Here is a 62900-nt window from a genome sequence, read left to right on the forward strand (position 1 = left end):
TTGAGCAAGGAGTCTTTCCAGAGGGTTTAAAAGAGGCGGTGGTCTCTCCCCTGCTGAAGAAACCAGATTTAGATCGTTCGGTTCCCTCCAGCTATCGCCCAGTTTTGAACCTCTCGTTCCTGGGCAAGGTGATTGAGAGGGCAGTAGCGGAGCAGTTGCAACAGTTCCTAGACAACACAGCCGGATTAGATCCTTTCCAGTCCGGGTTTCATGCGGGGCATGGGACAGAGACTGTGCTGGTCTCCATCACGGATCATCTTCAATGCCAGCTTGATCAGGGCGGGTCGGTGCTGCTCGTGTTATTGGACCTCACTGCAGTATTTGACACAGTCGATTATAATCTTCTGACCCACCGCCTTGCCGTTGTTGGAGTCAGGGGGACAGCTTTAAATTGGCTGGCCTCCTTTCTTCACAACCATGGACAGCAAGTGGAGAGGGGAGGCCTGGTCTCTGAAAGGTCCCCTCCACTTTGTGGGGTGCCTCAAGGGGCCATTCTTTCCCCTCTGTTGTTTAACATCCATATGCGACCACTTGCTCAGCTGGTTCGAGGTTTCGGACTTGAGTGCTACCAGTACGCTGATGACACTCAGCTTATGTTGAAGATGGAAGGCCGACCGGACTCTGTACCTGATAACTTTCATCAATGCCTTGAGGCTGTTACTGGATTGCTGCGTGCCAGCAGGTTGAGGGTGAATCCAGCAAAGACATCTTATGGCTGGGTCGACCGGGCAGTGGGGATATCCAGTTGCCTACCCTGGATGGCGAGGCACTATGCCTGTCATCATTGGTAGAGTCTGGGAGTCCTTTTGGACCCTCTGCTGACGATGGAAGCCCAGGTCTCCGTCATTAGTAGAACCTCCTTCTTTCACCTGCGGCAGGCTGGACAGCTGGTTCCCTATCTGTCAAGGGACGACCTAGCTACAGTGATCCAAGCCACGGTCATCTCAAGACTGGACTACTGTAACGCCCTCTACATTGGCCTTCCTTTGTCAGTGATCCGGAAGCTCAAGTTGGTACAAAATGCAGCTGCTCGACTTCTTGCGGGAGCCCCGATGAGATGTCATATAACACCAATCCTACTACAGCTGCACTGGTTACCAACTTTCAAAGTGATGGTGCTTACCTTTAAGGCCTTACATGGTCTAGGGCCAATGTACCTGAGGGACCGCCTCACCCCTTACCAACCCCAGAGATCCCTCCGTTGGGGGGACCAAGATCTATTGGAAGTTCCCAGTTTTAAGACCTTGCGCCTAACAGCAACTAGACGTAGAGCTTTTACATCAGTGGCACCATCACTCTGGAACACTCTGCCACCTGAAGTTCGTGCCCTGCGGGACTTATCAGTCTTCTGCAGGGCATATAAGACACACCTGTTTCGGCAGGCTTTTGATCTCCGCTATTGCTGTTTTTAAATTGATTATATTTTAGCTGTTTTTGTAAGCCACTCTGAGCCCTGGAGGAGTGTTTTTAAGATTTTTTTTCTTTTAAGATATTTTAAAGATGTTTTTAAATTGTTAGATTTTAGCCTTTCTTGTAAGCCGCCCCGAGCCCTAGGGGAGTGGCGGCATATAAGTTTAAATAATAAATAAATAAAATAAAAATTTCCCACTGCTGAATAGCTCTTACCATCAAGACATTCTTCCTTAGGTATAATCCCTTTTCCTGTAGTATGAATCCATTATTCCATGTCCTATCTGCAACAGCAGAAAACAAGCTTGGCTCCATCTTCACTATGACATCCTTTCAGACAGCTAAACATGGCTATCACGTCCCCTCTCAACCTTCTCTTCTCCAGGCTAAACATACTCAGCTCCCTAAGCTACTCCTCATAGGGATTCATGGTTTCTAGACATGTGACTGTTTTGGTCATACTCCTCTGAGCACATTCCAGTTGGCCCATATCCTTCTTGAATTGTGATGCCCAGAACTTGACACAGTGTTCCAGGTGAGGTCTGTCCAAAGCAGAATAAAGTAATGATATCACTTCACTTTGTCACTAAGATGATCAGTTCCTCAGCTTTCATGTGGATCACAACATCTTCTCTAATCGCCTCCATTGATATCTGTTTTGAGCATGTGTGGACCAGTGGACCATGTTAGTCTTTCACATTATAGGTCATGCAGAATGAATCAGACCATTGGGTAGAAGTAGGTCTCGTCTATCCCCATGAGTACCATGCTATCACTTCCCTCCTAACTTGACGTCATCTGAAAATGTGATAAGCATGCTCTCTATACCATCATGCAAGTCATTTATAAAGATGTTGAGTAGGACTGCAGCCAGGACTGGACCCTGTGGCTCCCCAATACAGAACAGGGAAAGGTTGATAACAACAGTGTTCATCCAAATAGGAAATCAGGCAGGATCAGACTCGGTTCAGCTGTTCATGCTGCCACAAAGTCTTGGGATACTCCATGGTTTCAAGAAATCTCCCTCCTAAAGCAGGGCAAAGTTGGTTCACAGCCAAAAAAGGGGTTACTCACAGAAAGCTGATGTGCCTCATGAAGACTGAAAGCTGACCATTTGCACTGAATACTAGATTTTTTGGCTATAGTGTTTAGACAAGCCCCTCCTATTATTCTGTATCATTCCCTCCACCCAAAGAATTGCCTCATCTCTTTCTGTGTTTGAGGCCAGCGCTGGACAGGCCACTACATTAGGAAATGCTCTGTGCAATGTCAGCAGGTCATTTTATGCAAAAATTGCTTAATAAGTAACTTCATGTCTTGCAGCTGTGCCATTTTCTACAAATGTTCCGAATCTTTCTTCTGAAACTTACCAATAGTCTCTTCTGGAACACAGGATGTTGTCCACAAAAATCTGAAAGCCAAAGTGCTCCCAATGCTTCCCATACGCTGCCAGACATGAAGACTTTTCCATAAGTGGAAAGCAATAGCAGGACATTTCTGCAGGGCGTGCAGGAGGGTTGGAATAAAAGGAAGATTGATAAAGCAACGCAATTGGAGTTATTTCCTATGCATGAAATTGATTAAATGCTTCACTAAATGGCTTATAAATTTCCCTCTCATATTTCTGTCACCCACTGAAAAAGATTACAGTGAGGCCTGTGATGACTGTGTTGTATACAATACCAAATTACAAAGGGTTGTAAAAACTAATGTTTTGTTTAAAGTTTTGAGCAGGACCATATGCCTCCAGTGACCTTGAGTAAGCTATTCTAATTCAAAACATTTCAAAGAGATGAAGGGGTGGAGGGAGAAGAGTGTGGAATCCATCTGCATAATAAGCCTCAACCCATATAGTAGTTTTCATCATGGGGTAGAACTTTTCTGAACTTCCATAGCATGAGACTGGGGAATGAATGCTACGTGTTTACTCAATTCTGGGTAAGGCACGAATATAACATTTCAAAGGATGTGGCAGTAGATGTCTACAATATAGGTGGGTGACAGACTGACTGAGAGAACCTTCTCACTAGGAAACTCATAAATGCTTTAAACTGGGGTATGTGGGGAGGAAAGGGGACAGTATTGCAAGGGATAGGGAAACATCAAGTCCTGGGGACAAAGGTTTGAATGATTCATGAAGAATTAGACCATTAGTACAAGCAGTCAACAGTGATAGGAAAAATATAATATGGAAGCAGCTGGAGAGAAAACTCGTTGTCTTAAATGTCTCTACACTAATGCAAAGAGCATGGGAAATTAATAAGATGACCTTGAAATCTTAGCATAGAAATACAAACATGACTTGATAGATATCACTATAACCTCAAGGGATTAATAACGGATTAAAAAGGTAAAGGTTTCCCCTGACATTAAATCCAGTCATGTCTTACTCTGGGGGTTGGTGCTCATCTCCATTCCAAGCCAAAGAGCCAGTGTTGTCCGTAGACACCTCCAAGGTCATGTGGCCGGCATGATTGCATGGAGTGCCGTTACCTTCCCGCCAGAGTGGTACCTATTGATCTACTCACATTTGCATGTTTTCGAACTGCTAGGTTGGCAGAAGCTGGAGCTAACAGAGGGGGTTCACTCCGGTCCCAGGATTTGAACCTGGGACCTTTCGGTCTGCAAGTTCAGCAGCTCAGTGCTTTAACACACTTTGCCACCAGGATTAGAACATAGCAATAGAGGAATATACACTTTTCCAAAGAAATAGGTCAAACAGGAAAGGAGGAAGAATGGCATTATATGCCAGAGATATTCACATTTGAGAGGAAAGCCATGATTTTAAAAGATGAAACCAGATTAAAAACTGTAGGGATAAATGTAAATGAGAGAGATAAAACAGTGACATCATGTCTAATATAATCTCCAGAACAGTCTGAATCTACTATCTGTGTTCTATCTGTGGTCACTTTAGTGTCTCTGGGGAGCCTATAAGGGCCCATGAATGCAACTTATTAGAGGGATCCACACATCTCTTTAAGTATTTGGAAGATTGCAAGAGTGAGTTGTTGGGTTTGTTCGTTATGGTCTAAGTACAAATACTGGTCCTGGCTATAGTAGTTCCATATGATGAATGGAATCTAACTTTCAAGGTTCTCCTTGATCCATTAGGTTGGCTGCAACTGGGACTAATATATAAATTTTTGTCAGTAGCCTCAGCCTTAGTGCCATTGCATCTGGCTAGGGTTGGTGCAGAACACAATGAAACTCTAAAGCTATGCCAATTTTAACAGACTCCAAAGCATTATCAAAAATGTGTTGTTGTTGTTGCTGCTGTTGTTGTAACCATTATGTCAATGTTATATTTAGTAATGGGAATTCACATGTAAGTCCAGCATTACCAAAGTTGTTCTGTGGCAGATAGTCCACATTGAGTTCCCAACTGTGGAAATAGAATTGCACAGGGAGCAGTAAAACACATGGACATGCAGATGCATAGCAGAGCAGTTGTGCATTCCTTCCCATGTTTGGGTGTTTCAGCTGTGCAATATTGGATCCAAAGCAAAAGTTACAATGCATAAATTAAGTTACAAGTTAAATTAAGTTAAAAGTTACAATGCATAATGCCATGATGTGTGACCTAACTAGATTCTGCATAAATCCATACTGCATCAGGAAACTCTGATACTTCCCTGTATCTGAGGTGTGTCAGAAGTGCATGCATGGAGAATGACACTTCTATAGGGCTATTATAACCGCTGTGACATCCATGAATAGCTAAAATTATAAACTGTGGTGACCATAACGTGCTCTGCCTGATTTTGCAAGCATGGGATCTAATTTTCCTTACAGAGAGAAAAAGCAGGATATAAGTAAACACAATAATAATAATAATAATAATAATAATAATAATAATAATAATAATAATAATAATAATGGAAAAGCTGATAAGGAGAAGACCTGGCTTTGGCTCACGAATGGGACCCTGAAGAAGGAGACAGAAGGCCTGATCCTTGCAGCCCAGGAGCAAGCCATCAGAACAAAGGCAATTAAGGCCAAGATTGAAAAATCAGCTGATCACCCAAAATGCAGACTGTGCAAGGAAACCGACGAAACCATTGATCATATCCTCAGCTGCTGTAAGAAAATTGCACAGACAGACTACAAACAGAGGCACAACTATGTGGCCCAAATGATTCATTGGAACTTATGCCTCAAGTACCACCTCCCAGCAGCAAAGAACTGGTGGGATCACAAACCTGCAAAAGTATTGGAGAGTGAGCATGCAAAAATACTGTGGGACTTTCAAATCCAGACTGACAAAGTTCTGGAACACAACACACCAGACATCACAGTTGTGGAAAAGAAAAAGGTTTGGATCATTGATGTCGCCATCCCAGGTGACAGTCGCATTGACGAAAAACAACAGGAAAAACTCAGCCGCTATCAGGACCTCAAAATTGAACTTCAAAGACTCTGGCAGAAACCAGTGCAGGTGGTCCCGGTGGTGATGGGCACATTAGGTGCCGTGCCAAAAGATCTCAGCCGGCATTTGGAAACAATAGACATTGACAAAATTACGATCTGCCAGCTGCAAAAGGCCACCCTGCTGGGATCTGTGCGCATCATCCGAAAATACATCACACAGTCCTAGACACTTGGGAAGTGTTCGACTTGTGATTTTGTGATATGAAATCCAGCATATCTATCTTGTTTGCTGTGTCATAATAAAATAATAATAATAATAATAATAATAATAATAATAATAATAATAATAATAATAATACATTACACAGTCCTAAATGCTTGGGAAATGTTCAACTTGTGTTTTTGCGATACCAAATCCAACATATATATCTTGTGTGTCAATGTTTTTGTGTCAATAAAATAGTAATAGTAATATAATAATAATAATAATAAGAAGAAGAATATGAATATGATTTGCAGCTCGGGTGGAAGGCAAACCAGTACAGTCTGGAACTTGGGCTGTTTCTTTGGAAATTGTGTTAAAGTTTCCTAAGTAGTTAGTTGTTATTGTAATCCAAAATATATGTTTTAAATAAATGTTGTGCTTTGCCATTATCCAGAAACTACACCGCTTTGGTACAAATAAAGATCTGCCTCCCTCTCTTTTCCCCTCATTTCCTTTTCTCATCTTTGAGATGAAGCTATAAGTGGGAGAACTTTAGAGATGCCAGTCTTCCAGGTTGTGACAGAGATTTGACTATGACAAGAGTTTTTAACTGACATAATTGATATTTTTGTAGGAGCCATTGACACTGCAAAGCTCTGTACACAGTCTTTACCTTTTCAACAGGCACAGTTAATGCTCTGTGACAAAGTATATTATTTCTTGCCTGTAATCCATTCATGAAAAGGTCAATCTCTTACCATTATTTTGTCAACGGAGAAGTGTTACCTTTAGGCAACAAGTTAATTTTCAAATTAAAGAAGGAGTTCCTAAGTTGTTGAATTTTTTTTAAAAAAACTTACACTCTAACAACCCTATTCACTATAAAATGAACAGCCCAACTTTTGGAAAGGATTTGCATTTAAAGGAAGCATATGTTCTGCTGAAAAATGCCCAAAAATATCCAGTTTTAAATGTTCAAAGGAGTACATGTGTGCAGAGGAGGGAAATATTTGAAGACACAACTTAGCTTTAAAGTAGATGAGCTTGAAGTATATTTGAAATTTTTACGCAATCCTAGAGCCCTGTCTACCATTTCAATCTTCTATGATTTTTTAGACCATTGGAACATACTCTTAAATAGAAGGGGTGGATTTTAGATTTTGGAACACACTCTTATCCAAAATTGGTTTGGATTCTGAGTTTTTAAGAGGGATTTTGGAATGTCTGCATTTGCAGATGTGTCCCTAATGGGATATACTAGAGAGGAGTCTCAGTCTAAACATGAAGTTCATTTGTGTTTCATATAGACATTAGACACATAGCCTGAAGGTCATTTTAGGCAATACATTTTTAATAATTGTGTGCATGAAACAAAATTGGTATACATTGAACCATCAGAAAGAAAACATCCCACTGTCTCAACCACCCATGCAGACATTTGTGGATTTTGGAGTTTTTCAGATTTTTGAATTCCGATTAAGAAATACTCAACCTATAAGTCTAAATGTAGAAAAGTGAGAGAGAGGAAGGATTCTATGTTTGCCTCATTTGATTGAAGAATCCAGATAGTTTTGGGTTTTGTCATTGAATACGGACTGTATTCCTAAAGTGTGTAATAACACAAGAGGAAAAAAATGTTGGTCTTACCTGTGATACGTTCATTTCCAGCAGGTACAGGTAACATCCTGTACACTGGGCTGGTCCTCCCACAGGATGTTTGCTTCTCATCTGCTCGGAAATCATTTCTCTTAAACTGTTGTCACTGAGAAGTATCTCTCCCATTCCTTTCACTGTCCCAAGTGAGTTGCATTCAGGGCTGGGCCAGGATATTTTGCAATGAGAGAAATGGGTCTCATTCCATGTTCACAAGCTCTTTCTATTGATAATTAAATCTTATTTCAGATCTCGATTTACCAGAAGACACCATGTTTTGCCTGAGGAAGATCTCCTAGACATTGTAAAATCCTGTCCTCAAAAAATCCTGAATCAAAATACTTATCTGTGCTAAACATTGCATAATCAGAGCTGAAGATTCCTCCACTGAGTCTACCTATCTGTAATTTGGAGCCTCCGGTGGTGTAGTGGACTAAAGCCTCGTGACTTGAAGGTTGGGTTGCTGACCTGAAAGCTGCCAGGTTCGAATCCCACCCGGGGAGCTCCCTCTATCAGCTCCAGCTCCATTCAGGGACATGCGAGAAGCCTCCCACAAGGATGGTAAAAACATCAAAAACATCCGTGTGTCCCCTGGGCAACGTCCTTGCAGACAGCCAATTCTCTCACTCCAGAAGCGACTCAAGTTGCTCCTGACACGAAAGTTTTTTTTTTGGTTTTCCTCTTTTCCTGCTGCCTTACCGTCTTTTCAACAAGTCACATTGTCTCATGGTTTGACCAAAATTTTGACATGTTGACCTCAGAAAATGTGAACCCATTTTGCCTTTGTACCTTCTGCTGAAATCTGCATCAGGCACACCACCACATCTACCCATGTCCCATCTTAAGTGGCAGAAAGAGAGGCCTATAAAAATATCAATTCATCGAGTCCAATTTGTTGTGGTAATCTCTGAGCGGTTAGACTCAATTTAACCCTCTCTGGGGGAGATTCCAACAAAATGTAGCAGAGTAGCAAAAGCAGACTTCAAAGCAGCAGATACTTACACGTGGTGAGCAAAGAGAAGCCTTTCTCTCTTAGGATGGCAATGGATTACAGAGGCTCAGTAAAAGTTCAAAAACATTTATTTGAGTAAAAAGAATTCCATTATAGATAGAAAGGGTTTAGGAGCTGTCTAGCTCTCTAGGCTAGTTTCTAAGGTAGATAAGAACAGTAAAAATAACAAACATCTAAATCAGGGGTCCCCAAACTTTTTAATCAGGGGGCCAGTTCACAATCCTTCAGACTGTTGGAGGGCCGGACTATAGTTGGCCACCGAGCAGTAATAATAATAATAATAATAATAATAATAATAATAATAATAATAATTAATAATAATAGCAATAATAATTAAAAAGAGGGTTGGAAGAGACCCTTTGGGCCATTGAATCCAAACCCCTTCTGCCTTTGTGTACCGAAAGCACAAGCAAAGCACCGCTGACAGATGGCCACCCAGCCTCAATGTTAATAATAATAATAATAATAATAATAATAATAATAATAAAGAGGGTTGGAAGAGACCTCTTGGGCCATTAAGCCCAACCCCCTTCTGCCTCTGTGCACCAAAAGCACAAGCAAAGCACCCCTGACAGATGGCCACCCAGCCTTAATAATAATAATAATAATAATAATAATAATAATAATAATAATAATAATAATAATGGTTGTAAGAGAATAAGAGACCCCTTGGGTCATTTAGCCCAACCCCCTTATGTCCTTGTGCCGTGGGGGCCGGATAAATGGCTTCGATGGGCCGCATCCGGACCCCGGGCCTTAGTTTGGGGACCCCTGATCTAGATAGTCACATCTTGCCTGGAGGGACAGCAAGATGCTGTTGTTAGCTTGGAAGACAAAGAGGAAGAGAGTGAACCAAAATGGTTCTGACCTCATGGTCCAGTTTATTGGGGGCCATAAAACATTCCAACCAATGGGAAGTTAGTGTCCCTGAAGATTCACATTTCTACTAACATCAAAGTAAGGAACGTGACGTAGACAGGATAGAAAGAGCGGAAACACAGTAAAGCCTATCTAGGCATGCTTTGGATACAGAGAAAGGATTCCCTCAATCTAATCCTATCATCTATTTAACTACATTCAGACTTGAGAAGTCCAGGATGACTCCCAACACAATTCAACCCAGAGCTAAGAAACCAGTTGAAGAGACCAATGAATTTCATCTTTCCCATAGTTGGCAGTGTTGGGTTCTTTTTATGTGAGACAAGTAAAGCATACAGTTCCAGATCAAAGTCTCACTCCGCTCCGTGTCCTTACCCAACTGTTTGAAGGTTTCAGATCTGCAAAGTTCTCCCATGATTGCTGGCCTGGTGTTCAAAGCTGCCCCGTGCACCAATAACTTGTCTGGCAACTGATCTACTGATTGCTCATGTCATTGCATTTTGGTATATATAAACCCCCCTCCCTCTGCACTCTCGCCCTGCCACCAACAAGAATGGAGAAGCCCTCCTTTATTCATTGTTAAGTCCCAAACTGGCCTGTGTCAGGTTGTGCTCGAGGCCCTGCTGATAAGCATCAGCAGATGATTGGACACACACATTCTTAACATGGCTGACCCATGGCATCTTAGGAGGCAACAGGGAACCTGTCATTATGTGTACAATGCCCTTCTTTCTTTCCCCTTATCTCGGCCCCAGATGAGGTTGAGATCCTTATTAACTCCTTAATGACTGAAGATGTCAGGATAGGCTGGGGCGGTGGGGAGTGAAAAGCAAAGCAGCTGCCTTGTTTATTTGACATTTGGTGAAAGAAAGGAATCTCGTCCTCATGGCCTTCAAAAAAAATAAAGGAAAAGCACCAAGTGGAACCAAGAATAACTTGTTTTTATTTATTTATTTCAGATGTGCCATACTAATTGAGAAGTGAGTATGGAATAAATAAGCATTGAGGCAGAAAACTTAAGATACATACAAAAAAGATGCTGTGGAGATTACTGGAATGTTAAGGAGAAAGGGAAGATCTAAATGTAGAAAGAGCCATCTTGGCTCTTCAAACAAAGGTGGGATATATTTTCTTTTTTTTAATATAATTTTTATTGCTTTTCAAGTGTTATTTTACAGCTAAAGTGAGGAAAACAATTCCGTGAGGGATGAGGTTGGGTAAGGGTAGGGGGGGAGGGATGGGTAGAGAGGTTATAGGGAAAAGAAGGGAAATAAGAAAGAAAAGGTGAAAAAAAATTAAAAAGAAAAAAGAAAAAAATGAGAAAGGACTTCCTTTTGTCCTCCTGAGAAGCTATATTTTCGTGATTTCATCCGTTGCAATGTACAGTTGACCTTTTCACAATTAAAGTCTTTCACACTTCAGATAAATCAATTGTAAATATGTTTCCATTCTTCCTTATAAAGTCTTTAAAGCTTGACCAATCTGTTCTTATCTTTGCGTCTCTTAATTTCTGTGTTAGGATGTCCATTTGTACCAGGTCTAGTAATTTCAAGATCCATTCATTTATAGAAGGTATCTTATTTTGTTTCCATACTTCAGTGAGGTGGGATATATTTTCAACAAACAAATAAATAAATGAAATAATGCAAGTACAGTAGAGTCTCGCTTATCCAACATAAATGGGCTGGCAGAACGTTGGATAAGCAAAAATGTTGGATAATAAGGAGGGATTAAGGAAAAGCCTATTAAACACCAAATTACATTATGATTTTACAAATTAAGCACCAAAAACATCATGTTTTACAACAAATCAACAGAAAAAGCAGTCCAAAACATAGTAACGTTATGTAGTAATTACTATATTTATGAATTTAGCACCAAAACATTGCAATATATTGAAAACATTGACTACAAAAACATTGGCTACTAACAAATTGACTACAAATAAAGATAGAATTGCATAAAATGAACTTACAGTAGCAACATTGTCGGAAATTAAATCCATAAAAAGTTCAATCCCTGCTGTCTACAGAAACAGCTGTAAATCGGGGAGGGAGGCAAACTGCATTGGATAATCCAGAACGTTGGATAAGTGGATGTTGGGTAAGTGAGACTCTACTGTATATGAATCCCCACACTGCTAGCTAACAGGTTCTACCAACAAGGTGCCTAGGAAACAAATCTTGACACTTCTGAATGAAACATTTGATCCATTTCTAAACATTCCCTTACAGAAGCAAATGATACTTTGGCCCAGTGCAGATTCACTTCAGGACTATGGAAGCATGGTTGCGCACTGAGCTAATGCATTGTTGCACACATTGCAGTGACTATCCAGACACATTTGGTTAGATATTTAATTGCACAGCATGATAGTTTTATGGCTAAAGCATGAGGTTTTTGTGGACGAATGGATCTGACTATTTGTTTTAAATTTGTTTTAATTTTTTTATATTGTATTTAATAGTTTTAATTGATATTATGTACTGTGTAATTTTGATCTTGTGTAGGCATTGAATTACTGGCATTGTTGTAAGCTGCCCTGAGTCCCTTCGGGTGAGAAGGGCAGGATATAAATGTTGGAAATAAATAAATAAATAAAAATAGTTTACTAACAAATGGTTATCAATATAGCCTAGACCTAGCTCGATGGCTATATAACTACATAAGAATATAATTATGCTCCATCTCCATGATATAGGATCTCAGTCAGTATGAGCAGTTCAAATCCAGATGAATCTCACCAGATTCCTCAGTTTGGCCCAAGACTCTGGTGTAGCTTTGTTGGCTTTATACACTACTTCTTTTTACAATAGTGAGGATATTTCTCAGCTTCCTTCCTTCCTTCCTTCAAGACATATTCCTCACTTTTAACCCATATGTGTGATGAGAAGATATGATTTTCCTTGCCAGATTGCAATAATATATTCTGAAGTACAATTGACCCTCCACTTCCATAGAGTCAGCATCCACGCGGGGAGAGCACGGATGAGCTCCCTCTATCAGCTCCAGCTCCATGCGGGGACATGAGAGAAGCCTCCCACAAGGATGGTAAAACATCAAAACATTCGGGCGTCCCCTGGGCAACGTCCTTGCAGACAGCCAATTCTCTCACTCCAGAAGCAACTCCGGTTGCTCCTGACACACACAAAAAAAAAGCATCCACAGATCCAATAATCCCCAGCTTGAAAATACCAAATTCTGGTTCTCGCAGAAGCAGAGGCAGCAGGAGGACATTTTTGCTCCCTGGCTTCAGGTAGGATTTGGCTAAGATTTGGCTAAGATTTTAAACTGAGTGTGGGCTTGGCTCCTGTGGTCAAAGTCTAACTGTTGTGTAACTGTTGTGTTGAAAGAGAGCCAGGTACTTAAGTTGATTGACAGCAGGCATTGTCCCCTGTTAATTGAGTTTCTGGGAAAGCTTTATTTGCCAGTGTGAGTTTCTGCCAGAGCCTGATCCCAGAAGGGCAGTTGGTTCTCGCAGAAGCAGAGGCAGCAGGAGGACATTTTTGCTCCCTGGCTTCAGGTAGGATTTGGCTAAGATTTGGCTAAGATTTTAAACTGAGTTTGGGCTTGGCTCCTGTGGTCAAAGTCTAACTGTTGTGTGACTGTTGTGTTGAAAGAGAGCCAGGTACTTAAGTTGATTGACAGCAGGCATTGTCCCCTGTTAATTGAGTTTCTGGGAAAGCTTTATTTACCAGTGTCGCGCGCGCCGAAAAAGACACCTTTACTAACTATCCTTTGCAGTACATACAGGAAACAAAACAACATAAACAAATACACAAAGAGGTGGTTTGGGGCAGTCTGCACATAAAGTGCGTGCATATTACTTAACTGTACAAAGATCCCACTTGGCCACCACACTCACCAAGAGATGCAACAAAAGTAAAACATTCCCATCACATGCACCAGCTGCGGCATGTTCCGCTTTTTCACACAAAAAGTAGTCAACTACATCTGCTCCAAATGCAAACAGATGACTCTGATGGAGCAGAGGATCCAACAGCTCGAGCACCGTATTAAGACCCTTAAGGACATTCAGGCACTCGAGCTCTTCTTGGACACTGCACAACACGCTGCTGTAGATTTGCAGCCTGCATCACACCAACACCACCATGACCATGATCACGAACCTTATGGGGAGATCAACTCAAAGGTAGACAACCCTCAGGCTTGGAAGGAGGTCACCCATAGAAGGAGACACAGGACCAGGCAGCCTCCGCTGAACTCCTATGCTCAGCTGGATTTACACAACAGATTTGATATTCTTATACCATCAACATACAATCAGGAAACACATCTTGTGGAGGACCACAGTTTCTTAGATACTACTCAGTGGGCCACCCTTGATCAATGTGCAGGGGATAGCCCTGACGGGGACAGTGCATCACCACATTCACACTTGTGTAATCATGCAAATGCTCCATCCCCAATCGTAGACCAGGAGCAACAGGAACATCCTTGGGAGAGTAATGGGCTCTCAGATGTATCTCAATGGATTGTCATTGATGAATGCACTGGGGATGTTGAGGAGGAGGACAACACTTTACACCTACATGATTCACTTCAACAGGAACACTCTTCAGGGGACATACACACTGTCTTGCACAAAAGGGACCCTGTCAATCCTCAAAGGAAACAGGTCTTGGTAGTAGGTGACTCCCTCCTTAGAGGAACGGAAGCCATCATTTCCAGACCGGATGGGATGGCTCGAGAAACATGCTGCCTCCCGGGGGCAAAAATACACCATATCACTCAGAGGCTCAGCAGGCTCCTAAAGCCCCATCACCCTCCCCACCTTATGTTGATTCATGTAGGTACCAATGACACCGCTAGGCATACTTTTCAAAAGATCACAAATGATTTTCGAGCTCTGGGAACAAAGCTAAAACTGTATAATGTACATGTGATCTTTTCATCCCTCCTCCCTGTTGTAGGACATGGCTCTACAAGGGCCGGAAAAATAGTACAGGCCAATAACTGGCTCAGAAAATGGTGTCAAGAGGAGCATTTTGGCTTCCTTGACCATGGTCTACTCTTCCAAGAGGATGGACTACTGGCAAGTGATGGGGTGCATCTCACACAAGTAGGAAAACATCTTTTTGCACACTCACAAACCTCATCAGGCGCACTTTAAACTAGATCCACTGGGGGAGGGGAACAACAGCCTGGTGAACACTATATTACCCACGACTACAGGGAACCGCCAAAAGGCTAAACGGAGGGCTGCACAAACACAGCAAGGACCAAGTACAGAGAGCAGAATAATTCCAAATAAACAGCCCAAGGGGAGGTCCCAGGGGCTTACATGTCTTTACACTAATGCTCAGAGCATGGGAAATAAGCAAGACGAACCCCAACTCTTAGCACAGCAGCACACATACGATGTCATAGGCATCACTGAAACCTGGTGGGATGACTCCCATCACTGGAATTTAACCATTGAGGGCTATAACCTCTTTCACAGAAATAGAACAAAGGGGAGAGGAGGGGGAGTAGCTTTATATGTCAAAAACAGTTACGTTGCAGAAGAAATGCAAGACTGCAATCCGGGAAACCAGCTTGAAAGCATCTGGATAAGAATCAAGGGAACCGGGACTCAAAAAGACCTTGTTGTGGGTGTCTACTACAGACCTCCAAGTCAGGATGAAGGACTTGATGAAGCTTTCAGTCAACAGCTGACCAAACAGGCACAAAGAAGAGATATAGTAGTCATGGGCGATTTCAATTATCCCGATATCTGCTGGAAAACAAACTCGGCCAGGAGTACAAAGTCCAACAAATTCCTTACTTGCCTTGCAGACAATTTTATGGTCCAGAAGGTAGAAGAGGCAACAAGGGAATCAGCAACTCTTGATCTAATCTTAACAAATGTGGAAGACCTGATCAATACAGATGAAGTGGTTGGATCCTTAGGGGCAAGTGACCATGTGCTCCTGCAGTTTGCAATACAAAGGAATGCTGAAACTAAGACAAGTCAAACATGTATTCTGGACTTTAAGAGAGCTGACTTCCAAAAAATGAAGGAATTACTGAGTGGCATCCCATGGACGCCAATATTAAAAAACAAGGGAGTTAAGGATGGATGGGAGTTTTTCAAAAGTGAAATACTCAAGGCGCAAATGCAAACAGTGCCAACAAAGAAGAAAAATAAGACAAATGCAAAGAAGCCAGAATGGATGTCTGAAGAACTTCTAACTGAGCTAAAGCTCAAAAGTGACATGCACAAGAAGTGGAAAAGGGGAGAAATCACCAAAGAAGAATTCAAACATATAGCCAACACCTGTAGGGAAAAGGTTCGCAAGGCTAAAGCGCAAAATGAGCTCAGGCTTGCCAGGGACATAAAAAACAACAAAAAAGGCTTTTTTGCTTACGTTGGTAGAAAAAGGAAGAAAAAGGAGGCGATAGGGCCACTGCAAGGAGAAGATGGGGTGATGGTGACAGGGGATAAGGAAAAGGCAGAACTGCTTAATGCCTTCTTTGCCTCGGTCTTCTCACAAAAAGAAAGCCATCTTCAACCTCAGCAACATGGAATGGACGAAGGATTGGGGGAAATCCAACCCCAAATAGGGAAACAAGTTGTCCAGGAACACCTGGCCACTCTAAACAAATTCAAGTCGCCAGGGCCAGATCAGCTACATCCAAGAGTATTGAAGGAACTAGCGGAAGTTATTTCAGAACCACTGGCAATCATCTTTGAGAGTTCTTGGAGAACAGGAGAAGTCCCAGCAGATTGGAGGAGGGCGAATGTGGTCCCTATCTTCAAGAAGGGAAAAAAGAACGACCCAAACAATTACCGTCCGGTCAGCCTCACATCAATACCAGGCAAGATTCTGGAAAAGATCATTAAGGAAGTGGTCTGCAAACACTTAGAAACAAGTGCGGTCATTGCGAACAGTCAACACGGATTTACCAAAAACAAGTCATGCCAGACTAATCTGATCTCTTTTTTCGATAGAGTTACGAGTTGGGTCGATACAGGGAATGCCGTGGATGTAGCGTACCTGGATTTCAGTAAGGCCTTCGACAAAGTCCCCCACGACCTTCTGGCAAACAAACTAGTAAAATGTGGGCTAGACAAAACTACGGTTAGGTGGATCTGTAATTGGCTAAGCGAACGAACCCAAAGGGTGCTCACCAATGCGTCGTCTTCATCATGGAAAGAAGTGACAAGTGGAGTGCCTCAGGGCTCCGTCCTGGGCCCGGTTCTGTTCAACATCTTTATTAACGACTTAGACGAAGGGTTAGAAGGCACGATCATCAAGTTTGCAGACGACACCAAATTGGGAAGGATAGCTAACCCTCCAGAAGACAGGAGCAGAATTCAAAACGATCTTGACAGACTAGAGAGATGGGCCGAAACTAACAAAATGAAGTTCAACAGGGACAAATGCAAGATACTTCACTTTTTTCACAGAAAAAATGGAAATCAAAGATACAGAATGGGGGACTCCTGGCTTGACAGCAGTGTGTGCGAAAAAGACATTGGAGTCCTCGTGGACAACAAGTTAAACATGAGCCTACAATGTGATGCAGCAGCTAAAAAAGCCAATGGGATTTTGGCCTGCATCAATAGGGGAATAGCGTCTAGATCCAGGGAAGTTATGCTCCCCCTCTATTCTGCCTTGGTCAGACCACACCTGGAATACTGTGTCCAATTCTGGGCACCGCAATTGAAGGGAGATGTTGACAAGCTGGAAAGCGTCCAGAGAAGGGCAACTAAAATGATTAAGGGTCTGGAGAACAAGCCCTATGAGGAGCGGCTTAAAGAGCTGGGCATGTTTAGCCTGCAGAAGAGAAGGCTGAGAGGAGACATGATAGCCATGTACAAATACGTGAAGGTAAGTCATAGGCAGGAGGGAGCAAGCTTGTTTTCTGCTGCCCTGCAGACTAGGACACGGAACAATGGCTTCAAACTACAGGAAAGGAGATTCCACCTGAACATCAGGAAGAACTTCCTCACTGTGAGGGCTGTTCGGCAGTGGAACTCTCTCCCCCAGACTGTGGTGGAGGCTCCTTCTTTGGAAGCTTTTAAGCAGAGGCTGGATGGCCATCTGTGTGGGGTGCTTTGAATGCGATTTCCTGCTTCTTAGCAGGGGGTTGGACTAGATGGCCCATGAGGTCTCTTCCAACTCTACTATTCTATGATTCTATGATTCTAAAATATAGTGATGGATGCTAACAGTACTCCATGCAGTCATGCCGGTCACATGATCTTGGAGGTGTCTACAGACAACGCCGGCTCTTCGGCTTAGAAATGGAGATGAGCACCAACCCCCAGAGTTGGACATGACTAGACTTAATGTCAGGGGAAAACTTTTACCTTTATCTTAGTGATACTCAAGTCTCACTATATACAATGGTATAGTAAAGTAGTATCCCTTCTATAAAATAGCAACATCAATATTTTTAGAATATTTTCAAACCATCCATGGTAGAATCCATGGATGCAAAATTCATGATTATGGAGAACTTGTACATAGTTAATGGGATATGTTTTATTTTGTGAACCATTCTAAAGGCAAACATCATGGACCATGCTAGGTGGCAGAGTTGACGTCCAAAAAAAGTAATGTTCCCAAGCTATCTCAAGTGCTTCCTTGTTCTTACATTCCATCTTGGAAGTCTGCTCTCCATAACTACGTAAAGGGACTATCTGCTATGAAAGGTCAGCGCATCACCTGGTCCTTCCAACACGGAGGTGTCACAATGACTTTGTGTGCGCTTCTGTCCCAGATTTCCCACTGCAAAGAAGACGATGAGTCCAAGTCAGCAAAGGGGGCCTGGAGAAAGGTGACGACGCATGTGGAATATACAGTAAAGAAGCCCATGACAAGTCATGATAAATGGGTCATTATAAAATTCATGTTTAGGCCGCACCGGTCTGGGGATAATGCCATTTGTCATGGCAACACAGGGGCACTAATGAGCCCTCATTGCATATTCATGGTTCTGTGTGTGTCCGTCCCTCCCTCCCTTTCTCTGTCCCTCCCTAACTTAAACCAATGGCTGGCAAATATCTCCACTTGAAGCTAGAACTCCGCTCTCTCTCTCTTTCTCTCTCTCTCTTTATTTGTGAGGTTGCAGCAATTACACTGTAAAAGTGCTGCTCAAGATTGATTGCTTGGATCTGTAGTTCAATTGTAAATTAGAATACACATCCTCCCTGGGGATCCATGGCCCCCTATTTGTGATTAAGAAAAAAGCCCCATAATAGACTAATAGCCAAAAGTTCTCTCTCTTTTACTTTCAGGCAATTAGCTTGATGAAATGGCCTCTTTCTGTGTACGCTGGAAGTGTAAACCGATATCATAATGAAGTATATGATGTTTATTCTATTATTTTCACCTCCTTGTGTACAGGGGGGGGGGGGGGAGATGTGGCAATGGGAGGAGGTGGGAAAAGGAGGGGGGAAGAATGCATAAGTAATGGGCTTCTTTGTCTGGTACTTTTACGAACCATAAAGTAAAACTCTTCCTTAAAGAGGCAGTGCAGTTCACCCATGCTCTTTAAATTAAAGCCAAGTACAAAGAGTAAGTGTGAGTTTCCCTTTGGAGAGCAGTACTTTACTTAAGGAATGTACCATATGATTTGGGGAAAAGTGAAACAAATTCAGCAGAACTAGTCCTACCATTGGGCAATGGCCAACCTTGGCAGATGCGGGCCATTCTTCACGGTCTTCCCTCATGTTTTGGGACATATACACGTGTGCCACACAACCTGCCCATAGACATCTAAACTCACCTGCTGTTTCACTTGGTGTTCATTGATGTTCTTCCATCCAAGTACTACCTAGGACAATGATGGGCAACCTTTTGCGCTTGGTGTGTCAAAATTCACCAAAAAATCTAGCATGACTTGAGTGGTGTGTCACCTCGAGAAAAACACCATTATTTCGCAATATTTATAGTTTAAATAACAAAAATATATAATTGTAATATATAACTGTATTCAATAAATCAAAAACTATTTACTACCATTATTTCCATGTACAACAATCTATGGTACCTCTTGCAGTTTCCATGCTGATTTCTCTCTATTCTAGTTTCAATGTAGTCATGAGCAATGAATAATATAATAATAATAATATAATAGTAATAATATGGTAATATACTACAATAATATAATAATAATAGAAATTATATTATACTAGCTGTGCCCGGCCACGCGTTGCTGTGGCATTGTCTGGTGGTGTTGGTAAGAAATTGTGGTATTGAATGTCTGTTGTATGGTTGTCTTTATGCTTAGTATGCACACTGAAGTGGATTATATGGCAGCGCGGAGTCAAGATAATCCAGTTCAAAGCAGATAATATAAGATTATAAATGGGTTATATAGCTGTGTGGAAGGGCCTTGAGTCTACACTGGCATATAATCCAGTTAAAATATGATAATCTGTGGAAGAGGTCTAAGTGAGGCCTAACTGTGCCTGTCCCCTGGGCTGAGTAGGTTGCTAGGAGACCAAGTGGGCGGAGCTTAGCCTTCAACTGGCAGCAATTGGATAAAAACTATTATTCCTCTCCCTGTAATTAGGACTTTATTTTTCTTTTCTTTTTGTTGTATCAACCTAGAGCCGTGAATGATGGGTTGTGTTGTCAAATTTCGAGGTTGGGGGGCCTGTAGTTTTGTTGTTTTGTCCGCTACCCTGATGCCATCACTCTTTTATATATATATATATATATATATATATATATATATATATATATATATAAATGTAATGTGCATAATTCCCATGGAGTAATTCCCATCTGACAGCACCAGATGCATTTGACCTTCATTTAGGACCTTTTAGGGCAGTGGTTCTCAACCTGGCATCCCCAGATTTTTTGGCCTTCAGCTCCCAGAAATCCCAAGAGCTGGTAAACTGGCTGGGATTTCTGGGAGTTGTAGGCCAAAAACATCTGGGGACGCCAGGTTGAGAATCACTGTTCTAGGGATATAGATATATATATATATATATAAGTTTTACCTTATAAGATAGAGTAAATTAACATCGAAAGAGTGAGAACATTTGATTGTATAGAAAGTAGGAAAACTGAGATTAAAAAAGGATCAAAAAGGGAGAGAGAGAAAGAGAGAAAAAAAAACCCAAAAACCAAAAACAAAGCTAAAGTGTCCATATTTATATAAAAAAGGGAAAAAATAAATCTGAACAAATGGCGATATAAAAATGCAAAAGTACTTGGCAAAAGAAACACAGCAAAAAGCAAAAAGCATTAGCACTGGCATTAAACACTTTGAATAAAATCGCTAGGTTAGAAGCAGCTGACACTGATAATGCTCTAACAAAGAACTGCCAAAAACTGTTAAAGTTAAACTAAACAATCATTGTTGTTCCAGTACGACAGTTGGAAAATAAAATAATAATAACAATAATAGTAGTCGTAGTAATACTAATAGTCAGGATTTCCAAGCAGTATGTCATCACTTGGTTAACAGAAGATATAGAAGAATAATATAACGTGCCTTTATGATAAGTCTATATTTCATTAAGGCTAGTAATAAACCATGTTTTTACTCCTAGAATAGTATATTTTTGCTTTTTAGTACATTAAGAATACTTTTAAAATATTTTTTAAAGGAAACTTTAAATGCCCCATATTGCCCTGAATCAAGCTCAGTTAATACCATTGTAGAAATCATTTATTAGAAATGAGCTGCCTACCTAATACTATTCCGAGTACGTAATGAAAAGAATGGTATAGAATGCAATGGAATGGAGAAGAATATAATACAATAAGGGGAGGGAGAGATGTTTGGCAAAGCGTCATGGCCATGCAGTTGATTCTGGATATGAAGTTATCAGCTGCTTCTACTGGAAAAATTCAGGAGTTGAGCAGAAGGGAGAAGAAAGTCTTCCCAGTTCTTTCTTTCTAAGCAAACTCCACTTTCTCCCTGCTGCTTCCCTCTCCACATGGTGAAAGGCTATTAATTTAATGAGGAATGGCAGCCTTTTTGGCTTTGCTTTGCTTCCTTCGACTGAAAATGAAACTGACTTTGGGGGAGGGGCTTCAGAGTTTGACAAAATGCAAATGAAAAATTGATGGATACATTTCTATTCTTAAGTTTTTGGCATGGGCCATACCCATGTGTATCTCTTAAGTATGGATTTAACCAATTTGATAACGACTTATGAGAACTAATGAAAAAAAATGCACATCTCTATTATCTCTATTGCCTACAAAAGGCTGGCATTAGGATACAGGGGTTTTCTGTTGAGCGCCTAGGGGACTACATGGCACAAGTGAAACTTCAGCAAAGAGATCTTCTTTCCTCAGACCACCTTTGAGCCTCTCCTGAACTGTTAAGGTCTCCTCCTCATTACATACAGAAGACAAAAGTAGAAGAGCTCGCCTGGGCATTTGTAATGCAAATGAGATTTTGAACAGGGCTGGTTTCCTATTTGCATGGCAAACCTTGCCAGTGAAGAAGCATCATGTGCAAAGACACCCGGCCAGTCGCCGCATTTTGTATAAACTTGTTCATCATTGTCATTTTTGCCTGACAGTCACAGCATTTAAAATATGTGGGGGGGGGGGGGGTGACACAATCCTTTCATGCAGTGCAGGCATAGATCACACAGAGGATGTTCTCATAAACAAAGCACTGCAGGCTGAGATCTTATCGCTCGCCTCTTCCTTCTTCTCGGCTCCCTTCAATGACAAACATGCATCTCTGCTCAACTTTACTCCAGTTTCTGCTCAGGGGGCAGGAAGGAGGGGAATTGTCTTGCTTTAGGAACCGCAAACTATGCTGCAAATCTGGACCGGCAGGTTGTGTGATGGCAAAGTGGGGACAGGAGCACCACATCATTGCCACAATGTTTTTCTTGAAGGTATGAATCAAAAGGTGAAGTCAAACAACCTCTTTGTGGGGATATAAAAGGTAAAGGTAAAGGTTTCCCCTGACGTTAAGTCTAGTCGTGACCGACTCTGGGGGTTGGTGCTCATCTCCATTTCTAAGCCGAAGAGCCGGCGTAGTCCATAGACACCTCCAAGGTCATGTGGCCGGCATGACTGCATGGAGTGCCATTACCTTCCCGCCAGAGCAGTACCTATTGATCTACTCACATTGGCATGTTTTCAAACTGTTAGGTTGGCAGGAGTTGGGGCTAACAGCAGGCGCTCATTCCACTCCCGGGATTTGAACCTGGGACCTTTCGGTCTGAAAGTTCAGCAGCTCAGCGCTTTAACGCACTGTGCCACCAGGGGCCCCTTTGTGGGGATATAGGATCATAAAAATCTGTCTTATCCTATGTCAGATCATTAGTTTATCTAAATTAAGGATGGGGGGAGTGTTTTAAGACACAGGCCAGTTCACAGTCCTTCAGACTATTGGGGGGGGGGGCAGACTATAGTTTGGGGGAAAATGAACAAATTGCTAAGCATTCTGTACATATTTTATTTGTAGTACAAGAAGTATGAAAGAACAATACAATATTTAAAATGAAGAACAATATAAACCAACATTAGTACAGTAGAACCTCTGTAATTCGAGTTAAATAGGCGGACCTCATCTCGGTTTACTGGATAACTCGAATTACCAGGCCCAGGCGCCCACCGAAGGGAAAAGTTTCCTCCCCCTTTGGCGGGCGCTTGGACCCAGGGTAGCGGGAAGCGGCAGGCTTCTTGCTTCCCTGGGTCCAAGCGCCTGCCGAAGGAAGAGGAAAATTCTCCATTTGGTAGGCATTTAGGCCCACTCACTGGCTGGCTAAGTGCCCCGTGTGTGTTGCTAGGTAGATAGCAAGCTACCTAGCAACACACATGCGGCGCTTGCCCCTTGGGAGGTGCCCCGTGCGTGTTGCTAGCTAGCTTGCTATCTACCTAGCAATACGCACGGGGCACCTAGCCAGCCAGCGAGTGGGTGAGCGAGGAGGAACTTTGGGGCCCTCCTCCTTCACCCGCCCACCCGTGCCTCGGCTCCTTCGCCATGCTGGGGCCAGCAGAACCGGTGCCCGGCCTGGTGGAGAAGCGAGAGAGAGAGCCCACCCTCCGTCCCTCGCTCACTCACTGACCCGGCTGGGTTCCGGCAGCACCGGGATCTGGTGGGGGGGGGAATTTGGCTCGGTCTACACAGACGCTTGGACGAGCGGGACTCGATTTAGCGGGCTTTTACTGTATTTCAAAGGGAAGTGTGGCCCTGCTTTTGCATGATGAGAGAGTCAAGTTCATTAGGAGTGTTGTTGTTTTGTGCCTTCAAGTCCATTCAAACTTGGGGTTACCCTAAGTCTAAAGTTTCGGACCAGGGGTGGGCCAATGACCTTGGAGGGCCACATCTGGCCCCTGGGCTTTACCGTGTTTCCCCGAAAATAAGACAGTGTCTTATATTAATTTTTGCTCCCAAAGATGTGCTAGGACTTATTTTCTTGTTGAACAAAAAATGAACATTTATTATATACTGTACAGTAGTTTTCATCACAAATCAATATAACCAAACCAGACAAACTGTGACTCCTGTCAAGAATTTCTTGTTATTACCATTATTTCCATGTACAACTCATATGTACATTTACCAATCCTGCATGCTCTGGTCTTTTGTTTGGCGGGCGCTGGGCATGCTTCCAAACAAAAACTTTGCTAGGTCTTACTTTCGGGGGAGGCCTTATATTTAGCAATTCAGCAAAACCTCTGCTAGGTCTTATTTTTTGGAGATGTCTTATTTTCAGGGAAACAGGATAATTTGGAGACCCCTGGCATAGACAGTCCAATGCCGTTGGACTACAAAGGCTCACCAGTTTCATAAGCATGGTCAATGGCCAGTGTGATGAGAACTGGAGATTGAATTGAAATAGCTTGTGCACCGCAGGATTGTTTCACACAAAGAAACAAACCAGGTATGGCATTAAAATGGCTGATGAGATAAATATGGATGCTTCACCATAACATTACACATTATTGGACATTATTTTCCATGCAAGACATGCTATTTGAAATACTGACATGCTCTTTCCAATGCAGAAAATGCTGCTTCCTGTGCAAAATAACCACATGTGAATTTTCTGCAAAAAAGTCCCGAATTGTGAATTACATTCTAAAACAGAGTGGCTTTCAAGAGGTGCATCGACACAGTAAAATGATTGTGGTTTGATGCCACTTTAAGTGCCATGGCTCAATGTTATGGAATCGTGACAGTTGCAGTTTTAGAAGGTCTTTTCTTTAGCCTTCTCTCTGATGCCTCACTAAACTACCAACCCCAGGATCCCATAGCATTGAGTCATGGTACTTAAAGTGGTGCCAAACTGCATTAATTCTACAATGTAGATGCACACAAAGACTTCCTTATGGCAGGAAGAAAATTGCTCAGATGACTCATCACTATCTCCCATAAGAAACTTAGTGAAGAATTAGATCTCTTTTCCTTCCCCCAAGGAAAGTATGTAATGCTGAGGAAAGGAACAGATTCTTACTTTGTGGATTTGGCAATCTATTCAATTCCAATTGTTTCTCCAGCGATATCATAATTTTAAAAGCAGCTGTTAACAGCGGCTTCCCTCTACCCCCCCCCCATGCCGCCGCCTTACTAATGGTAGTAGTAACAGTGCTTTGCCAAAAGTTAATTCCTTACAATAAAATTAATCCCAGAGGTGTAAATATCTTCAAGATCTGCCAGGTCTTTTAAGATGTGCCAATGGCAAGATCACACAATTACAGTCGTTCCCCATAAGTGCCGGAGCCTTACAACATTAATAGATCATTTTAATGGGGACAATTTTTAAAATTTGTATTTAATTTACATGATTATGATGCCGAGTGGGCTGTAGACAGCTGAGTCAGGGAGAGATATATTGCAGCTGGATAGTTGCATACTGTCTCAAATAATCTGAGCTCAGAGCCTTAAATTGAGCACACACACCCATGTCATCTTGGTGACATGAACTTTGAAAGCAGCAATTGTTTACTGTGCCAGATATTTTATCATTATGAATGACAAGGGAAAGAGAATCTGAATGTTTCAGACGTAACACTCTGCCAAAAAGTAGCAGAATGTGTGCCATGACAGTATTAACCTCAAGTTCATCATAGGGCAATGGTGGGGAAGTCTTAAGCCACCATATAATCCCTAGTAATAATGCTGTCTACATTGACAGGAAGTTGGAAGGCCCAGATGTCTGAAGAATCAGTTTTCCGAAATCTACTGTTGTTGTGTCTATTTTTTTCAATTATAAATTATATGTTCCCATTATGGGAAATGCTCAAAACAGATTACAATCAGCATTTTAATTTATAGTTATTTTTAAATGACCAAGATCCTAGATTAGCTACATAATGAAATAGTGGCTCCTGGTCCCCATTCTGCTTTATGTGGCAGCAGCTCCTGCAAGTGATAGAGGTCTGTTCTCCTGTCAATTGGGATGTTTCTATCTACTACCTTTAGTTATTTCCAGTGTGACAATCATAAGTGGGATTCATGTTGGAGTTTTTTCTTGCACCAGTGATATATCAATCTACACTGACCTGATTGATAGGAGAACAAACCACTTGTCACTTGCAGCAGCTGCTGCTCCTTATTGCAGGATTGGAAGACTTTGGTGACGGTGGCAAATTTCCTGCTTGACTTACTATGTGAGGCAATTGAAATTTGGGCAGGCGTGTGCAGCTTCCATTTTCAGTCCCATCATGGCTCTTCTTCCACGAGGCATGGCCTGCATTCAGGGAGAGAAGAGCGAAAAGAGGCAGCTAATTACATTCAGATTCAGAGGTTGATTTGATTGGCTGCTGGGAGTGGACCTGAAGGAAATCCTTGTCCCTCAGGTCGATTGACCTAGCATTAATAGGGGGCTTCCTGGTCCTTGTTTCTCAGTTGCCTTGCAGGAAGCGTCCCACCCTTCTTTGCTCAGTGTTGTTCCCTTGCAGTGTTCTTTTTATTGTCACAACTTCAGGGGTGGTTGTCATGGGTCCTGGATCTGGAATCCCTTCTGTCTTGGGGCACAAATAACAAGAGGGGGTTGTTATCAGCTGTCTAGTCCAGCTGGTCATGGATGGACGCCTCAGCAACATCCCCTTCCTGCCCTCATGGGAACCGGGGTAGAGGCAATGGTAACATGGGCAGCAGCCTCTACCAGTATCCAGGTCTACAACTTAGGCCTGGAGCAGCAAGATCATTGATCAGCAGGCAGCCAGGTCAATGCTGAGATTCAGGACCCAAGTGCAGTTGCCAATCCAGTCATCATCCATAACTAATACAAGCTGTGGCCTTGTTAGCCCAAAGAACGGTTGTCTTGTGTTGCACTTCCCCTGCACATGCAATAGTGCCACAGTGATGAATACGTAAGGACGATGAATATGAATCAGTTACAGATGGATAACTTTAGGTTATGCATATGTAAATGTCACTGTGAATTCCAGCCATCTTTTCTCAATCTGTTGGGAGATGAAATAGAGCATATGTATTATGCATAAAACCCAGAAGAATCATAGCTATTAACAGAATTCTCAAGTAAATCAGATTGATATTAAGTCTGATACCTGAGTGGCTGTTAAGTGACCTGACTATGGCCTAAATGAATCAATTTTAGATGGGGTTTTAATCTATTGTTGTTTAACTATGTTTGTACTAGTTGTCAATTACATTGATGTTGGAATATATATATATATATATATATATATATATATATATATATATATATATAAAATTTTATTAGATATGATTAGGATTGAGTCCTGACTTGAGAGAAAAGTGACATAGAAAATAATAATAATAATAATAATAATAATAATAATAATAATAATAATATAACAACTCAGCAGCTATCAGGACCTCAAGATTGAACTTCAAAGACTCTGGCAGAAACCAGTGCAGGTGGTCCCGGTGGTGATGGGCACACTGGGTGCCATGCCAAAAGATCTCAGCCGGCATTTGGAAACAATAGACATTGACAAAATTACGATCTGCCAACTGCAAAAGGCCACCCTACTGGGATCTGCACGCATCATCCGAAAATACATCACACAGTCCTAGACACTTGGGAAGTGTTGTGATTTTGTGATATGAAATCCAGCATATCTATCTTGTTTGCTGTGTCATAATTCATATTCTGAGCCAAGAATAGCATCACTGTATTTGGAGACATGGACAATCTTCTCAAATGCCAATGTCCATAGTCCTTGAGATATTTTCTGAATACAGCATTGTTTTGCCAAGTATTTGTAGGGGATCCGATAACTACCTGCAAGTGACATTCACTGATATTTGATTTCAGTATTTGATATTAGACCGCTGGTATTTAATAGCTGAGATGCAGGAGAACCATGAAAGCTGACATTATCAGGTAGCAAAATGGATAAGAACTATAAATCAGAACATCCTTTACCCAACTCTTGCTTCCCAAATACATACAGCTGAATATTTTTTCAGTTCGCAGCTCTGCACCTGCAGTGTGGGTCTACTCAGGGATCACAGGCTTATTTAACACAAATATCCTATCAGAAGAATGAAGTGATGGAAGCATCAGATAGGGCATAAAATGGCTGGAGGAACAAATACGTTTGCTCCATCAGAGATAAATTCCTTCCCTTGCCAGAGCTATGGGAGGGCTTTGGATCCAAAGAACCCAAAGTCACTCCATCTCTCCTGATCGACCCTTTACATGCTCTCTCTCTTCACTCATAAAAGATGATACTCATTAAAGTAGTTACCACAATGAGGAGAACTTAAAAGGTAGACCACCTCCTCTACCTATGGACAACCTTCTCTAACTAGTTCTTCAATGTCCTGTTTCTCCCACCTATTTCTAAAATATGGTGAAATTTAATTAAGGTTGTTTTTTTTACAGAAAACCAAGTATCTGTCTGTCTTACAGGTAGGTGAAATATGAAGCCAGAGACCAGCAATGACATATAAAATATCAGTATTTAATTGGCCAGAAGCAATACCCCTGCCAGATAGCAGCTCCAAGGTGAAACAGTCATTGTTCAGGAGTGGGGGCTTCTTAAAATAAATCAAGAAATGACAGCACTGAGATATGTACTAATTGCTCATACTGAAAAATTCTTTCCTAATTAATTCTACATATATCTAAACTGGAACACGGATGTCTCCCCTTGCCAAGATGTCCAAGCAGGCATTCCCATTGATAAGCATTCAGTTATCGCTACTTGAGAACATCATTCTCCAAGGTCCACTGCTATTTCCAATTAAATTCCTGTCTTGCTCCTCTTAAATTACCATTCAATGCTATCAAAATATCACTTCTGTGGCCACAATGTTGACTGATCGTTTATTTGGTTTGTTAAAATAAGAAAGAGCACCAAGAATGGAAGATAGACCATTCATCCATGCCTATATCTTGACCACAGATATTTGATTCTGGAAAAGTATGACTATATCCATTCCCTCTATCGTGGTAGTTCTCAACCTCTGGTTCCCCAGGTGTTTTGGCCTACAACTCCCAGAAATCCCAATCAGTTTACCAGCTGTTAGGATGACTGGGAGTTGAAGGCCAAAATATCTGGAGAGCCACAGGTTGAGAACCACTACTCTATCGTTACTGAAACTGCTTTGGAGAATTGGCACCTTCTTTCTCTGTCATTGCTGCCTGAATTATGTTATGTGAATCATCCCACCCAATCATGCATTCGGTCATGAAGTAAAGGAGATAAGGTCATTAATATTATGTCATCATTCAGATTTAGCTTTGGGATGCTGTAAAAGGAAAATACAAACATCTGTGGGTCAACACAAGAAGGAGAAAGATATCATTAAGTGACCATTTTTGATAAAAGCCAGTCTTGAGTAAATATTTGAGGAATGGACTAGGTAGGAACCTGGGCTCAAATTCCTACAAAACCATGGAAACCTCCTTGGACAAAGCAAACTTCATGGAAGGCAATGGCAAACCGTGTCTGGATAAATCTTGCCAAGAATATTACCGTAAGTTTGAACTGACTCCAAGGTCCATAACAACAGCAAATGCATTTTTGCAAGGAGCATTGAAACACCATTGGATATGCTCAATCCCAATAACATGAGACACTAAACATTCTTGAACATGTTCTCTCAAAATTATGGATAGTGTTACAGTAGAGTCTCACTTATCCAAACCTCGCTTATCCAAGTTTCTGGATTATCCAAGCCATTTTTGTAGTCAATGTTTTCAATATATCGTGATATTTTGGTGCTAAATTCGTAAATACAGTAATTACAACATAACATTACTGCATATTGAACTGCTTTTTCTGTCAAATTTGCTGTAAAACATGATGTTTTGGTGCTTAATTTGTAAAATCATAACCTAATGTGATGTTTAATAGGCTTTTCCTTAATCCCTCCTTATTATACAAGACAAGATATTCACTTATCCAAGCTTCTGCCAGCCCATTTAGCTTGGATAAGTGAGACTCTACTGTAATTCATCTCTCTGGGCTGAGAACATTTCATGGATCAACAATGCTCAGCAATACATGGTTTTAACAAGTGGGGTGCTCTCCTTCCCCATTCCTCCCATATTTCCCTAAAAACAATTATCATCCAGTATTTTTATTTTAAAAAATAAGACCAATTGTTCAAAAGAATCATCTTTCAACAGAAGCTAATAATCCTGGTCATGCCCTGGTTGTTAATGCAAAAGATGACCTGGAAAAAAGAAAAACAAAGACTTCAAAACACTGTGGCTTGTTCATGCATTGCCATGTCCTCCATTTATTCCTTACACAAGGTGCAAATGTATGGAGCCCTCTAATCTCAGGAAAGAAAATATCACATTTCCCCTCGACACACAAGTGTTCCTTTTACTTTCCCAGATGCGTTTACTTTGCTTGCATTTTCACAGCCCAAGGAATCAAAATGTGATTTTTCTAATCTTTCTAATATAATGGAATTTGTTAGGATGAAACATGAGAACTTTGAACGCTGAATTTGTAGTGTAGCTTACCCCGGAGGAAATGACATTTCTTCTGTCTCTAGCCGCTTTCATCTCAGACACGATTGTTTGACTTCTGCCACACTTTCTCGGCTCTCCAGCCAACGGTTCTTCGGCTTTCCTCTCCATCTCCTTTCTAGTACAAGCTGCTGTTTTTCATTTCCACCCCCAAATAAAACCGCTCTGAAGAAGATTAGAAATACGAGCGCTTTTTCTTTCTCCAAATGCCGTATCTGTAAACGACTCTCTAAGGAGACACGTGTTTCAAGTTGCCAGGGCGGGAAACTCATTTGATATGTGGAAAAGTGCTCCAAGGTATGAATTCTGCCTCTGATGTTTCTCAACATTCGGTTTCTGATGTTCTTAGCTATTGAGCTCTCTGCAGACTGGGTTTCTCAAAAACAGAATAACCAGGGCTGCATTTGCACTGTAGAATTAATGTAATTTGAGGCCACTTTAATTGCTATGGCTCAGTGCCAGCAAATCCTTGGAGTTGTAGTTTGGTGAGGCGCCAACCCTCTTAAGAAGGCCAAAGACTTTGTGAAACTACAACTCCTTAGCAGCGAGCCATAGCTATTAATGTGGTCTCAAACTACATTAATTATGCAGTGTAGATGCACCCCAGGTCTATATATACTATCTGAGATGTTGAAGCCGGTGGACTCTATTGTTCTAATGTTATGCCTATGCAAATATCTGGTTGCCAGAGAGAAAGAATAAAGATGGCCAACCAATTGGTGTTGTGAAGGAGCTTCCCCACTTTGTCCATTTAAGCACCCATTCACCATTTGGCAGCCATTCTGTTATATAGCAAAATTATGCCATGATGGACAAGGCAATTTGACCACAATGGATAGAATCCTGTTAAGTGATTTATGAATATGTATGTTCTTCAATATAACCGGAGCCCCCGTTGGTGCAGTGGGTTAAACCACTGAGCTGCTGAACTTGCTGACCAAAAGGTTGGTGGTTCAAATCCAGAGAGCGAGGTCAGCTCCCACTTTTAGCCCCAGCTTCTGCCAACCTAGCAGTTTAAAAGCATGCAAGTGTGAGTAGATCAATAGGTACGGCTCTGGCGGGAAGGTAACGGCATTCAATGCTGGCCACATGACCTTGGAGGCATCTACAGACAACACTAGCTCTAGGGCTTAGAAATGGAGATGACACCAACCCCCAGTGTCGGACAAGACTATATTCAATATCAGGATAAAATCTTTACCTTTACCTTTAATGTTCTTCAGAGGAGTAAGTTGTACAATTACATTCTGTTCAAAGCAGCAGAAGTAGTGTTGTACATCCAGTGACACTGAGCTTAGGCATGGCCTGTATTTGGGTCACATTGTGCATCCTATCATCCTTTCCTTCAACTTGGGAAGCAAAATATCCTGGACTAGGCTGACCAAAGGAATACAAATCACTCAAGACAGGATGCTGGTGGCTCCAATATTCATTTGCTTCCCAACTTCAGGTAAGAGCACTTTGAATGTTCAGACTAAACACCAGAATAGATGCAACACCTCATGGACATTGGAGTCTCCTTGGGCTCCATCCTGGGGGAAGGAAGGATGTTCTTGAGACAATGCCCTTCACCTTTTTTCCTTGCCCCATGTCTGGGATGCAGGGGACGCGTGTGATCTGTGTTGTCAAAAGGCCCGGAGCGAACATGCCGTCACTCTTCCAGGCGGCCATAGACAGAGATTTATCCCTGACTTACCAAGGGTGAATGTCGACTGTGCTGTTTTAAGCTGTAATGGTGATTAAATCATAGAACATTTGCTATTGTATGTCCCTCTGATTTTTATCTCCATCCTTTTCACATTTCTATTCACTAAGCGAAGGCAGGAGGCTTAACGTTGTATTTCTGAAAGGTCCCTGGACAGATTTAGTGCTGGAAAGGAATATATATAGACAGCTGGAATGAGGTACCCTGTTTTTACTACAGCAATGCCTTGTATTTTAATACGCTGTCCTAGCCAATGGTAGAATGTCTTCCTGGCTTGTTTCTCCTAAGGTCATTGGTGTTATTTGGAGGTTTGGGGCTGCAGAGATTTGGCAGATTATTCCCCAGGATTTAGTAGATCAACAAGGAAACCACAAGGCTACATTTTGCAGCTGATTATATCTGGAGCTGCTGGCCATGCTCTTGGAACCTTTTCACAAGAAATCTGGGGTTAAGGCTACAGAATCTTCTGCTTTCCTTCAAACATGAAAGCAGTGTCCAAGCCCTCATGGGATAAACATGTGAGCGCTTTCTGCAAAAGAAAAAGAAGAAGTCTTATTTGCAGGGGAAAGGAATGAACTGATCCGCTGGATCAGAAATAGTTTCTTTGGCAATATGGTGCGCAAATGGTTTGATGTAATGACTTGGAAATGCCCCAGGAACAGGAAGAGATGTAAACCCTTACTTTGGCCAGGCTCACACTTTAGCAACATAATTTTAAAAATCCTTATTCAATGCAAAATGCCACAAAATGGCAGGCTTTATTTTAATCTTGAGTCTTGAAAAAAATGTACATATTTCAATCAGTGGGGTTTGAACTTTTCTGTAAAATGTGTGACACTGAAAACCACGATGCCCATTGTTGGGTGAGTTGCTTGTGCTTTTGTGACCATTTGTGCAACTGAACCAAGAGCCCAAAGCTGCAGTTGAATGTGTAACCAAGTGTTCAACACACACCAATGTGCAACATGTAATGCACAGCCAAATGAAACGCACAGCCATGAACAGTGCAAATCCTTATATAATGTACCTCTGTATACATTGGCAGAGCTTCACTTCCATAACTTTGGATCAAAATGAACAAAACTCTTCCATAGGAGAAGCAATAGAAGCAATGCTCAAAGGCGTGAAAAATGGGAACTGCTCCTCTAGACATCTACCTCCTAAGGCAGTGGTTTTCAACAGATGTTTTTGGCCAACAACTCCCAGAATCCCAGCCAGTTTATCAGCTGTTAGGATTTCTGGGAGTTGAAGGCCAAAAGTATCTGGGGATCTCAGGTTGAGAACCACTGTTCTAAGGCATCTGCCTCACCTCATGTCTTCAGAATATAGTATCTCCAAATAGGCAAGAAACTTTCTCTAGTGGCTCTGAGGTCTCATTATACTACATTACAATGGTTAGTGTAGACTCATATAATGCAGATCAAACTACATTGAAACCAGGGCTGGAAGAAAAGCTTGGGATATGGTTGTGGAGTGACCAAAACAACGCAAGCAAGATGTCCATGAAATGAAATGCTTTGGACTACCGTATCTTAGCAATATGGAAGATTCTTCCAGGTCCTCCATCCTACTGGATTTTCTGCAAGGTGCCTCCTTAAGAACTGAGTATGATGACCATTTGTTCTGCACAATGACTACTCCAATGAATACCATTTCTGCCTTAACTCCCCAGATGGGGTTTTCTGAAGACCTGGTGGCAAAGCATCATAAGGTCAAGTAGATAACTCATGTCCACATCCTGAAGACTCAACCCATCCTCCTCTTTATCCTTCTCTTTCATCCTCCTCCAAAATCTTCAGTACAAGTCAGTGTCTTCTGTTAGTCTGCTTGACATATAGGAAGCAGGGCTGTGCAAAAAATTGTAAGATGGTTGCACGCCATCCTTAGATTTGTACTTAGATTTGTACTTAGGATTGAATTTACTAAGACCACACAGTGCCCCCCATACAAACAAATGAAAACATCAGGTTACACAGTTTTTAAAATAACTCCATTAACTGTCATAAGTCCTAATAAGCCAGCTTATTCTTTCAGTGAAAACAAGAAAACATGCTAGCCTCAGCCTATCAGGGCTGAGGAAAAGGGAGGAGTTGCTCCTGGTGTTTCCAATAAAAGCAGTAGCAAAACTTTACAAATTCCCTAAAAATAAGCGAATTTGCAATTTTTTTCTGAAACTTAAGGAAAAGTTGCTTCTGATGTTAGAGAATTGGCTGTCTGCAAGGACGTTGCCCAGGGGATGCCCAGATGTTTTGATGTTTTACCCTGTTTGGGACTAACGCTTGGATAGCTATCACTGAGATGATCGTAAGTTTGTCTGACATTGTGCGTCAAAGAAGGAAACCGAAACTAGTGTCTCTACTGTAACCAGATGAGTCTTCTCCAAATGGATAAAGTTTCCTATAGAGTTGACTTTCCATGATGTCCTGAGGATTAGATAGATATATAATCCAAGTCACTTGTCCTCATGGTAGAGAAAAGAAGCTGATTCATCTTTCATGGGCATCCTTTATCACACACATGAGGCATCTATAGCAGTTACTGATAGTGTAAAATGCCAAAGTTGAGGGTTTTGTTTCCATCAAATCAACATTACAGACTTATAATGCATTCTTTAATTAGACGCTGCTATTAACTGGACTGCGGTGTGATTTAAATCTAGCTGTTAATCTCCGTCATTCTACGCTGCCATAGTTTTTATGACATCTAGCAAGTGACTCCTTTATGTAGTAATCTATCTGAAAACCACCTTATTTTCTTCTTGCTTTCTTTTTTTATAGAAGAATAAAAGGACATGAGATTGAAATGAAAGCCTTTTTTTGAGTCTGCCCATTAGTAATTTTCTGCTTAGTATTTGAAAAATGGCTCATTTTAATTGCTTCACAGAGGAGAAAGCTATCAAAGCTAATGCTCTTTCTTTCCAAACTTTTGTAATTATTTCTCTTGGACTCTCATTTGAAATGGCTTGAAAATATTTTCATTAAAATGGAGATTTTCCTTTCCTCTCTCTCTCACTCTCACTTTCAAATGGACTTCTATTCCCCAGTGCCCCCCTCCTCCTCAACTTCTTTTTCTTTGTTTGCTTATTCGCTCAGTACTATGTATAGACGAAGCCCAATATTCAAACACAGGAACACGCAGATATTAGCATTGCTATTATCCTCTGAAACCTCATCAGGTTTGAATTTCATATCAAAGTGCATCCTTTCCAAGGAAAATAAATGTTTATGCGGATATCTGTCTATTCCCTCGCCCCCATGATTCTAAGTATTAAATGAAACACTTAGATCTCAATGTCTCCTTTCTTGGGCTTCATGGTATAGGAATGTTGAATGTGCCCTGGGTGCTACAATCACAAGCTTATCTGATCCAGGATATTCTTTCCCACAGTTGCCAACTACCCTTGAAAAGCCCATGAACAGGAATCAGATCATTTTTTCCTTCCTTTTTCTTCCATTTTATAGGAATGCTGTCTAAGATCATAGGGTATCATCAAGACCACGCATGGACAAACTAAGGCCTGGGGGCCGGATGGGCCTTCTGGATGTTTACCTCAGGCCCTCCTCATCTTCCCTGTCCTCTTGGCATAAGGACACGGTGGTACACCATGTCCGTATGCCAAAAAGATGGGGGAGGAAGGCATGTAGCAGCGGAGAGGCCTCTGGATTGCTCTCTGTTACCGTATGGCTCACCCTCCTCCTGGCATAAGGATGATGCGAGTGACCCGGTTCTTATGCCAGGAGGATGACTCTTAGAAGGTATGTGACAGCTGAGAGCCCTCCAGAGCACACTCAGCTGCTCCTGTCTCACCCTCCTCCCAGGATAATGCCAAGAGGACAGCCTGAAGATCTGGGGAGGAGGATGGGAAGGAGAATCGGGCAGTCGTCGCATGTCCCGCCTTTCTTCCAGCATAAGAATGGGACAAGCAGCCCTGTCCTTATGCTTGGAGGACAAACTGAGGAGGACCTGGGCGCTACCCTGCCCCCTCCTGGCCTCGTTCTTTCCCAGGCCCTTCCCACCCAGCATGTATCCGGTCCCCTCTCTCCTGATCTGGCCCTCCCAGCTAGATCCACGATGCGGCCCCAAAGCAAAAAAGTTTGTCCATGTCTGATATAGACCCGTTATCATGGAGTGGCAAATGCCAGGTTGGACCTGAGATGGTTTTGATTAGAAGCTGCTACAAAGACGGAAGAGGTCCTGCATCTAGCACAGTGCTTCCCAACTTCTGGTTGTTAGATCCCAGCCAGCCATGGCACCAGGGCCTGCAGTGTTTCAGGACATGCACTTTGACACAGATGATGCTGAGGATTGTACTAACATTTCACCCTCCACAGAGGGGCTTTTACAGCTGCAGGTGCCCAAAGATTCTTCTACTCCTCCCTCACAGATAGAGCCAGATGTTGCTGAGACTCCTGAGAATGCGGTTTTTAATCATAGAGATTTTGTGACCAGAGAGAGAAGCGCAAAACAAGGAGTTCGCCGGAGCCAGAGACTGGCAAATAGATGGGATAATGGGTAATGAGAAAGTTTTGGGAGTTCGTACTCCCTAAATTGTGAACAATCCGGAATCTGTTACAAGATGTTTTGATCAGTAGATTTGTTGCAGTGTCAACGTTGCTCTTCTTTAAGAGAGGTTTTCTCCATCTCCAGCTCTTGCTTGTTTCCAAGCCAAGTTTTCCAGTTCCAGTTGGGCCGTGCTGTGCTGCGACTCTCGAGTAGACCTTGACTTTACTTCAGTTGTTTCCTTGTTCCTGTTTCAAGTTTGCCCCAGCCTTGACAACTTTGCTGCTTTGATTGCTATGAAGTTTTTCCAATGGATTGAACTCTGTTTCTGCCAGCCTTGTTTCTCTGTTTCAACTCATGGACACTTTGATTTCTTTGGAGAGCTATCGAGTTCTCATTGTGGATTATAATATCGGACCTTTTCCTTTACCCATTTGGAACTACCATTGACTTTCTAAAAAGAACTATTCTTTACTCAGACTCTATACCTAATTTCCTTTGGATATATAATTGCTTAAATAAATATATAGTGTGTTATATTGGCTCTTGTCTGGTTTTCGAGTGCTCATGCTGCCTTGGGGTGCAACACTGGTCCTCTAATTGTTTTGAACTTCAACTCCCAGAAATCTCATCTAGCTAACCAGCTGTTGGGAATTGGGATAAGTGAATTCCAGACTGCCATTTCCAAAGCTCTCTTTCATCCTATTTCTTGAAAGATTACACTGCTGGCATGGATTTTGTTTTCCTTGACCACACAATCTACCAGATGTTGCTGACCATCAGTGATTCAGATTGTGCTCAAGACTCTTGGGATCAGTGAAGTATGATCAGATAATCTTTCCTGGTCCAAGCACAGCCTCTTTTTTCTCATTGTCACTGTTATCTTATTTACATGTGTTGTCAGTCTGTTTGGAATGGCTCCTGGAGTATCTATCATCACTTTTTTATTATTGCTGTCCCTTGCCTTCTCAAGAATTAATGATGGTTGTGGTAGTAGTAATACTGAATAGAAGGAGGGAAGGGGGTAGAGGAATCAAATGTTCTATTCTAGACCAGGCCTGGGAAATCTTCGACCCTCCCTACAGGTATTTTGGACTTCAACTCCCTCAATTCCTGTGGGAGTTGAAGCCCAATACACCTGGAGAGAGGGCCAAAGTTTACCCATGTTTGGTCTAGACTGATTCAGTAATGCAATTGTGTTCGTTATTCACACAGACTACAACCAAATGCAACCTAAGATGGATATGTGGACATTAACCTGCATTATGTTTATGGAGATCAATAAATGCAGCAAAATGCAGTGGATGGTCCATCAAGCTCATGATGGGCTATTCCACCAAATTGCCAAACTGTCTGTTGCCTTGTGCAAACCTACTAGTGCCATCAGACATTCTGGGGTAATTTTCTTCAGGAAGGCTGCTGATCAAGAACTTGAAAATCTTGACCTTTTTGATACCACTTCCTAGAAATGTTCAGTCAGTATAAACCATAATTCTGCTGTTCACTCTGAGCAGATCAGGGGTTGGGTCTCCACCATGTAAGTTTGGGAATACATTATATAGCAAGTGTAGACCAAAATAGTATCTTTGGAAGAGGCCACATGGGCCATCCAGTGCAACTCCCAATATAAACTGCACTTTATAAGTCTACACTGACCATATAACACAATTAAAACTACATTATGTGGCCGTGTAAATCCAGCCTGGGAATACCAATAAAGGGAAAGAAATTGTTAACAGAAAAAGAAGGAGTGATCAGTTTTTATCAGTTAACCATCATACCCTGTCTCCCCTAAGATAAGACATCCCCAGAAAATAAGACCTAGTAGAGGTTTTGCTGAATTGCTAAATATAAGGCCTCCCCCGAAAGTAAGACCTAGCAAAGTTTTTGTTTGGAAGCATGCCCGCCAAACAGAACACCAGAGCATGCAGGATCGGTAAATGTATGTACCATAGAGTGTTGTACATGGAAATATTGGTAGTAACAAGAAATTCTTGATAGGATTCACAGTTTGTCTGGTTATGCTGGTTTCTGATGACAACTACTGTACAGTATATATAAAATATTCATTTTTTGTTCACTAATAAATGTGAATTCTTCTTCATGGAAAAATAAGACATCCCCTGAAAATAAGATCTAGCGCATCTTTGGGAGCAAAAAAATAATATAAGACACTGTCTTATTTTCGGGGAAACACGGTACATGTGCAATCCCTTGGAGAAAGGGCTCATCCTATTGGATTTTGTCCCTATTTTACCGCAATTCTGAGGTTTCCCCTTTATTAATTTAAAAAAGAAAATAAAAACTGTATGGGCAGGAACTACCCACCCGTATGTTTGCTCAGAATATGGAAGATTACTGCAGAAACAGACAATAGTACATTTCGTGTGATGGGGTGAATATATTATCCGTATTGCTTATAAACAGACCAGAATGAGATACTATGGTTAAGAAGATGATTCTACCTGCTTTCTTCCCCACATGGGATGAGGTCTTATATTTGAGGAGAAAGTATGAAAGTAAGAAATGGCAACCTTGATTCTGCACTGCAAACATAGTTCAAAATTCAAAAGTCAGGTGGTTTTATTGTTTGCTTGTTTTAAGGTATGCACTTTAGACGGTCTGTCAGGGCCCTTGGTGGCACAGTGTGTTAAAGCACTGAGCTGCTGAACTTGTGGACTGAAAGGTGCCAGGTTCAAATCCCGGGAGTGGAATGAGTGCCCGCTGTTAGCCCCAGCTCCTGCCAACCTAGCAGTTCAAAAACATGTCAATGTGAGTAGATCAATAGGTACCGCTCCGACGGAAAGGTAACGGCGCTCCATGCAGTCATGCCGGCCACATGACCTATGTCTATGGACAACGCCGGCTCTTTGGCTTAGAAATGGAGATGAGTACCAACCCCCAGAGTCGATCATGACTGGACTTAAGGTCAGGGGAAACCTTTACCTTTACCTTGGGATGAACAGTGTTATCAGCTTAACTTTTCTCCCACATTTGAATTGGAACATGCCTGAATTTGGACAGTTCTGATCCAAAAATGAAACCAATCCATTTGTCATCTATTACTATAGTCAATCTAAGAAAGGACGAAAGATCCCAGTAGCTCTTCCTCAGTTGCTTTTGTCTCTGTTTTGGCAGGTGTGAAAGCTGTCGTCACATGCCACAAGGCTCCGGCAAATGCCGTGAACTCAATCCTCCAAGACCAAATAAATGAAGAAAGAATCCCAGCCTGGTCTGGGGCGACGCACCCCCTTGAAAGCCATAACGAACACCTCACTAATTATAATTCCACGGCTAGCTGCCCTCCTTTGGCTTGCATGCTCAGCAGATATGCCTCCTCGAGGACATATCAGGGAGCTAAGTAATTCAGGGAAGGAATGTAGGGGGATGCTGTTGGGTGTTCTTTTTTTAATTATCAAGAAAACATTTTGGCCCTTAAGTACCCTACAGCAACAACGATCCCATCCCAGCAGCCATTTCTAGTGTTTCCTTTCAGAGACAGCTGTTGTAGATAAGTATCTACAATTATAGATTCTGTTTCCTTTGTGTATGTTTTTTTTTTTTAAAAAAAGCAGAGAAATAAAGGAAAGATCTCTGTTATGTTTAGTTGGCAGGTGTGTTTTTATTGCAGTAGGCATGGGCGGAATAAACCCTGTAAAGTGAGGAACAATCAACTTAACCATTGTTTGGTCTTATTTCTTCTGTTGATTGTTTTTTGTTGGGTTGAGTTTTTCCCAATTGAAGTGCTATTTCTTTGACTTTTTGGCTTATGAATGCCGCAACCCCTTAATACAGTTCCTCGTGTTGTGGTGACCCCCCCAACCATAACATTATTTTGTTGCTACAGTAGAGTCTCACTTATCCAAGCCTCTCTTATCCAAGCTTCTGGATTATCCAAGCCATTTTTGTAGTCAATGTTTTCAGTATATCGTGCTATTTTGGTGCTAAATTCGTAAATACAGTAATTACAACATAACATTACTGATATGCAAATTTGTTATATAACATGATGTTTTGGTGCTTAATTTGTAAAATCATAACCTAATTTGATGTTTAATAGGCTTTTCCTTAATCCATCCTTATTATCCAAGATATTCGCTTATCCAAGCTTCTGCCGGCCCGTTTAGCTTGGATAAGTGAGACTCTGCTGTACTTCATAACTGTCATTTTGCTACTGTTATGAATCAGAATGTAAATATCTGATATGTAGGATGTATTTTCATTCACTGGACCAAATTTGGGACAAATACTCGATACGCCCAAATTTGAATACAGGTGGGGTGGGGGTTGATTTTGTCATTTGGGAGTTGTAGTTCACCTACAATCAAAGAGCATTCTGAACTCCACCAATGATGGAATTGAATCAAACTTGGCACACAGAACTCCCATGACCAACATAAAATACTGGAAGGGTTTTGTGGGCATTGACCTTGAGTTTGGAGTTGTAGTTCACCTACATCCAGAGAGCACTGTGTGGACTCAAACAATGATGGATCTGGACCTAACTTGGCACAAATACTCAATATGCCCAAATTTGAAAACTGGTGGTTTAGGGAAACTAGACCTTGACATTTGGGAGTTGTAGTTGCTAGGATTTATAGTTCACTTACAATCAAAGAGCCCCTTGAATCCCACCAACAATAGAATTGGGCAAATTGTCCTTTTGGTGGGAGGATTTGCAGTCTGTTTCCAAAAAGGAAGGTGAAGAGATCTTCAGCCTTCTCTGCCAAAGGGGTTCCTAAGACCACCAGAAATATATGTTTTCTGATGTTCTCTGACACCCCCTCATGACCCCCCCCCAGGGGTCCCGACTCCCAGGTTGAGAAACACTCATCTAAGGCCAGTGTTATGGGCTCCCATCTCTGAAAAAGTATGTGGAAAGAATTCTACCCTACAAATGGGTGGGAAATGTTGATCTGGCATCTTCCTCAACCATATAAATTAACCACAACTGTTGCCAAGTAATCTTTGCTGAATTACCTTTGGTCGAAACTTTGATGGTTTCTGGTGGTTTCTGGAAAGCCCAGCGTGGTCACCAATAACTTGTGGAAGTTGCCCTATCTTTAGTTTAAATTACGCTGGTCAACTGAGATGATCAAAGCTCATCTGCAACGGATGGTGGCCCATCAGAAATTAGATGAAACTTCTGGGTGTGTGACCTATGTGAGAGTTTAAAAATAAAATGGGTGAGCAAGCATAGGACAGGCCACATTGTATACTGATAGCACTATCCTGTACATACTAAAAAACTTGCTACCTGATTATATTATAGATGTCTCATTTGAATAACCTCCCCTTCCCTTCATCCTTCATCACAGATGTCCATCTAGGATCTCAACCGCTGAATGTCAGAAGACAATTTTTGAAATTTCACAAGCACGGATCCAAGAACAGTAAGGTGGCTTGGTATCTCACCTTAAGACTAGACTCCCAAAATAATCTGGCAACATTGGACCACCAAGACCTTTATGGAGTTGAGTCTTCATTGGAATTATCACTCAGAAATGGACGAAATGATTAAACACTAAGAAATATTACAAATGCTATTGCCGGTGAGCCCTCCCAGGAATAATGAAGGCAATCAATCTTGTGCACAGTTATTTAGGAATATGATGCACTGAAGACATAGACAGCATTTCTAACTAAACAACGTATTTGTATTGAAGGATGTCTCAATGATAACGGGTGGGAAAAGTAATCTGTCCTCCCCTACAAATACCTGCAAATAACCAAAATTAATAACAATCCTCCTTCTGCTGTTGAGCCCCCATCTTACAAACAATTCTGAGGTCCTAACAGGCAGCAAAGGCAAGGCTGTCAGTCGCTTCAAGATACATTTCTCCCAGTGCCATTTGGGCACTCCACAAATCAGCATTGATGGGCAAAACTGCATCCCACAAGTGATAGGATATGTATGGCTATTTTCAATGGATTTTGGCTAGAATTGTTTAGTTATTTTCAGCTGATATGTGCATCCAGTAGAACCACTAGGCCACGGGGGAACACACACACACTGATTTTATGTAACCCAGTTCCAATCTCTGCCTTATAATGGAACCTAGTATTGCAATGTTGTATTTTCTTCCTCCAGAAAAAAAGCATGAAAAGTTTTCCCTGCATTTTCTTCCCATTTATGGGGAAAGGGACATAATATATTGGTGCTTTGGGAAGGTAAAGGTAAAGGTTTTCCCCTGACATTAAGTCTAGTTGTGTCCAACTCAGGCGGTTGGTGTTTATCTCCATTTCTAAGCCAAAGAACGGGATTGTCCGTAGACACCTCCATGGTGATGTGGCCGGCATGACTGCATGGAGCACCGCTACCTTCCTGTCAGAGTGGTTCTTATTGATCTACTCAGATTTGCATGTTTTCAAACTGCTAGGTTGGCAGAAACTGGGGCCAACAGCAGGAGCTCACCCCGCTTCCCATATTCAAACTGCCAACCTTTCAGTCAGCAAGTTCAGCAGCTCAGCAGTTTAACCCGCTGCGCTATTGAGGGCTCTGATTTGTGCTTTGGTAAAGGATCCTAGATTTGTTACGCATAGAACTGTGAACGAAAGCTGCCACCATAAACACACTTACTAGACAGTAAAAACCATTAAATGCAAGAGAAGAAGGAATACTTCTTTGACAAGCGGGAAAGCGTCCAGAGGAGGGCGACTAAAATGATTAAGGGTCTGGAGAACAAGCCCTATGAGGAGCGGCTTAAAGAGCTGGGCATGTTTAGCCTGCAGAAGAGAAGGCTGAGAGGAGACATGATAGCCATGTATAAATATGTGAGGGGAAGTCATAGGGAGGAGCTTGTTTTCTGCTGCCCTGGAGACTAGGACATGGAACAATGGCTTCAAACTACAGGAAAGGAGATTCCGCCTGAACATCAGGAAGAACTTCCTCACTGTGAGAGCTGTTCGGCAGTGGAACTCTCTCCCCCGGACTGTGGTGGAGGCTCCTTCTTTGGAGGCTTTTAAGCAGAGGCTGGATGGCCATCTATCGGGGGTGCTTTGAATGCAATGTCCTGCTTCTTAGCAGGGGGTTGGACTAGATGGCCCATGAGGTCTCTTCCAACTCTACTATTCTATGATTCTATGATTCTACTAGAATTGTTCATCCTAGACAAATGGAGTTGGGAGGAAACTTTGCCATCATGAATGATCTTCCCATGGATGAAAAACACTTGTGGTCCAGCAGAAGTTTTCATCAGTAGTAAGATCATTCATCTACTTTCTCTGGAAAACTAGGAAATCATGTGCCAGGAGAAGCATATGTTTTAGAGAGAGAAAAGGAGAGACTGCCTAGCCACAATTCACAGCATTAATGAATAGCTGTGCCAACAGGCAAACCAAATTCTGCGGCCGACAAAACAAAACATTCTCTCCGTCTGAATAAAAGCACTGCATTTCCTGGCTAATATTTGCCCAAGCTTGTTCTTGCCTGCAGTAACAAAGTCACTAAAATGGTTTTCTTGGAGCTATTCTTCGCCGCCCTCCTGGTAACATTTTCATTGTCAGCCCTGAGTTACTGTTTAATCCATAATCGCTTGATAAATGGAGTTCAATTGGAATACCTGTGTTAATTAAACCAATGATGGCAGAGACAGCTTTCATTTCTCACTAATAATTTCCCAAGGCTTTTCTTTCTTTCCTTCTTTTTTAAAAATATTATTATTGGATCTGGAAAAAAGAAAAAGAGAGAGAGAGAGAATGGAAGGAGTTCACATATCATCTCTTTTTTAAAAATCCGTAATGTTTAATAATAGCTGCATGCGATAAAGCTTTCAATTGTTCGATATTCTTGGTTCACACATGAACTCTTGACACTGATTCCTTGCTTTTGCAAGTCAGAAGGACTTTTTCACATCTTGAAATATGTCGCCTTTGAAAAGGCAGAGGGACAACCATAGGTGTTTAGTCCTTGCATTGCCCTTGATGTAAAGATGGGTGAGTGAGTTTATTTTGGACTTACTTTTGATTAGAATGTCCCAATGGTTGCAAACCTCTGTATGTTTGGGATGGAAGGACATGAGATTTTTTATATTATTATTATTGACACAACAACATTGTATGACACAGCAAACAAGATAGATATGCTGGATTTTGTATCACAAAATCACAAGTCGAACACTTCCCAAGCATCTAGGACTGTGTTATAATTTTTATTATTATTATTATTATTATTATAATTATTATTATTATTATATGACACAGCAAACAAGATAGATATGCTGGATTTCATATCACAAAATCGCAAGTCGAACACTTCCCAAGTGTCTAGGACTGTGTGATGTATTTTCGGATGATGCGCGCAGATCCCAGCAGGGTGGCCTTTTGCAGTTGGCAGATCGTGATTTTGTCTATGCCTAATGTTTCCAAATGCTGGCTGAGATCTTTTGGCACAGCACCCAATGTGCCAATCACCACCGGGACCACCTTCACTGGTTTCTGCCAGAGTCTTTGAAGTTCAATCATGATGTCCTGATAGCGGCTGAGTTTTTCCTGTTGTTTTTCATCAATGCGATTGTCACCTGGGATGGCAACATCAATGATCCAAACCTTTTTCTTTTCCACAACTGTGATGTCTGGTGTGTTGTGTTCCAGAACTTTGTCAGTCTGGATTCAGAAGTCCCACAGTATCTTTGCGTGCACATTTTCCAGTACTTTTGCAGGTTTGTGATCCCACCAGTTCTTTTCTGCTGGCAGGTGGTACTTGAGGCATAAGTTCTAATGAATCATTTGGGCCACATAGTTGTGCCTCTGTTTGTAGTCTGTCTGTGCGATTTTCTTACAGCAGCTGAGGATATGATCAATGGTTTCATCGGTTTCCTTGCATAGTCTGCATTTTGGGTCATCAGCTGATTTTTCAATCTTGGCCTTAATTGCATTTGTTCTGATGGCTTGCTCCTGGGCTGCAAGGATCAGGCCTTCTGTCTCCTTCTTCAGTGTCCCATTTGTGAGCCATAGCCAGGTATTCTCCTTATCAGCTTTTCCTTCAATTTTATTATTATTATTATTATTATTATTATTATTATTATTATTATTATTACTATTATTATTACTATTATTATTATTTGTTAATCACCTCTCCTTATGGTGGGTAACAATGTCTTCATGTGGAAAGTAAGTTACAAGTGTTCTAAAGATAGCTAGATAGATAGAGATGGAGGAGAAGACAATATAGTAGGCACGGGCAAACTAAGGCCCGGGTAACACCCACTGGATGCTTACCTCAGGCACTCCTCATTTTCCCTGTCCTCTTGGCATAAGGACACAGTGGCCTGCTGCATTCTCATGCAGAAATGACAGAGTGCTCTCAGTGCTCTAGAGTGCTCTCAGCCACCACATGTCTCACCCTCCTCCGCATAAGGACAGGTTGAGTGGCCCCATCCTTATGCCAAGAAGATGGCACGATTAAGGCACCCAGCGGCTGAGAATCCTCCAGAGTGTCCTCAGTCTGTCTTGTCCTCCTCCTGACATACTGCCAAGAGGATAGCCCGAAGATCAGAGAAAAGGATAGGGGTAGTCGCCACATCACTAATTTTCCTCTCGACATAAGGTAGAGCAAGCAGGCCCATCCTTATGCCAGTAGGACAACCCAAGGATGACCTGAGTCCTGCCCCACTCCCTTCTGATCCCACCCTCTCACAGGCCCTCTCCCTCCTGGTCCAGCCCTCTCGGTCAGGCCCACAATATGGCCCCAAGGCACAAAAGTTGGCCCACACCTACAATATAGGCATTACTTCCCATCCCTTCATTCTACTGCTTCATTGTGCCATGGATTCTTTCACAATGCACAACCATGACAATATGATTCCATTGCTATACTGACATCCTACAGAATCCTGGGAATTGAAGTTTGGGGAAGACTACTTAGAATTTTCAGCCAGAAAGCTGTAGTGCCTCAACAAACTCCAGCATTCCTTAGAACGCAAGTATGATGGTTGAAGCGGGATCATCTAAATCCATAATAAAAACGAAAACCCATATGTGGCACGGGTGTCCGCTCACACAGACAGCCTCCAGCCTCCACAAACAGGCTATAGCTTCCACTTCTGAAAAGCCAAGAAGTCACCCTTTTGCACTGACATTGCGGTTACAGCGAGCTCCATGAACATGCATCCCAATCCATGCCAATGTCCTTCCCAAACACTACGGCCCACCATCCAAGGAATGCATTCGTTTGGGGACCATTTCATCCTAGATTTTGCTTTTTCTTCCACCACAGGCAGGCATCCCAGGGTTCTCCATTGCTGTGGAATTTGCATGGCCCCACCCACTGCCCTTCCCTTTCCAATCTCTCTGCATAACAAACAGAGCAGAACTGAGCTGCAACTACACTTACTGGAGGAGTTTGGGGATTGACTCCACAATGGTGTAAGTTGTAGTTCACCCTGCATCAAGTCAGAGCACTGTCACTCCTACTAGGGAATATAGAGGAGTTGTAGTTCACCTACACCCAAACAATGATGGCTCTCAGCCAAACTTGCCATGCAGACCCGATATGCCCAGATTTGGCTACTGGTGGGTTTGGAGGGGAACTGGCCTGGAAGTTGGACAAGTTTGGGAAAAAGGGAGTTATAGTTCACTTGCAGCCAGGTAAACACTGACCCCCACCGACAATGCACTAGAACTGCAGGTATTACTGGGAAGGGGCCTTGATTTTGGGAGTTGTAGTTTACCTCCATCCAAAGACCACTGAACCCAGCCAATGACGGATCTAGACCAAACTTGGCACACAGATTGAATATTGCCTGCTGTGGATACTGATAGATATTTCGGGGCAATTGCCCCAGGAATCTGGAAGTTGCAGTAGTTCACCCCCATCCAGAGAGTACTGCTGCACACCTGGTACACACGTCCAAAATGGCCAACGTATAATACTGGCAGGATTTCGGGAGGATTCAGCCACGATTCTGGCAATTGTAGTTCACCCACTCCAAACAGAATACATAACATTAAAAGACAAATAATACCATTCTCAAATGACCCGGGCATCGCCGGGTCCCCAAGCTAGTAGTGCTATAAAAGAGCTGTGTGGAAGTGCCTCATGACCTTTTGTCGATTTTTTCCCAACTCGTGCCAAAATTCTTCCAAGATTGCCTTTACACTTTAGAATGAATGCAGTTTGACACTGCTTTAATTACCGTGGCTCGATGTTATGGAGTTGTGGGAACTGTCATTTTACAAGGTCATCAATGCCAAAGAGTGCTGGTGGCTCACCAAAACACCACTTCCATAATTCCATACCACTGAATCATGGCAGTCAAAGTGATACCAAACTGCATTCATTCTTGCACCCCAAGATTCATTCCTTCATCCCTCCCCATATTTGGCAGCCTATAAATCATCCCTACCCACTTGCTGTGAGCAAAATGTCAGGAGTCTGCAGCTCTTCTTCACCTTGACCTGTCTCATAAGGGTGTCGTAAGGCGAAAAACGGGAAGAACAAAGGCTATGTACAATACCTTGAACTCATTGGTGAGATATAAACCCAGCTTGTATTATTTCATGGTCGATATGATTGATTTAAAATTATTCAGTGGGTCTATATTCTACTGGTAGTCCTAACCAAAGAAGACTTGTGGAATCAATTGTGGAATGATTAGTCAATAGCTATACAAATTCGGTTGAATTAAAGGATTCCTACTCTATGATTCAAATAATTGCAATTTAAAGATGGATAGAGATGATAGATAGATAGATAGATAGATAGATAGATAGATAGATAGAGATAGAGATAGAGATAGATAGATAGATAGATAGATAGATAGATAGATAGATAGATAGATAGATAGATAGATAGATAGATAGATAGAGACAGATAGCTGTAGATATAGATATGATAGATACAAGATACAAGAGATTTTCCTGCTTCTTGCAGGGGGTTGGACTGGATGGCCCGTGAGGTCTCTTCCAACTCTACAATTCTATGATTCTATGATTCTAAGACAGATAGATAGATGATAGATAGATAGATAGATAGATAGATAGATAGATAGATAGATAGATAAAAGGTAAAGGTAAAGGTTTCCCCTGACGTTAAGTCCAGTCATGTCTGACTCTGGGGGATGGTGCTCATCTCCATTTCTAAGATGAAGAGCTGGCATTGTCCGTAGACACCTCCAAGGTCATGCGGCCAGCATGACTGCATGGAACGCTTTTACCTTCCTGCCAGAGCGGTACCTATTGATCTACTCACATTGGCATGTTTTCGAACTGCTAGGTTGGCAGAAGCTGGAGCTAGCAGCGGGCGCTCACTATGCTCCCCAGATTTGAACCTGGGACCTTTCGGTCTGCAAGTTCAGCAGCTCCGTGCTTTAACACACTTCACCACCGGGGCTCCTTAGATAGATAGATAGATAGATAGATAGATAGATAGATAGATAGATAGATAGATAGGAGGGAGGAAAGCGAGATGACAATGGCAGGTAGATATGATAATGAGACATATACGACAATGATATAGGTGGATAGCAAATAACAGAGAATAAAAGAGAGGAAGATCTTTGTTCTAGCACCCTTCATTATCTAATATTTGCAAGTAAATAAAACACCCACCAACATCAACACCATATCATGGCGTTCCTCGAGTCCCTTGATCTCTTGCTCATTTCGACATAATAACACAAGAGCTCGAAAGTACCTTCATTTAGACGATTCCCAAACAGGAGGTGGGACGCTTTTAAACACACTGTGTGCAATTTGCAATGGTCATGTTTAAAAATGCAGCTCCATTATCGTCTCTTTTCCCCCCTCTCTCTCCCCCTCTCCATTTGGAATGAATGAGGCTAATTAATTTCAGGCCATACTTGATGAGGTCAGCACCATACGAGGGGCTGCGTGCTAGACATTGCTAATCTCTTTCAGCTGAGAGTGATGAATTAAAGATGAAGCATGCCTCCACAAGCCTAATTTAGAATGTATATTTTGGTTAAAAAAATAAAATAAAATAACTACAGCACATAATGTTATGCCCTCCGTGACAAAGAAAGCCTATTCTTGCAGGCGCCTGCGTAGTGTTAATTTCCGAAGACATCGTTCCTTCGCTTTGGAAGCCATGTTATGAAAGAGGGAAATAGATCAGGAAAGTGCAACCTGTTTGGGGAGGTTTTGATGCTCATCTAGAAACATGGACCTACAAATGCTTTTGACTAACATGAATTACTTCTTTATAGAAAGTAGTAGCAGTAGGCAACTCCCTTATCATTGAACCGGCTCTGGGTTTTAGCCTGAATATGAAAGTGCTAAGATAGTAAACCTAGCCTTGAAATAGCTTCAGAAACTGGTGTGCATCTATACTGCAGAATTAATGCAGTTTGACACCACTTTAACTTCAGTGGCTAAATGCTATGGAATCCTAGGAGTTGTAGTTCAGTGAGGTCCAGTTGTAGTGTCATGAACCAGTTGTAGTGCCAAATAATGTCAAAACAAGGAGAAACCTATTCATGAATTCCTGATGCCAAAATAGGAAGTTCTTACACTTGGGTAGAGAAAGCTGAAGACCTGGTAATGCTAAAATATCAACATTCTGCAAAGAAAGATATGGACTCTTTTTTTTAGTTTTTGCATTTCTTAATATGCTTTTCAGACTTTACATTAGAATCTGAAGACTATTTTATCCCAGACGTCCTCATGGAAAGAAGCCCACATTGCATAATCTACATGTTGAATAAATCTTTCAAAAACTTTGTTCAATTCTGAAAATGTTTCTGCATCTTACAATATCCAGGATTCCATAGCATTGAAACATGGCAACAAAAGTGGTGTTGAAACAGCATTCATTCAACAGTGTAGATGCATCCTTGGATATCTTCCTTAAAGTTCAGAGTAAAATCTAAAGCTGAGTCACCACTTTGCTGGGACAAATGGAAGTATGTCAGGAACTATCGGTAAACATATGGCTTCTTGGTTATCTTTCAATTCTGTGTCCCATAAAAGATCCTGATGTTGGAAAGATTTCATTTCATTTCAATCTATTGATTTGTTAAAAAAAATTAAAAGACAGATCATTTAACATCTTAATAAATTCTTTAACCATTGATTGTTTCAATGGAAAGCATTGCATCCCCAAGTGAGTTCACCTTCGTCATGCCTGGTTTCTCAAAGGTTTCTCCCCCTATAGTCAACATTCTGCAGAGAAAGATATGGACTTTCTTTTGGAGTTTTTGCATTTCTTAAAATGCTTTTCAGACTTTGAATTCTCATTGGTAGAATCTGAAGACTCCCTATTTTATTCCAGACGTCATCATGGAAAGAAGCCCGCTTTGCATAATTTACATGCTGAATGAATCTTTCAAAAACTTCGTTCAATTCTAAAAGTATTTCTACCTTTTACTAATAGACAATGACTCGTTCAATGTCCAGCAATGCCTGACAAAGGATTCTTTTGGGTAGGAAAAGAGATATAAAACCACAGATTATTCTTATCACGGAGACATTTGAGCATATAAATCTGGCTATTTGAGCAGTATTTGAGCATCAGATGATGGCTGTAATAAACACAGATGTTTCATGATTCCTTGAATGAGGTTCTTGCTACAGTTTTGAAGGCCATTACCGTTTTGAATGGAGCATTATTCCACTTGGAGATCTACCTCTCAGCCCTAAGCATCAAAGGCCTGCTGAAACAACCTAGCTTTTGGAATAAATCGAAACCTCTCCCTCCCTCCCTAAGTTTTATTTTCAGAGAACATTCCTAGCTTTCCAAGAATTGAATCCATCACGTGAAATCAAAGGTGATTGACTCCTGGCAGTCGTCCCTGACAGTATGGGCTGTAATTTGGTGGGACCATCCAGAAACTGAAAAAGAAAAATAAGGAAACACCTGGATGCATTTAAGCCAGGAAAATCCAGGGCCAAATGTCAATGGATGCACCTCACCAGCCAGATGTTTAGACCAAAGACATACAACTGTCAATTGTGCAGGCTGGATCTAGACCCCCAAAGCAATGAATATAATTTGCTTGATTATTAAAACCATTGATAGGTTACCTTTCAAACTCAATATGAACTCTCCTACTAGTCTGCATGAGTCTTAACAAAGCTTAGATTTAAAGCAGATAAATCGATGTACACAGAGGAATCTGCTCTCAAGGCTGTTGAGAAGATTGGTTTGTCCGCCTTACTCTGGAAATGACTTCTTGATAAAAGCAGAAACAGTGTAGAACAGGCCCAATAAAATACTATGATCAATGGTATCAAAAGCCACTGAGAGATCCAGGAAGATCAACTGGGTAATGCCCCATGTATTTCCTTCGGAATAAGTCATTAATTAGAGCAGTTAATTAGAGCAGTTTCGGTACTATAACTGAAATGGATCCAGATAATGTTTCCTTCAAAGATATTTAAAGTTGTCCACCACATGTTCAAGCAACTTGCTCAAAACGGAGATATTTGCAAGAAGACAGTCGTCTTCATATGTCTCTACTAAAAGTGTTCTCAAGTATAAGGACTGTCATCTGTTCTGCTGTATTGAAACTGTATGGGTTTGGACCTAAGTCTGGATCCAGCAAATGGACAGTAGAATAAATAAGCATACAACATTCTCTCCTTTAATTATGAGTTATATGCATAGCACCTGCCCTATCTATCAGGACCCTACCCCGAGTTCCTATGAGGAAAAGTAGATTATATATCAAATCAATCTAATCACATCCAGATTAGTTTTTTCAGGCTCATTTGTCTATCCCAGCTGTTCTGAATTATCAGCCATGGATCCATGTCATCTAAGACATCATGGGTTCTATTTTAAAAGAATGAGAAGTTTATAGAGCTGGAGGAAGGACTGTAAAATAAAGCTCTTTTCCATTATCCTGCATAGGCTTTCTTAGATTACAAGTCCCATCATCCACAATGATCTCAATGGATTAGCTCAGGTTGATGGCAACTGTGGTCCAGCATATTGTGGAAGGTGTATCTAGTTGTGGAAATTTGCCCTAGAAACAAAAGTCATTACTGAAATGAAATGGCAATAGAATTCGGGGCAGAAAATAAAAGAAGTGCATTTCAAGACATAGATGGATTATTGACTTGCAAAATGTGCTGGTACAAGTAAAAATGACTAATTGTTTAGATAGCTTTGAAAGAGAGTGAAAAGAACCCATGAAAGAGAGTGTGCTATTGGAAAGAACTTGGAAGAGTTACTTAGGGAGGTTATTCCAAACAACATAGTCAGAGGTTTCTAGAAGTCGTAATCCAATTAAGCAACATTTCCAACATCTACTCCACAAGACAGCAAAATGGAACCTTCTGGCTCAGATGCACTCTACTTTTTAATACCAAATATGCCAAATTATGCTAGAGCCTCCAGATTCTGGCTGATCTCGAAAGTTAAACAGGATTGGTTCTTGTTAATAGTTGATGGAAGGCCACCAATAAATATGAGATGTTGTAGACTCTATTTCAGAGAAAGGATGTGGTGAAACCACCTCTGAGTCTTTGTTGACTAAGAAAACCCATTGAAAGTCATGGGGTCATCATACATCAACAAGCAACATGAAAGCATATATAGAAATGTGAAAGCTCAGTTGAACAAGAGGGAACCCTATTGGTTTCAAACCTGGGTTGTGGTCTTCCAGGTGGACTGGAACAAGTCATTACTGGAAGCTTAAGTCTGGGCTTAAGCAAATCTTTCCTTGTATCCAGAAATTCTCTTCTCAACATGTCTGGGTCTCTGAAACAGAATAAAAAGGATATGCAGACCCTGACTGAGAATTAGCAAACAATATCCCGAGAGTAAGAAAAAAATAAGCATTTGGAAAAGGGTTTTTAAAAATCCCATGGGTTTTATAAGCAGATAAATTATAATGAAAACAATCCCGGAATGACAAAAACTTTCACAGTGCAGGACAATATGATCTCTTTACACAGAAAACAGAATTTTCTGCACAGAAAATAATATTTCTATGCAGAGATATTACTCCTCACACTATAATTGGGGGCTTATTCTGAGCAAAATGTGCATATGGTTTATTTGTTTAGAAAAAATAGCATTTTCTGGAAACAAACAGCCTTTTCAGTGCAGAATATAATATCACCATGCAGAAAAGCAATTTTCTGCACAGAAATGTCAGCTTTCTATGAAACACAGTCACATATGAATTGCGCACAAAAGAAGACTCAAATTGTGAAGTAGTCTTCAAAAATAGTGGGGTTTTCAATTGCTTTCTGGCAGTGGGAAGAAAAATTTGAAAATTGCTCATTGCTTCCTTCAAGAAGGAATTTACTGCAGATTCACATCCTGGTGAGGCAAAAGCTGCTCTAGGAATAAGATTTCTAGTTAATAGACAGAGACTGAATCTCCCAATCTCGCTCTCATTCTGCCTCCCATCCCTTCCTTTGAGTTTGCCCAGGAAGAAACTCTTGCATATTAAGAGCTTAAAAACTATCCTCCGACCTGGGCTACAAGGCAGTGGAAGAATTCATCCTTGCCTTATGTTTATATATCGAAAGGCTTTAAATGGGAAGATATGTTTTCTTTTTCCTTTGCTTTCATTCTTATTTTATTTTTTTAAGGAAGAAAATTCCAATTGCAGATAACCACTCAATTTGATTTAGTGTCGAATGATAGTGATGGGGTTGATAACTGGGCATTCATCGGTAATTCATCTTCTCCTGGTAGAAATTTACCGCAAAGCAGTGCTTTCCCAACACTGACAAGTCCTATTAATCTTCTTCAGACACATTTCAATAGGCGTCTCCATCTAGACCTTCCATCTAAACACTCTTGGGCATCACCGGAGACTTGGAGACACCTCCATTTCAGGTTCCACAAGGAGCAAAAATGAAAGAGTGGATTATTCTCATATATATATATATATATATATATATATATATATATATATATATAAGGTTTTCCCCTGACGTTAAGTCCAGTCATGTGTGTGTGTGTGTGTGTGTGTGTGTGTGTGTGTGTGTATCGTTTTAAATCTGTCTATTTAACTAGGCGTACCAGCCTTTTCAGGTTGTCACAAGTGACAATGTTTTTGCCCTGCCCTGAAAAGAACTCTGAAAACATGAAGCTTTTTAAGATTGATGCAACGTATGATCTAGTCCCACGAGAGCTAGGCTCGCAATTTGTTCTGTGTTGTAATCCAACACATCTTCATTTTCAATCTCACCTCGGGCATTATCTAATTTACAGTGCCTTCAGGCAGAGTATTCTGTCTCATCTTCAAATGCTCATCTTGAATATGGAGCAAATAGCATTGCCTTACCCAACAGGGTTGTTATAAGAGATGAACCGGATTGCTCAAAGGCAATGATCCCCCAGCTTTGGTTTGACAGGATCCCAATGCAGGGTAGAATTATAGTCAACATCTAACCCATAAAGGGATGAATTTATGGTTGCTGTGAATCACATCATGTGGATTCACAGCAAATTTTTCCAACCTGCTTTCCTTCTAGAAAATGATGCCTGGCTGGACAGCAGTACATGTGAAAAAGATCTTGGAGTCCTCATAGACGACAAGTTAAACATGAGCCTACAATGTGATGCGGCAGCAAAAAAAGCCAATGGGATTCTGGCCTGCACAAATAGGAGTATAGCATCTAGATCCAGGGAAGTCATGCTCCTCTCTATTCTGCCTTGGTCAGACAACACCCCCTGGAATACTGTGTCCAATTCTGGGCACCGCAATTGAAGGGAGATGTTGACAAGTTGGAAAGTGTCCAGAGGAGGGCAACTAAAATGATCAAGGGTTTGGAGAACAAGCTCTATGAGGAGCGGCTTAAAGAGCTGAGTATGTTTAGCCTGCAGAAGAGAAGGCTAAGAGGATACATGATAGCCATGTACAAATATATGAGGGGAAGTCACAGGGAGGAGGGAACAAGCTTGTTTTCTGCTGCCCTGCAGACTAGGACACGGAACAATGGTTTCAAACTACAGGAAAGGAGATTCCACCTGAACATCAGGAAGAACTTCCTCACTGTGAGGGCTGTTCGGCAGTGGAACTCTCTCCCCCGGACTGTGGTGGAAGCTCCTTCCTTGGAGGCTTTTAAGCAGAGGCTGGATGGCCATCTGTCGGGGTGCTTTGAATGAGATTTTCCTGCTTCTTGCAGGGGGTTGGACTGGATGGCCTTTGAGGTCTCTTCCAACTCTACGATTCTATGATTCTAGAAGTGTGGGACTACAACTCCTATTATATTTGGGGGCTGCTTGGATTTGTGATTTAATATTTCCAGCAAATACAAAGAGGAGGGAGCAGCTTTATGGCATGGTTCTCCGTTTGAAGAATGAGCACCAGCTGCAAGCCATTTTTAGTTGGGAGCAGAGGTGGGGGAGGAAGAGAAAGGCAAAATGCATTGTAATGTGATCCCCCAATGCAGTCCCCAGAACGCTATGATTTAGTAGCAATGTAACATTCATATGAGTGCCGAAGTTTCAAACCCTTCCCTCTCCCAATTTAATGCGCATCTGTCAAATACCACTTGAGTCCTAAGCTCCAACTCGGTTACAAAAAACAACTCGAGGTTAATGCAGCCACCTAGATCGCCATCCTTCAAACTCCTGGGATTCCCCCGTTTTTGTTTTCCTTACATTAGCTGCCAAGGCGTGAACAAATATTGCTCAGTCAAATTAGACCAATAATATTTAAAGATGGATTATGTCAGAGATCCTTGTGGTGGGCAAACACGTTGGATGCGGAATGGCTCGGCGTGCTTTGCCAAAGACCCTCTCAGAATTTAAATGGGGTCATTTGGAGTTGGGTTCGTTTGTTAGCAGAGGAAACAAGACTTGGGAAATTGCCTGGGTCAAGTACTTCAGAAGGTGGCCCCTGGTGACTTCCTCCAATGTTTTCCTTCTTTCTTCACCCATATCTCAAGCTTAATCCTTCCTTCCTTTTACTGTCACTTGGGAAGCTGTTCTCTTTGTGTCTCTGTAAGGAAAGAAGGCCTTGTGTGCCCAAGATCACAATAAAGCTAAAGTAACTCAATAAAGGAGGAAAAAAACTGAATTTGTAATACCTGGTACAGGTTGAGCATCCTTATCAGAAATTCCAAAATCTAAAATACTCCTGTTCTATGCACAAAATTATTAAAACTATTGTGTTTAAAATTATTTTCATTAGGTGTGTATGAAGCATAAATGAATTCCATGCTAAGGCTTGGCTCCCATCTTCAGGACATCTTGTGAGGTATGTACATGCAGGTATTCCAAAAAAATTTAAAATCTGAAATCTCTAAAAGCTTTGCTTCCAAACATTTCAAAAAAAAGAAAGAAACTCAGCTAGAAATTGGATCTCTTAGAGGTGTCCCATAAAGAGGGTTATCATAGGTTGCCATAAGATGAACTCAAGTTTCATTATTTGGCAGTGTAGACGCTGCCTACACTGCCAAATAATGAAACTTGAACTGCATTACAGTAGAGTCTCACTTATCCAACATTCGCTTATCCAACATTCTGGATTATCCAATGCATTTTGTTAGCGAGAGTGTATAGCGGAACCAGCAGTGTCCAGTTAACACCATGTGCAAAAGACTCACACCAGGCAGAGGAATTGAAAGAACAAAAGGAACTTTACTCTTGCTTGTTGAGTTGAAATATAAAACAGTTCTGCAATCGTACAATGTCCATGTAATTGCATAAGATCAATAACTAATCAATCAGCATTCAATATATCCAGCATAGCATATTTAAACTGCTACTTGACCGTAGCTAGAGAGCCTGTCTTTTCTGTGCTCTCCCTGGAAGCCCAGATTCCCAACTGACAAACCCAGCCATCTGCCAGCAAACCGATACATTGTTTGAGGCGTGGCTTGCCTCTGCAAAAGCTCAGCTCCCTTTTTGCAGAGATCTTTTGCAAACAACTTTGCAAGGATTTCTTTACACACACACACACACATAGCAATTTGGCGCAATACATTTTTGTACTCAATGTTTTCAATACATCGTGATATTTTGGTGCTAAATTCGAAAATACAGTAATGACAACATAACATTACTGCGTATTAAACTACTTTTTCTGTCAAATTTGTTGTATAACATGATGTTTTGGTGCTTAATTTGTAAAATCATAACCTAATTTGATGTTTAATAGGCTTCTCCTTAATCTTTCCTTATTATCCAACATATTCGCTTATCCAACATTCTGCCAGCCCGTTTATGTTGGATAAGTGAGACTCTACTGTATATCATCAGGGTAGACCTGATAATACAATCCAATGCAGTTCCAACTGTACTATATGGGTTTACACTGACGTTAGAATGCATCTACAATATAAAATTGATGCGGTTTGATCTCATTTTACTGACATGGCTTAATGTTATGATGTCAGGGATAATGTACAGAGAATAGGGGAACAATTTTCATGAAGTTTCTTCTTAAAGGAAGCAATGAATTTGCAAGTATGAACTTTTTCTGTACAAAATCCTTTTTTTTTGCACATAAAATAGCATATGTGCAAGAAAGAGTATTGTCTGCATAGAAAGAGATACTCTTGCATAGACATATGATTGTTCTGTGCAGACAATGCCTAAAATGGGTGAAAAACTCAGGGCTATGTCTGTTTTTATTGTTGCTTCTATTGTTGTTTTTATTGTTTTTATTGTTATTTTAAAGCTAAGTGTATTGTTTTAATCTATTTCTGTAAATCGCTCCGAGCCAAATTGGGAGTAGCGGTATACAAGTTTAATAAATAAATAAATAAATAAATAAATAAATAAATAAATAAATAAATATCTTGCTTTCTCTGCGGACAATGTTGTTGTTTGTTCAAAACACCCCTGTGTGGAATTTTCACAGAATATTTTCTCCTTTACAGAATTGTCCATTTGTTGCACAGATTGCTGTTTCTGCACAGTACTCTATTCTGAATTCTACACACAATGCTATTTCTCCACAAGGATATAATTTTCTATGCAAAAAAATTTGCTGTTTTGGGGAAAAAATACTGCTTTCTGTAAAAAATAAAAAAATACATGAAAATTTTGTGCTTTACTGTAAAGATTCTTATGAGTCAATCTTTCTCATCGTGGTTCTTCAAGAGTTTTCCACCATATTTCTAATAAATTCGAATGTCATTTCAATTTCTAAAAGATAACATTATCTGTATATAGTTGTATGCACCAGTTGGACCAGAATGGATGTTGTGGGGCCTATCTATCTATCTATATATATATATACCGTATACACTCGAAGATAAGCTGAGTTTTTCAGCCCTTATTTTTGAAGTGAAAAAGCCTCCCCGGCTTATAATCGGGTCAAGGTCAAGCCGGCAGGGGAGCCTGGAGGCCGTTGCTTGCAATATATGACATATTTATCTCTCATCTTACCCTCATTAGTGTTTTCTTTTCCAAAGCCTCCCTTGCTCTTAACCAAGGGAATATTTTGAAACGTGAAAGAAGCTCTTGCAAGTCAGGAAGAAGAATATATATCTCCATTAATCTTATAAAAGCATTTTTGCCTGAAATATTTGTTAATCTCTGCTACAGATATATAGGCATTTCCCCCCTGCAAGCCTTTTCAATCCCTATGTGCCTCTATCTATCTATCTATCTATCTATCTTATCTATATACATCAATTTTATATATGAATTTCCACCTCATATGTTTGCAAGTCTTTGCAAAGCCTATAAACATATAGATATCTAGGGATTTTAATGTACCTGTATATCTGTATCCACGTGTAAACATTATTTTATATATGAATTTTCGCCTCACATGTTTGCAAGTCTTTGCAAATCCTACACAGATATAATTATCTATATATAGAGAGATGTCTAGATAGCTATATATGAATATAGATATGTAGGGCTTACAAATATTGCAGGGGAAATGCACACACATACAGAGATTTCTAGATAGATATAAATATATAGGGCTTGCAAATATTGCTGAAGGGAAATGCACATATATAGAGAGAGGATTTACAAGCATTTCAGGGGGAAATGCATATGTGAAATTAGTATATATAATTATAGATCTATATCTAGCTCTGCATTGTTTATGTAGACACAGAATGTTTGCCTGTTACTATGTTGGAAGCTGGTGAAGATGGTTGGAAGCTGGTCATGGGGAGATAGGGCAAGATACAAATAAAGTTATTATTATTATTATTATTATTATTATTATTATTATTATTATTATTTTATTGTTAATACCATATTGTTTTGTTGACCCTACTTTTCCACCTACAGAGCTAGTTTACTGTTTTTCTTTGAAATACAGTAAATATTGAAAAACCTTTAACCTACTGATGCCTCAATATAATTTCATTGGGGTCTATTTTCGTTTTGACATTTACCAGTAGCTGCTGCATTTTCCACCCTCGGCTTATACTTGAGTCAATAAATTTCTCCAGTTTTTTGTGGTAAAATTAGGTGCCTCAGCTTATATTAGGGTTGGCTTATACTCGAGTATGTACGGTATATATATATATCAGCCCATTTCCAGTTCCATTTTTGAAGGTTTGGGGAAAACAGTTGAGGCAATTGAGCTTTTGCTGTTTATGGCATATTATATTATTGCCATTTTAGTGCCTGTTATCATCATTATGATCTAAAAATGGTCTTGGAAACCAACCTGAGGTCCAGAGGTGGTGCTTAAACAATCCGTGAGTTAAGCAAATCAATATAGGAATGAGACAGGTCTCTTCTCTTGTGCATGCAAATAAACATAAGAAGTGGTTAAACCCTTGTGCTAGCTGAACTGCTGACCTAAAGTTTGGGTTGCTGACCTGAAGGTTGCCAGTTCGAATCCACGAAATGGGGTGAGCTCCTGCCTGTCAGCTCTAGCTTGTGGGGACATGAGAGAAGCCTCCCAGCAGGATGGTAACACATCCAGGCATCTCCTGGGCAACGTCTCTATAGACAGCCAATTCTCTCACACCAAAAGCAACCTGCAATATGTTCTCAAGTCACTTCTGACATGATAAAAAAAACATAAGTCAAAGCAAGCATTGCCTTACCCATGGAGAAATGGAAAATATGCTTCCTCTCATGGCAGATTTCTTGGACACGAATTACTATGTCAGCAGTCTCTCTTGCTTGATTTTCGTTTCATTTCTTCTCTTCCTCCTTGCATCTAGAAAATTTCTGTTGTACTGACCCTTGGTCTTTTCCATCAGAACTGTCTGCTGGGGAATTCCTATGATAAATGCAACAGTGAATTTATTTGGCCTCCTCATTGGGTATAAGTATATAAGTATATCAGCTTCACATTGCAAGACCTCAATAGGTGCACAGCGGGAGAGAGACATGGGCCATTTTGGTTTGGGGTTCTTTTACTACTGAAATCCATTGATCCACTAGCCAGACTTTGTTGCAGAAAAATGCATCAAGAACAGGCATCAGCAGAAGGCAGCCCACAGACGGCGTGAAGGTATCTCAACCCTTTTTGCAGACCATTTACATGACACAATCCAATACATTTTAAAATGGCAAATGCAAACATTAAAAGCAATTAAAATAATTACAGATTGTCTCATGGATATAAGGTAAAACGCTGTCAATATACAATAAAATACTTGTAAATGGCATTTCAAAATAAATATCCTATCCACAGATGCAAGTGAAATGTCAGAAGAAAATGCTGCTAGAATAGTGGTTCTGAACCTGTGGGTCCCAGGTGTTTTAGGGACCCAACTCCAAGAAAGACTAGCCAGTTTACCAGCTGTTAGAATTTCTGGGAGTTGAAGGCCAAAACATCTGGGGACTCACAGATTGAGAACCACTATCCTAGAACATGGCCATACAGCTCAGAAACCACACAACACTCCAGTGATTCTGACTGTGAAAGCGTTCGCCAATACATTATCCTACCCAACTCTCCACAATCTACCCAGCAGTGTGTCCCTCATGCTCTCCCAAAAAAAAAAGCTAGCTGGTACAAAAAGGTCTTGATCAGTCTGTGGAAGGCAGTCTCTGAATTGACCCTCTCCCTTGTTATTATTTATCATTGTTGTCTTTATTTATACCCTGCTTTTCTCCCAGTGGGGACTCCACACTGGACAAGTGTAAAAGTTGCAATACAAAAGTTTAAAAGCAATTAAATAGTAACAATGTGGTTTTAAAAAAACAAAATTAGAATACAGTAAATACACTAAAATGTCCTTTAAAACTCAAACACACTCGAGCGGGTGATGGGACACAGACAAGGCCCTCCCCAGTTGAGCGTAGAGTTCTACCAAGTTCATAGAGAGAGAGATGGTCCTTTAAATAACCTGGACCCAAGCTGTATATGAAGGAGCCCCGGTGGCGAAGTGTGTTAAAGCACTGAACTGCTGAACTTGCAGACCGAAAGGTCGCAGTTTCAAACCCCGGGAGCAGCGTGAGCAGCCGCTGTTAGCTCCAGCTTCTGCCAACCTAGCAGTTCGAAAACATGCCAATGTGAGTAGATCAATAGGTAGCGCTCCAGCAGGAAGGCAACGGCGCTCCATGCAGTCATGCCAGCCACATGACCTTGAAGGTGTCTACGGACAACGCCGGCTCTTCGGCGTAGAAATGGAGATGAGCACCAACCCCCAGAGTCAGACATGACTGGACTTAACATCAGGGGAAACCATTACCTTTTAAGCTGTATATGACTTTATAGGTCAAAACCAGCACTTTGAATTGTGCCCAGAAATGAGTTGAGAGCCATAGTAGAACTTATTACAACCTCCAACAGAGGGAGGTTGTAGTAAGATAGATAATATTCTTTGCAAACAAGAGAAATGATAAGAGGACTTTTTAAAAGTGGCTCACTTGCAGCTTCTGTGTTTTACTGGAAAAAAAATAAGTGCTTAAATACTTTTTGTGTAGTATGATGTTGTAGCTCTTTCTTGCAACTCTTTATTTGTGAAAAATTAAAAAGGGGCCGGGCTGTGGCGCAGGCTGAAAACAGCTGCTGCAATAAATCACTCTGACTATGAGGTCATGAGTTCGAGGCCAGCCCGTGGCGGGGTGAGCACCCATCAATTAAAAATAAAATATAGCCCCTGCTTGTTGCTGACCTATCAACTCGAAAGATAGTTGCATCTATCAAGTAGGAAATAAGGTACCACTTATAAAAAGTGGGGAGGCAAGTTTAACTAATTTACAACGTTGGAATGAGGAAGTAAGGAAGTGCCATCAGAGTAGATGATGAAGCAGCTGCTCCCCCCTGTAGCCAGAATCGAACATCCCCTCAGGAGAAGGTTAAATTGCCTCTGCGTCTGTCTGTCTGTTGTCTCTGTTTCAGTTCGAGGTGTTTATGGGCATTGAATGTTTGCGCTATATGTACTTAATGTGATCCGCCCTGAGTCCCCTTCGGGGAGAGAAGGGCGGAATATAAATACTGTAAATAAATAAATAAATACAACAATGTGTGCATCTACACTGTGG

At 41.3% G+C, this 62900-nt stretch overlaps 1 long non-coding RNA gene across 2 annotated transcripts; it reads right to left on the reverse strand.

Moving 5' to 3' along the window:
- Positions 1-20635: 20635 nt before the first annotated feature.
- LOC103280304 (uncharacterized) lies at positions 20636-50616 on the reverse strand. 2 transcript variants are annotated; one of them, XR_010000914.1, is made up of 4 exons: positions 49157-50616; positions 44170-44275; positions 41588-41766; positions 20636-26169 (listed from the first exon to the last, which is right to left on the reverse strand). It is a non-coding gene; the product is annotated as an uncharacterized LOC103280304 (long non-coding RNA). The 2 variants fall into 2 exon arrangements; XR_010000913.1 differs by having other exon boundaries at positions 49242-50614.
- Between the last annotated feature and the right edge of the window lie 12284 nt (positions 50617-62900).

Source organism: Anolis carolinensis, unplaced genomic scaffold, assembly GCF_035594765.1.
Source record: "Anolis carolinensis isolate JA03-04 unplaced genomic scaffold, rAnoCar3.1.pri scaffold_11, whole genome shotgun sequence".
In the NCBI taxonomy this organism is placed as follows: Eukaryota; Metazoa; Chordata; class Lepidosauria; order Squamata; family Dactyloidae; genus Anolis; species Anolis carolinensis.